The 72089-nt window shown below is 33.8% G+C and overlaps 2 protein-coding genes and 1 long non-coding RNA gene across 3 annotated transcripts in view; all 3 read right to left on the bottom strand.

The window, feature by feature from the left end:
• LOC134248442 (uncharacterized) overlaps positions 1-8086 on the bottom strand; it is a 12047-nt gene extending 3961 nt beyond the window's left edge. The window contains exons 1-2 of the long non-coding RNA XR_009988056.1: positions 7706-8086; positions 4033-4148 (exon numbers count right to left, since the gene is read on the bottom strand). This is a non-coding gene — a long non-coding RNA (uncharacterized LOC134248442). The remainder of the gene's footprint in view (positions 1-4032; positions 4149-7705) is intronic.
• A 14677-nt stretch (positions 8087-22763) lies between these two features.
• On the bottom strand, positions 22764-25279 carry LOC134248443 (uncharacterized). Its single transcript, XM_062730841.1, has 2 exons — positions 25224-25279; positions 22764-24804 (listed from the first exon to the last, which is right to left on the bottom strand). Exons 1-2 carry the CDS (start codon positions 25247-25249, stop codon positions 22764-22766), a joined length of 2067 nt encoding a protein of 688 aa, XP_062586825.1. The 5' UTR covers positions 25250-25279.
• Positions 25280-32622: 7343 nt separating this feature from the next.
• On the bottom strand, positions 32623-41342 carry LOC134248441 (uncharacterized). Its single transcript, XM_062730840.1, has 5 exons — positions 41207-41342; positions 38263-38856; positions 36411-36456; positions 33717-34415; positions 32623-33493 (listed from the first exon to the last, which is right to left on the bottom strand). Exons 2-5 carry the CDS (start codon positions 38853-38855, stop codon positions 32786-32788), a joined length of 2046 nt encoding a protein of 681 aa, XP_062586824.1. The 5' UTR covers position 38856; positions 41207-41342; the 3' UTR covers positions 32623-32785.
• Positions 41343-72089: the final 30747 nt, after the last annotated feature.

The raw sequence follows: 72089 nt of genomic DNA, 5'->3' as shown, positions 1-72089 counted from the left end.
GAGGGCGGATGACGGCACCAAGAAAAATAATAAATCCTGAAGTCTGTGATTCTATAAATAGATTCCTTACCCTCCAGAAATGAGTCAAACACCTACACGGAATGAAGCGAAACAAAAACAACGAATAACTTAGATTCCAGTTAGAAATTTTATAGAAATCCTTGAGAAAATCCCAACACTGCCTCCATTTTCAGACAAGGGTTCAGATTGATCCAAGGAACAAATTAACCATCACAATGTAGGACATATTGATCGTCATGACAACAGACACTCATTGATTTCCATGACAACAGCTGCTATACTTCTCTCACAAGATGACACCCCTGTCTTGTGTTGATTTTATAATTTGTTATTTGGTTAAATGTGCAGGGAGACAAGAAAATCAATTTTATTCTATGGAGATTTTGTTTTCAGATAATTGAAAATCATTGAACATCAAGTATTTTTCTGCATCTTTTTCCTGTAAAAAATTGAAGCCCCATTTAGGACAATTCAGTGTCATTCACTCCACAGACACAAAGGATCCTCAACATTCCTTCTCCACGACTCAAGAACTTTAATCCTGTAACCACTGCGCCATACGTGCAATCCCAAATATTGTATACAGGGTTTAAGGGTTATTATCGACCCATGTTAATTTTGCCCTTTTGCACTTGCGAACAATTTTGCCCCATTTTAAATTTGCCCAGTCATAGTTCTGTTTAAGAAATTATGAGGTGTAATTTGAATTTGCCCCATTTTAAATTCGCCCAATCAAGAAGAGTGCAAAAGGAGCCTAACCCTAAAACATGGGTGAAAATTTCCCCATGTACAGTATTCATAATTCTTAATATTCCCTCTCAACAAGAGTCAACATGCTCAAAGACCCTAAAGGTTTCAAATATTAGATATTTAAGGCAGCTCTATACACAGTGATCATGATGCACTGAAGGGTTTCAATTCCTGGCTAATTTCTAATCCATCAAAGTGATCTGCTCTGTGGTGTACTAAAATGAAAGAGATTAAAGAAAGTATACTTAGAGTGAGAGGGAGACCCGGGTTCCATACTTAGAGTGAGAGGGAGTCCCGGGTTCCATACTTAGAGTGAGAGGGAGACCCGGGTTCCATACTTAGAGTGAGAGGGAGACCCGGGTTCCATACTTAGAGTGAGAGGGAGACCCGGGTTCCATACTTAGAGTGAGAGGGAGACCCGGGTTCCATACTTAGAGTGAGAGGGAGACCCGGGTTCGATTCCTGGTCCAGTCATACAGTGTCTCATTTGCTGTTACAGATTTGATGCTGTTGACCACCCCAGGAATTGCAAGTGAAAGTCCTGCCAGGGGCAATAAGAACTTGGGTTGTGTCTTCGAGGGCAAAGACCATTTAAGGAGGGAGGAATGTAATGGTTTAGGCCGTGGATACCTGAATAGCTCAGTTGGTAGACAACCTGACTATAAAGATGCAGGGCTCCTGGGTTTGATTCACGGTCCAACCATACATTTTCTCCTTTCCTGTTTCACAAGTACATGTATTTTCTACTTTATAAGTAACCAACCATAATTTCTATTCACTGGTATTTCGTTATCTCTGAAAATTTTTCCTAGAGAAATATGGTAGCATCATTTAAGGGCTGGGTGGTATCGGGTGGAAAATCACAAAACTGTAACCAACAATGTACATAAGGATCCACCCCTTTTTCTGTGACTCTAAAATAAATCCTAGAACCACTTCATCTTGATGCACCTGGCAATGTTTCATATATGTTAAAGAATCTTGTTAGTGCAAATTTCAAACTAAACATATTGAATTTTCTAAAGAGTAGATTCAATTATTTTCTGTTTCCTCTCCCCTCTCTGCAGAATCTAAGGAACTAAATCTTGGTCATGCACCTATATATATTTCCATTTCTAATATTTTTCTCTGTGATAACTCTTTGAAAGTTAGCGGAGTTGATTTCTTGATAATTCTTCCGAAATGCAAATTAGGCAGGTCAATAAGTCAGGAGCTAATATGCATGCCCTGGCATACTATACCAACTAGACAGTGATTCCTTAAATATGTTGTTTTTTCAGCCATTATTGCAAGGATTTGTAAGACTTATCTCCCTTTTAAGAATCTTGGTTCAACCCTGATACTTACAGCTGATTACAAACGTTGCTTTTTTTTGGTCTCCTCATGGTCAAGGTCAAAGGTCAGGGGTCAGAGTGCACATGATGACCTTTGAACTGCAAACACTAGGGAGTTGCAACTCCATTGTCAGGCACATTTGAGGTTAAAGTTTAAAAGATTAAAATCCATCTTAATTCTAATGAAATCTTCAGTCTGTATAAACACTCTTCCATAAAACATTTTATCCACTACCACCAACACAATAGCTGGCTTGGCTACATGTGTTTATATTTTCAGGGAATAAAAATCTTTTCAGCATGAAAACCTGGCCTCCATTTTAATGGATTGTAATTGATTTGATACAGAGTGGTATCTTAAAACACTTAAAGTAATTCCCAGGTTCCTCTGCCCCAAACACAATACACCAGTTTCCTCTGTAGAAACACCGAGATCAGCATGTCAGCTGTATATCTTTTTTATCTCCACACATCAAAGAGTGACATCCTTAATTTATCACTTTCTACCTCATCTACAGGTCTGCTCAAAATTCGGGTCCAAAGTTTTTTTTTAATCGTCGGAGAAAAAAGTTAAACATATATATGTATAAACTATTATAATAATAGTTACGAAAATTGTGAAAATATTATTATCAATTACAAAATGTGGAGATTTTTTTTTCTCTTTTGTTAATAGAGTTTTTTAACTTCAGCTAAATCTATAAAGATATTTAACCATTATCACCTATAAAGTCATCGTTTTGAACATTTTGAAGGTCATTCATCAGAGGTTACTCAGGTGAAACCTGCTGTACAGTGTTACAATATTAAGAAAGTTCCTATTGAGAATTTTCATAAGTAGTTATAACTTTTCAAATCCAATTTCAATTGTTAAATATTATTTAGATCTCTTGATGCTCATATTCTCCATCATACACAGTAAGTTTGCCATCTCACTTGAACTTTACAATATAATTGTTCAGTGTTGTAATTAAGTGCATATTTTTATCAAATTATAATCCATGAATTCACTTATTTAGAATCCATTCAAACCACTGTAACAATAATCTTTCTGCATTTTCTTCACACATAAATTATATCCCAGCCATTCTCACAATTTCTGATTTTTTCCCAACATTATTCTTGAAGATTTCATTCTGTCCCACTATAAATATTCATCATCTCTATCAGATATAAATAAGAACAATGTCACTCAGATCTACCTGTTTTCACCTGTAATACATCAAAGCTAAAGGCCAGGGATTATACGTCACTTTATTGTCATTATCTCTCATCAATTGTTAAAAACCTTCCCTTTGAAGGAAAAGCCAGACTTTTACTTGAGAAGGTTTTAAAATTCTTCACTGATCAGATTAAAATTCAAGGACCATTTTCACTGAAAGGAAATGTTTAAGAACTAAATAGAAAATTAACACCTACCCTTTGCTTTGCTGTGTTGCTATGGATACATGTATATACAGTTACCATGGATACACGTATATACACTTCTTATCTGAGGAGATGGGAGTCCTTGTTGTATTCTCATGGATACAAGCATATTGAGTATTCTTACCTCAGGAGGTGAGAGTCCTTGCTGGATATATGTATATACAGTTACCATGGATACATGTATATACAGTTACCATGGGTACATGTATATATACAGTTACCATGAATACATATATATAGATACCATGGATACCTGTACAGTAAAACTCGTTTAGTACGAACACGGATATTGCGAATTCACGGATATAGCGCAGTCATCTTGGATCCCCACTATGTAAATTTAATGAATTTCTCATACGGTTATAATGAATTACGGATATAGTGAAGTAATTTCATAGGTCCCAGCGACTTTGTTATAACCGAGTTTTACTGTATATACAATTCAGGAGATGGGAATCTTTGCTGTGTTGCCATGGATACATGTTTATACAATTCTTACCTCAGGAGATGAGAGTCCTTGCTGTGTTGCCATGGATACTGGTCCTCTCTGTAAGGTTTCTTACTCAGTAATGGGGCACAGAGTTTATTACCCATCATGCGTCTGGCCCATGCTCACTGAAACAAAACCAAAACAGAAATAATTAAAATACTGCTCTAGACTCACCACTCCTTGTGGACCAATGGATTTCTTGGTTCACCCTCAGCAATGAATTACATCCCTATGGACAATTAATTTGTTAACATATATTACTTAATTGAACCCTAATCCCTATGGGTTATGCACAAAATAAAGCCCCCCCCCCTCTAAAACTGTGGTAACATTGTTGTTGCCCATGGAAAACTGACCCCCATGAGTTTAATTAAATGATGCCACAGTATTATACCATAAATCATGAAATAGCGCAAATTAAAAAAATTATCACAAGCATGATAAGCATATCAATCCCTTTTTATTCTTTTGATCACTTTTACACCTTATACAATATATAAGAGAAATCACCTGGGATATATTTATCAAATCAAACATTTATTAATCTTATAACCCTTAGCATTTAGCCATTATACTTACAATCATTGTATTAACTTTCATCTTATAATAAACAATGAAGTGCTGGCTAGAACTTGTATATTTACATGACTGCCTAAATATTTAGCAATGTTCCGGTGTGTGTATCGTTCCACACAATTTAAAACAAAATCAACTGACCCCAATATCCGACCACTTTTTTTTATCTTAATCACTCAAATTACCCATAATTCCTCATCAAAGAGCTCCCTTCAGGAGGAATTAATTAGATTAGTCGGCTATTTTATGTCAATCTTTGAAAAGCCACAAAACACGAGAGAAGAGAAAAATAGCTGGATTTCAATTGGAAAGGATTACAGCCTCTGTCTGTCTGGTTACAGTGGGCATCACAACAGCTGGTAAACCCCAGACCCTATCAAATATTTACTTCTTATAAAACCAGGACTCCTCCATTAGAATGTATATTGTATATATACTACCGGTTCTTTTATACATTTTTTTTCATTTTAACTATAATATATAGTCAGAGGAATATGTATTGGGGAAAATTTTTAAAAACAACAGAAAACTTATGTTTTATTAATTGGTACGGTTAGGTAAATTATCTTTATAAGCATGATAAGGGTGCGTGATAGGAGATTCAAAATCAAAAACAATCTCATCAGTCTTTTACGTTTCAACTTTTCTTTCAGCCAGGAGGCTTTTAAGTCTGATGGATAATATAATTAAATATGGTGCTAATAGACTGATTGACATGGGATTAGCTCTATAAACCTCTTTGGTACAAGAGAGAACAAGGTATGGTCAAATCAGCACAAAATTTAACAGAATGGGAGAACAACATATTGGACTGGTCAACAGGGATACTTACTTCTTGGCACTTGATCCCGGGTCTAACATCTCCAAGAATCTCCATACATGTTGTGTTTTGCCTTGTTCAGGATTTTTAATTCTTGAACGGATTAATTTTAATATACCTTGAAATCACTAATTTTCAAGGGGGTTTAATTTTTGTGGTTTTTCAAGGTATGAAGATCGAGACCCACAAATGTATGTCCACCATGAAATGCAATTTATCATATATATTACTAACTGAGCAATTCTTCAACCACAAAATCAAATCCCCATTAACCAAAATATTTTTCTCAAACCACAAAAATTTGACCCTTCAAAAATATGTGATTTTACAGTAATATCAACACTTTATCAAACAAGGACTTGAGCCTGGACCCCCTAAACAAGTGTTCTCCTACATGTGTGGATCTATTGGGGGTCAAGAAGGGGTCAAAGCCCCAACCTCAGGAATTGTAAAGTTATTATATAACATGTACACTGCAACAAATAACAAGAGGCCCACTGGCCATACATATGTAGCATTCACCTGAGCATCTGGCCCTAAAATCTATTCTTCACCAGTTTGTCCCCTTGTAATATCTATTGTTGCCCCGCCCTACTCCCACTTCTAAGGTCATGATTTGAACAATTATAAGAATCTACATGATACCAGCATGCTCCTGTAATCATAAGTTTCAGATTTTCTGGCTTGGTGGTTCTTGAGGGAAGATATTTAAAAAAAAATTTTCTGTATCATTATTTCAAAACAAAACTTGGATTTCCTTTTATGGCCCTGCCCAACCCCACCCTTTTAAAATTTGTCTTTTCTTCACTACATGATATAAATCTCCCTTGAAAGATGTCTTAAAATTGGCACTTCATTTTCACAATTTTTAAAATCACCTTTACCCAAGAATGCTTTGCACCAAATTGTCCCAGTGGTTCTTGAGAAAAAAAACTTGAAAAGTTTACAGCTTACTTGAGTTTTGATCAGCTTAGGTGAGCTAAATATGACTTTGGACCCCTTCCGTCTTAGAAAAATAGATCAACCTTAACATGGAATAAGATTTTCTCCTGTTTAGGAATGGCACTTTCCTTTAATCGTTTAGGCTAATTATTAATATATTTCTAGATTAGGATTTTTTGGATTGAGGTGGATCCCCCCCTTTGAAAACAAATCCTGAATCTACACCAGTCCAAAACAAGTGTATTACCATGAGAACTAATGACGGAAATCTTAATTACGAAAAAAAAAGTTGGAATAAAAGTAATCCTGGTTCAATCTGATACAAGGAAATAAGACAGATCTCTGGTAGCTTTGAACGGATGAACATGAATCAGCTATAGACAGTCACAAAGTACTTGAAAAAGTAAATATTATAGATTAATACAGGGAAGAAAAAGCTCGTATCATTCACTATATATAATCCATATATTCTGTTTCCTTAGAACATGAAAATATATAACCCAATAATTTTAATCCAGTAGCAACTCCGGTTATTTTTGAAAAAAGAAAAAATAAATTGACTGCAGATACATGTATTCCATTTCGGAAGGGCTAATTGAGAATACCTCCAAGTTGAAAGACAATGGTATTGGCATATACAGTGAAAACTACCTAATCTGACACCTGAATAATCTGACACACTGTGAACTCTGACATGATTTTTCCCCCCATTTTACTCTTTCCCATGTTTTTTACACTGTGCCATGCAACATTGTCTATTTGTCTCCTAGTGTAAGTTGGATTAGGCAGGTTTCTCTGTATAAATACTTATATCGCAATCTTTGTCTTAACCTCTGTATGCATAGCTCACCTTTGAATGTATTAAGGTTTTAATGAATAAAAATTAAATCACAGTACATCTGGATATATGATAAAAATACATCATCTGGAATAAAGATAATGGCTCTCCAGTTTCACAATTGTTATAGCACACATGCAGAACACACAGCATTAATAAATTCCTTAGAGAAATAAAATGAAAAGGCTGAGATTTTGGTTTCATTCACAGTCCAAAGTTTTTATGTAGCTGGAACATTAATGAATTCCTACACTTACTAAATATATTCAGTTTTAATTAATCCAGACTCCTGAACTCAACATCAGGCCTTCACAGAGCAGAAGGATAAACACACGAATTAAACACATTAGACTAAACACCATTACGTTAAATATTCCCCGTGCATTGTAATACAGCACCAGGCATTCACATTAATTTATGTTAAACAAACAATTATCTATTCCCTCTCTCCATTCTACAAATCAATATCGAGACACGTGTGTGAGAGTTTAGTTAAGGATACTTACATCTTCTACGAGGCCTGTAGCCATTCAATAAGTTCTTCTACTCCGTGGAATCAACATCCTGAATTCTCCACTCAGAGATCGATATAAATTTCCTGCAAGAGGCTGGCAGGAAAAATGTCATTGGTGTCAAACTCCCGGCTCATCCAGACATCTTCTTTTTCACTCAGGAGCTTAGATTTCTTAGAAATTTGCGCATGCCTTTTTTCCACAAATCATTTTAACGTTTGATGAACTTTATGGAGCCGTGAAAACTCCGACATGTGTGTATAGATTTTCACAGAGCTGAGCATTTGGTGAATTGAATGCCGTCGTTTGTTTTTTTTTAGTCTAGGAACAATAAAGATAAACCCAACAAATGATCAGTGAAATTCTTTCTATAGTGCAGACAATTTAACCGTTTAACTTTTTTAATTTGCTTTTTAGATTGTTAACACAATTATTTTATTAAATTCACATAATTTTCTGGCTGTCGCTAAATATTTATCTGGCGTTCGCTATATACATATATGTAATATCTGGCGGCCGCAATATATTTCTCTGACGGCTGCTAGATAGTTATCTTTCGGCCGTAATTAGCCCCTTCACGGTAACTGCGGTACTACTGCTACATACAGGGCAAATTAGTAACGTTTGGCGGATTTTTTGTTGATAGATAATTAAATGACATTTTTGAACAATTGCTTTTACGTTATATTTCACCAAAATCTATCATTTTTCCCTGCAAAAGAGCAGTACCGCAGTTATGGTGAAAGGGTCTATTTATCTGGCGTCCGACAGATAACTCTTAGCATCCTGATGCGCGCGCATGTTTTTACGTTAGATATCAGCAAGAAGTGGATACACCCAAGCACGCTGTATCCATGCATACAATGAAAGTGCAAGGATATGTCATTAAAACCCGCCAAAAATTAAAAGTTTTCATAACCTTAAAATGAAATAAGATTTTTATTTAATTTTTTACTCGTTAATTTACATATATGGTCATTGGTCATTTTGCAAAATTATTTTGTTAAAATACATTCTGATTACACACACAAGTACTTTGAAGATGACATCAAAGAGATGCAAGAGTTTCTGATTGACAATATATGGTTTTTTGAAACCAGGTATTCCAACAATCTATTGGAATCCCCATGGGTACTAATTGTGGTCCGTTATAAGCTGACCTATTTTTATATTCTTATGAAGCAGAATTTGTATAAAATCCTATGCGAATCCTCTAAGAAGAAAACACTGTGGCCTTCAACTCGACATTTAGATATATCAACGACGTATCATTATGGAAATTTCCATTCCTACGTCGATACGATATATCCTAGTGAGATTGAGATTAAAGATACCACAGAGTCTGACACAGCTGTTTAATACTTGTATATTTTACTTGAAAAAACTTTAATGGAAATCTAACAACCATGCTCAATGATAACGTGATGACTTTAACTTTTCTATCGTCAACGTCCTTAAGGCTTACCCATGTAGCAATATACCTTCCTCACCTGCATACGGAGTTTATACATGTATGTATATCTCAGTTGATTCGATACGCAAGAGCATGCTCTACGTATTCATGAACAAGTTTTAAAACGAGGTAAATTATTGACAAGCAAGGTGATGAGAAAAGAATATCAGCAGACTCGTTTAAAGTCATCATTTCGTAAGTTCTATACAATGACCTTGTCAGCAAATACAATTTATCATTGAGTCAAATGCTGACTAATATTTTTCATACCAATTTTTAGTCCATCATTAATACACTGAATTGACCACGGTTTTTTTTTCCGTTATTTCCTGATTATGACAATGAGCACACGGCGGGTGTGACCGGTCAGCAGGGGGTGCTCACTCCTCTATGGCACCTGATCCCACCTCTGATGTTTCGGAGGTCCGTGTTTGCCCTGCTCTTATTTTGTATTGTTTTATGGACTTTAAGATTGATTACTGTTCGTTATCTCCATATCCTTCTTGTATAATCTTCATTTTATCCATATATTTCAAATTGACGATATCCTAAAAATATTTCCTGTTCAGATGCAGTGTGATAAGTCTGATATATTTTTTTAAAGATACATGTCCATTTACATTTATAAATTCCAATTATGGAAAACAAAATAACGGGTCATTAAAAATTGAGAAACAAGCCTCCTCCTTGACACTGTTGGTATTTCTCTCAAAATGAAGTAAAAAAAAATCTTATGTTAGAACTGCTTTAAAATATATATGGGCATATTAAACTAGCAAATTATAAATCATAAAGAAAGAAATAATTAAATGTCATTTTAATGTCTTGGTTCTTCTTCAGGAAATAAATAAGGATAACGAACAGTACTCAAGATCAAAAGATGAAACAGTATTAAATAGGTGCAGAGGGAACACGGATCTTGAAAACATCAGAGGTGGGATCAGGAACCATGGAGAAGTGAGCATCCCCTGCCGACCGGTCACACTCGCAGTGTGTTCCCTGTCATAATAACGGAAAAATCCGTCGTCAATTTAGTGTATAAATAATGGACTAACAATTATTATGAAAAACGTCAGCATTTGACTCAAATTTTGACAAATTGTACTTGCTGACAAGTTTATTGTATCAATTTTAGAACTTACAAATTGATGGCTTTAAACGAGACTGCTGATATTCTTTTTTCGTCAACTTGTTTGTCAATAATTTACCTTTAATTTAGAAATCGTTCACATATATAGAGCATACTCTTGCGTTTGGAATCAACTGAAATATATAATCTCCCTTTGCTGGTGATGAAGTTAAAGTCATCATTAAAGTGTAGCAGGGGATGCTCACTCCTCTATGGCACCTGATCTCACCTCTGTTGTTTCGGAGGTCCGTGTTTGCCCTGCTCTTATTTTGTATTGTTTTATGGACTTTAAGATTGATTACTGTTCGTTATCTCCATATCCTTCTTGTATAATCTTCATTTTATCCATATATTTCAAATTGACGATATCCTAAAAATATTTCCTGTTCAGATGCAGTGTGATAAGTCTGATATATTTTTTTAAAGATACATGTCCATTTACATTTATAAATTCCAATTATGGAAAACAAAATAACGGGTCATTAAAAATTGAGAAACAAGCCTCCTCCTTGACACTGTTGGTATTTCTCTCAAAATGAAGTAAAAAAAAATCTTATGTTAGAACTGCTTTAAAATATATATGGGCATATTAAACTAGCAAATTATAAATCATAAAGAAAGAAATAATTAAATGTCATTTTAATGTCTTGGTTCTTCTTCAGGAAATAAATAAGGATAACGAACAGTACTCAAGATCAAAAGATGAAACAGTATTAAATAGGTGCAGAGGGAACACGGATCTTGAAAACATCAGAGGTGGGATCAGGAACCATGGAGAAGTGAGCATCCCCTGCCGACCGGTCACACTCGCAGTGTGTTCCCTGTCATAATAACGGAAAAATCCGTCGTCAATTTAGTGTATAAATAATGGACTAACAATTATTATGAAAAACGTCAGCATTTGACTCAAATTTTGACAAATTGTACTTGCTGACAAGTTTATTGTATCAATTTTAGAACTTACAAATTGATGGCTTTAAACGAGACTGCTGATATTCTTTTTTCGTCAACTTGTTTGTCAATAATTTACCTTTAATTTAGAAATCGTTCACATATATAGAGCATACTCTTGCGTTTGGAATCAACTGAAATATATAATCTCCCTTTGCTGGTGATGAAGTTAAAGTCATCATTAAAGTGTAGCAGGGGATGCTCACTCCTCTATGGCACCTGATCTCACCTCTGTTGTTTCGGGGGTCCGTGTTTGCCCTGCTCTTATTTTGTATTGTTTTATGGACTTTGAGATTGAATACTGTTCGTTATCTCCATATCCTCCTTTATCATAGAGCTTGGTTTTAAGATAATCATTAACATCTATTTCAAGAAAAATCTCCAAATATGAAGCAGATGTGTCTGACAGACGCTCAGATAAAAAAAATTTAAAAAATTCTACTGGAATCACAGAATCCCCCCCCCCCAAAAAAAATCACAAAAACTATATATTTTTGTTTAATAGACAATAAAATGACAGAAGACAACAGAAAATAAATGATAACTTCAATATTATTATGATATGTCATTAAACAATTTTAAAAGAGATTGGTATTACCATTTTTTGACAATTCTACTTTGATATTCATGGCAATATGATAACAATTACATTGTACAAATGTGATAATTATTCATGAAGGTGTTCTTTATATTTTAATGGTCAATTTATTTCAACTCTAAATGTCAAATATACATTGTATTTTCGAAAAGTTTTACAATATGTCCCAAGAGCTAATATTCCGTAACGTATTACAAAAAAAAATAGTGGAGTCTTAGTAAACTGTGCTATTTAATTATCTAGGTTTAACCAGGCCGTTATACCAGGTTGTCATCTTATCCTTGATGTTCTGGAGATCTACTCTAAAAAAAACATGATTGAAGTTATAGTAATGTTTAGCTCTCTCCTATTTCTCACTATTTTCCTGGAAATATCAGTATATATGGGAAATTCATATATATTTCAAGGGTATAAATAGTTTTTCCACTGTCTTCATTAAGTTTCCAGTCGTTTTTTAGCGTTTTTCGAATTGTTTTAAAATCAATATCTCCATTCGTTTTTTTCTGTATTCTAAAACTCCATCATGGTTTTAACAAGCGAACATAAAGACACGTATACTATAACCAAAAAGTTCCCTCCTTTCCAAGGTGAACAATTAGTTTCATCAGTTGCTTCTACGAACACACCTGTGGGTGAATTAGTTTCATCAGTTGCTTCTACGGACACACCTGTGGGTGAATTAGTTTCATCAGTTGCTTCTACGGACACACCTGTGGATGTCGTGGTCGTGTTCGGACAGGTAACGGTCAAGTTTGCAGCAGATAGACTGACCAATGAAGTTCCATTCAAAATTTCAGGAGTAAAGCAGCGTGGTGGGTTTCCAATTAAGGTGATATTTCCAGATTTAAGGAAATCTACGAAGCCTATCAAATCACAATCGCAGTGAAAAGGATTATCATCTATTCTCCTGGATAAAATAAAAGAAAGCATGCATTAGAACTAATAAATACTATTCAATCTTTAAAAAAATGGTGAACAATACTTTATATATGTATTCAACAAATAAAGAAACGCATAATTTTAACTCATCAAAGAAAGTTTGAAAAAATTTATATATGGAAGAATTATCTTTTTTTATCATTAAACACCTATTATTATTTAAAGTACACCATAAGCTTTTAAAACCCAAATATTGAATTATTTCTCTAATTCAATAAAGTTAATGTAAATAGTTCTTTGCAAGATTTCTTGTAAATCGTGGGTCTATTTTCAGGGAAATTTGTGATTTAAAGAAACAATAAACACTACTATTAAACCCATGGTTTGATTGCAATGTTGATGCTGCAATGCCACGTCTAACCAAGATGAATGCTCTAACAAGGATTCTAACCGAGACTACGCAAAAGATACTTGTACATGTATATACATAGTGTTATTTGATGTTTGCTTTAAATAGTTAAAATGTAATAATTTAATTTAACTTGTTACACGAAGTTTGATTGGATAAAAGATTTTATCCATTTTGTAAAACATAACTTCCCTACGTCACAACGAGATACGTCAAAAATGTATTACTCCGCTTGACATTATTTTTTAAATTTAATCAATGTGACACCTTGTTCTGGGATGAAAATTATCTCATTGTCTGCACTGAAATTAAATTATAAGAAATGAAGCTTATTTCAACTTAAATTGTATTATAACAAAACTTGGGACAGTCATGATCAACGCTTTTTTATAAACCGCTTCGAGGTGTATAAAGCGTAAACTGCCCCTAGTCATGTTATATTGTATAATTTAAGTTGAAATAAGCTTCATTCTTTAAATATATACGAGAATCTTGCCGAGCAAATCCACACTATTTCAACACATTTGACAAATCAAATATTAAATGACACAATTAATCACACAATTTTTACCACTTGTGGTTTCATGGTGAGTTTAAATGTATTCAGTTTAACGTAAGAAAGCATTGTTGAAAGAAGGATATGCAAATAACGAACAGTATTCCATATTTAAGTCCACAAAACAATACAAAATAGGAGCAGAGAAAACACCGAAAAATCAGAAGTGGGATCAAGTGCCATGGAGGAGTGAGCATCCCCTTCTGACCAATCACACCCGCCGTGTGCTCATTGTCATGATCAGGTGATAACGGAAAAATCCTTTGTCAATTCGGTGTTGAAATAATGGACTAACAATAAGTATGAAAAACGTCAGTCAGCATTTGACTCAATGCTAAATTCTATATGCTGACAAGGTCATTGTATAGACAATAGAACTTACGAAATGATGACTTAAAGCTGTTATTGTTGTTTCATCAACTTGCTTGACAATAATTTACCTCGTATTAGAAATTGTTCATACATATATTATCCTCTTGCGTATAGAATCAGCTGAGATATATATACTCCGTATTCAGGTGATGAAGGTATATAGCTGCATACGTAGGGTAAGTTGATAGAATAGTAAAAGTCATCCAAGTTTATCATATAGTTTGCTTGTTAAATTACCATTAATGTCTTTTTCAAGTAAAATAGCCGAGTATGAAACAGATGCATCAGGCTCTGTGGCTTTAAGACTTCTCTGCGTGCCACAAAAACTGTAAAAACTTTCTTATAAAACGATTTACAGGGGAAGGTGGAGGTGGGTTCAGTCTCCGCACTTCATTGACGTTAACAATTTTGTTTTCTTGTTTATATTATATTTGTTAATTTTAATATTTTTTGTTTATCATAAGTTTTTTTAGATAAGAAATTTCACAAATGATATTGGTAATAAATTAAAATCTTGAAGCGAAGGATTTGTGTGAAAACCGAGAGTGCTTTTGATTAACCACCTTCCGTGGATATACTATAGGTTTTTCTCATTATCATTATCTCATTATCACGTGATGATAAATTGACATACTGGATGCATCATAGTGTTCTGCTACAAGGCAGTGATTGCGTTCCATTAGATTGAATTAAGGGGATATTGAAATTTAAAATGTCAAAAATATTTAAAGTAAGGAACAAACAGTATCTATTATTTTGTCAATCAAATTGAATGAATCAATACTAGTACTCGGGATTTTATAATTTGGAACATTGATATCTGTTTCATACTCAGTTATTTTACTTGAAAAAAGACGTAAATGGTAATCGAACAAGCTATATGATGAATATCAGCAGAATCGTTTAAAGTCATCATTTCGTAAGTTCTGTGGTTAATACAATGACCTTGTCAGCAAATACAGATTACAATACGTTCTATTTCCACTATTGAAGAGTTATAGTTCTTTGTGCGCTCTTTTGTAAAAAAAGTCGGAGAATGTACAAATCTCGTGGGATTTCTGGGACAAATGTAACATAAACATGTAAACAGCACGTTGAATGTCGATGAACAAATCCTAACAAAATGCATATGAAAGTTTTTATTGTTGTGGACTTTATTCAAATCACGAGTGATACTATTGGTGATCGTGTGTATCTATTTATCGTAATCATGGTAATGGTATACATTTAAAGTCAATACACATACATCGGAAATATCGTATTTTTATTAATGGATGATAAAGTTAGGGGTTCTCTCTTTTAATATGTCTTTTAGTTCTTCTATTCTTTAGTTAGAATGACAAATGCATATATAACATCTAAAATAGGATTGATACTGGCATTATTATCGGCAATGCCATGCTGTCCCAATCAGACGACCAGACGCGCCTCTAATTCTGAAGAGTTCACTAATGGGAATATAAAGTATTGAGTAAAATGCTGACTGTCGTTTTTCATACACATTGTTAGTCCATTATTCATACATCGAATTGACGACGGCTTTCGGGATGCTCACTCCTCCAAGGCACTTGATCCCACCTCTGATGTTTCAGAGGTCCGTTATTACCCGGCTCCTATTTTGTATTGTATTACGGATATTAATATACAAAAATACTGTTCGTTATCTCTATATCCTTCATTCTAAAAAAATATATTTAAGGAACAAACTTACAGTTCTACCTTTGGCAAATCTCTGAATGCGTTGTCCTCTATTGTAGTTATACTATTGCCGTATAAAAACCTGAAAGATACTGTGTAGAGTGAATGTTCTGTGATGAATTTGGCATCCTAAGAATTCATGAGAATTTTCCTTCGTTTTTTCTAATAATGAAAACTATAATCAAAACTTGTTCTTGAACAGAGATTTTTAAAAACAAATGAGATGAATAAATGTCAAGAGCAATTTTCTGCAACGCAGTACTGTTAAGGCTTACTATGAGAAATCAACGGAAAATAGAAGTGCAAAAACGGGAATTGTTTTAAAATTGAATTTATTTTTATTCAGCCGTATTATTATCAAAAAATTTAAATACTTGTGGAAAAAGCAAAGTATAACCTACTCTGTACTGTATTGAGTTGGTCCCATCGATTGACAGTCACGTGATGAATACATAGTAGGTACACGGAATGTAGGTCAATAATAAATTTCAATATTGCAAGGGCATACTCTAATTGAAATTAAAAATTCAAGCTATCAATTGTTTCTGTATACTTTGTAGTTTCTGAAAGGTGTTGTTGCTTTGAATAGAATTCGCGTTTTAATAGTTAAAATTTTAAGTAAATAGGCCAATGTCGAAATATAATTGACTTTTACCAAATATTTTGTGTACTTATAAAATCATGGCCTCGATTTAAAGAAAGCAGCAGTACTTTTAAAGTAAAGGAAAACATCTTTTATTTATATTTAAAAAAATGGTTCAGATCTATACAGTGTATGCCCTTGCGAATCGAAACTACGATTTTATGAGGCATTTCGAAGTAAAATACTCGTAACTTGTACATAAAAACACGAAATAATCAATAAAATACATTCTTCTGGTAGTTAATTAATAATCACACTTAAAAAAGGCTATACATTGGTATTAAGCGAGTATTTAAAACCTGTAAATAATATTCCATTTAATAATAGAATGCATTTTTCATTGTTGAAAAATTCCTCAATTTGCCCCTAACAGCACATGAAGTACATCATTTTTACCAATATGACGTCATGTTTACAAGTTTATCGTGATGAGTGCTTTGTTTTTAACCAGCTACATGGGATTTAACTAGCAACTTTTTTAAATGCATTGATAAGTTATACTGTTATTTATTATGCTAATACAGTTAAGGACATACGCAACATACCTTACCTATTGATAATTTTCTAAATTTTAATTTATAACATCATTACATGTTCTTAGACAAAAAATTAGCATGTGTTACCAAGGATTCGAAAAGATATCGAATTTCGAAAATTTTTGCATTATTCAAATAAAAATGTACAAAAATTATAGAACATAAATTCCAGATTTTTTTTTCATCAAAAAATGTTTAAGATGTTTTCAAATCCATATACAGAGATTAAAAATATTGCACACAGGTCCTTCATTTAGTAGAACTATTCAACTCCAGGGAAGAATCCAAAAACGTTCAAACTACGTTACCTACGACCTTAAAACCCCAGTCACATTTCCAAAAACGACCAACGGACGACGGGTTTTCAAGCAAAAATGGGATTCTTCGGGTGACAGTCGTCAGATCATCGGTCGTTGTCTTGGTCGATTTTGACCAATTTTTTTGTCGGCCGACCAATTTTGTGTCCATCGGTCCAAGTTATAATTTTTCATGCGTCGGTGGCCGATTTCTTCAACTGCAGTTATCCGTCGACTAACCTTCGATCATCTTCCGACCATCGGCGGTCAGTTTGTTAACTCGGTCGTCCGTCGTTGGACAAAAAGGGTGTTGAAAATTTCGGCCGACGGTTAAAATCAAACTGTAGCTCAGAGCTCGATGATCGGGCGACGATTGGCCGACTTGTGAATATTTAACCTATTAAGGATACATAACACAAACAAAATTTTGATGCATGGATTGATATAATTCTTTTGAACGGAAATAACATGAATATTTAATACGTAAGATATAAAGAAATCTTAAGTATTCTTTGCTGCTTAGATATGCACCTTTTGTCATTTTTATGCATTTCCGTACAAATTTTGCACACATTTTAAACATTGAGTCACAATTTCATAAGATTCTGCCACTTTGCCTTGCAAACATTACTCACGTCACCTATCTGAATATAGATCTATGAAAAAATATTGCTGATTTCTAAAGAAAAAAGATTTTTGTGTTATTTATCCAAGTCATCGGTGTCCCTAGGAAATAATGTGACTGCTCCGTGTCGCCCGATACTGTGTCGGCCGATCCTGTTCTTTCAGTCGACAAGACCAGAAAAATTTAGTCGCCCGGCCATCGGCTTAAATGTGACCTAGGCATTAGAGTAGCAAATTATTACATTTTCATGTATTGTGAGAAAAACATAAAAGTCATAATTTTGTGTGACGTCACAGTAAACCTTTCCTTTATAAATTAGGCCCGTCGCTTATATAAGCCTTAACAATGCTGCGAAAATAAACATTCCCACATTCTTCAAACAAGAGGCCAGGGGCCACAGCGCTCATCTGAGGACATCGGCTAGGAAAAAGCACATATCATATCAGAACTGAAAGTTTACTGAGGTGGGCTCAGGCTTGGATTTTAACCCACCCCTTCCCAGGAGCTCACAATTTGAACAAACTAGAAACTACACTACCTGAGGATGATTCCATGTGAGTTTCATCTTTCCTGGGTCCAATGGTTCTTGTGAAGACGATTTTTTAAAATGATTTTTCCTATATATATTCTTATGTACAACTTGGGTGGGCCATTTTGGCCCCACCCTATTCCCGGTGGTCATGATTTGAACAAATTTGAATCTGCACTACCTGAGGATACTTTCACATGATTTTCATCTATCCTGATCCAGTGGTTCTTGAGAAGATATTCAAAGATTATTCCTTTGTAAAATTTGTTCGGCCATTTTGGCCCCATCCAACAGCGAGGGGTCATGATTTGGACAAATTTGAATCTACACTTCCTGAAGATGATTCCACATGAGTTTCATCTTTCTTGGCCTAGTGGGTCTTGAGAAGAAATTTTTTAAAAAATACCATTAATTTTTCTCCAATTCAAAATTATCCCCCTTAGGAAAAGGACACAATTTAGAATCTACACTACCCCAGTATGCTTCCACATAAGTTTCAGCTTTTCTGGCCCAGTGGTTCTTGAGAGGAAGATTTTCAAAGATTTTTTTCTTTATATTTCTATGTTAAACTTTGATTCCCCATTGTGGCCCTGCCCAACCCCCGGGGGTCAGGATTTGAACAATTTAGAATCTACACTTCACCAGTATGCCCCCACATAAGTTTCAGCTTTTCAGGCCCAATGGTTCTTGAGAAGAAGATTTTCAAAGATTTCTCCTTTATATTTTTATGTAAAACTTTGATTTCCCATTGCGGCCCCGCCTTACCCCCGGGGGGTCATGATTTGAACAATTTAGAATCTACACTAACCCAGAATGCTTCCACATAAGTTTCAGTTTTTCTGGCCCAGTGATTCTTGAGAAAAAGATTTTTTAGTGACCCACCCTATTTTTGTCTTTTCTTGATTATCTCCCCTTTTGAGGGGACATGGCCCTTCATTTTTACAATTTAAATTTCCCTTTACCCAAGGATGCTTTGTACCAAGTTTGGTCAAAGTGGTTCTTGAGAAGAAGTCGAAAATGTGAAAGTTTACAGACGGACGGACAGACAGACAGACAGACAGAGGGACGGACGGACGACGGACAAAATGTGATCAGAAAAGCTCACTTGAGCCTTCGGCTCAGGTGAGCTAAAAAGTGTATTCGTTTCATTGAATTAAAATACACACAAATAACATTTCAAAATTATGGAGAGAAGACCGAGAGATAGAAAAATTTTAGATAAAAGAGTTTTAAATTGTACCATTTTTTTTTACCAAATGTCTGATCTGGCTAATTTTCAAGTTATTTTTCAGCAAATCAAAGCTCAATATCAGGAACATATTTTCCTTTCCTGTTACACAGGAACCTGATGAATAAAAAAAAATGCTAAAATTTCACATGACATGTCGATAAATTTTTCACTTAATTTTCAATTACACCCAGATTCCTGCCGAATGCCTATCAAAAGCGCCCTCGTTCTTTTGGAAATAAATAATCTCGACTGGACATGAAATAAATAATTTGTCCCTGGTAAGTGCTACCCCCCATCCATCCACCCCGAATTAAAGTTTTAGACTTTTTAGACTTAGGCTTTTTTTTCATCTGTCCTTGATCTTATTGAAAATAAAAAAAATCTGTCCTTCATCGACAGGAAAAAAAAAATAAACTGACGTGAAAAAACAAGAGGCCCATGGGCCACATCGCTTACCTGAGCACTAAGGGTAGGAAAAAGTAGAAAATGGCTTTTTATTGTAAAGTATAAATCCAAAAGTAGTCCCATGACTAATCATGGATTTGTTATTTTTTAGAAAATGATTTCTAAAGAATTTTCCTATATATATATCTATAAAAACTTTGGTCAGCCATTTTGGCCCCGCCCTACCCAAAATTTGAATCTACACTACTTGAGCATGCTTCCACATAAATATGATGAATTATGGCTTTGTCATTCTTGAGAAGAAGATGTTTAAAGAATTTTCCTATGTATTTCTATGTAAAACTTTGGTCGGCCATTTTGGCCCCGCCCTACCCCCGGGGGTCATGATTTGAACAAACTTGAATCTACACTACCTGAGCAGGCTTCCATATAAATATGATGAATTATGACTTTGTCAATCTTGAGAAGAAGATTTTTAAAGAATTTTCCTATATATTTCTATGTAAAACTTCGGCCAATTTGGCCCCGCCTTACCCCCGGGGGTCATGATTTGAACAAACTTGAATCTACACTACCTGAAGAAGGATATGGAAATAACGAACAGTATTCAATCTCAACGTCCATTAAACAAATATACAAAATAAGAGTAGAGCAAACACGGACCTCGGAAACATCGAAGGTGGGATCAGGTTTCATGGAGGAGTGAGCATCCCCTGCCGACCGGTCACACCCGCCGTTTGCTCGTTGTCATAATCAGGAAATAACGGAAAAAATCCGTGGTCAATTCAGTGTATAAATAATGGACTAACAATTGGTATGAAAAACGTCAGTCAGCATTTTATTCAATGATAAATTGTATTTGCTGACAAGGTCATTGTATCGACCATAGAATTTACGAAATGATGACTTTAAACGAGACTGTTGATATTCTTGTTTCATCAACTTGCTTGTCAATAATTTACCTCGTTGAAGAAATTGTTCATACGTAGAGCATGCTCTTGCGTATCGAATCAACTGAGATATAAATACTCCGTATGCAGGTGATGAAGGTATATTGCTGCATAAGTAAGGGAAGTTGACGATAGAAAAGTTAAAGTCATCACGTTTATCATATAGCTTGGTTGTTAGATTACCATTAGTGTCTTTTTCAAGTAAAACATCCAAGTATGAAGCAGAAGTGTCGGACTCTGTGGTATCTTTTATCTCAAGCTCACCAGGATAAATCGTGTCGACGTAGGAATGGAAATTATCATTATTAATTGACAATACGTCGTCGATATATCAAAATGTCGAGTTGAAGGCCACAGCAAGTGTTTTCTTCTTTTCACGCAAAAGATTTTGCATAAATTCTGCTTCATATGAATATAAAAATAAGTCTGCTAATAACGGAGCGCAACTTGTACGCATGGGAATTCCAATAGATTGTTGGAATACCTCGTCTCCAAAAAACCACATAGATGTTGTCAATCAGAAACTCAAGCATCTTCTTGATGTCAACTTCAGAGTACTTATGTGTGCAATCAGAATCTGTTTTAACAAAATAATTCTTCAAATGACCAATGACGAGGTAAGTAAACTTACGATTTCCATTTTTGTTGAAGAAGCAGCTGTCAATGATATCAAAAAGCCTGGATTTTAATTTGTCGTGGGGAATTGTTGTGTATAAAGTTGAAAAGTCGTAAGTTTTTATGCTGTTGATTTTTGTAAAGTCTTGTGATTTCAAATTGTCCAAAAGTGAACATGCTTCCATATAAATATGATGAATTATGGCTTTGTCATTCTTGAGTAGAAATTTTTTAAAGAATTTACCTATATATTTCTATGTAAAACTTTGGTTGGCCATTGTGGCCCCGCCCTACCCCCGGAGGACATGATTTGAACAAATTTGAATCTACACTACCTGAGGATGTTTCCCCATAAGTTTCATCTTTCCTGCCACAGTGGTTCTTGAGAAGAAGATTTTTAAAACATACCACCAAATTTTCACTAATTCTCAATTGTCTCCCCTTGAATGAGGGCGTGGCCCTTCATTTGAACAAACTTGAATCCCCTTCACTCAAGGATGCTCTGTGGCAAGTTTGGTTGAAATTGGGTCAGCGGTTCTTGAGAAGAAGTCGAAAATGTGAAAAGTTTACAGACAGACAGACGGACAGACAGACAGACAGACGGACGCCGGACAAAATGTGATCAGAAAAGCTCACTTGAGCCTTCAGCTCAGGTGAGCTAAAAACTTATGATGAGCAGATGTCAGTCATTCTACGAAAAATGGGCCAATTCAAGATATAATTAAAATATCCCTCTGTTTATATCCAACAGTTTAATCATTTCTCATACAATAAATATCCATTGTCCATGAAATAAAGTCTTTCAATATTGAAATATATAAATAAAATATTTTGTACATCAATTTAATTCATTCTCAGAAAATAAAAGCAATACTTTTTGTACATCAATAAAGCCAGTCAAAGTGCAATATATAATGTCCATCGATTCATATTGATTTCATTCATGTTAAAATAACATATACTTTTTTTTTAATAAAGAAACATTGTTATTGTTTATATAATTGTTTTAAAATGTACATATTATTATTTAATATGTAATTGATTTGCTGAATCAATTATTTTACCCCACCCCTCCCACCCCATAAAAAGGAATTCTGTAAAATCTTACTTCACATACGATTCATTGAATTTCATGGAAAATTGTCCTCAGAAAGTTATCTCTCTTATCAGAAGGATATTACAACTTAATTACGGGAATCCATTGGCGAACTCTCTGTATTCTCATTTCTGTAGCTGTGCGTATTTTGTTGGTCGGTTCTTGTCTGAGAGATTGTAGGTATGAGTACAGAGCAGCCTGGTAGTTCCCTGTCAGCTGTTGACAGATTCCCAGAATCTGCCACGATATGTCTCTGTCTTTTAAATTTGTAAGTATTCCCTGATCATAGTGAACTAAGGTCTGTAGACATTTTAGAGCTCTTTGTGCTCGCGTTGTGTCTACATGTGTGTAGCACAAGATCTGTAGCATGAATAACAGTATAAAGGCTGGGACTTTTAAATAAGACCTGTCATTCTGTAGAGCAGACTGTTGTTCTGGTATCAGTTCACCGATGTAATGGATTTTATTTTCAAGTTCGATATCCCCTAATAAAGCCTGTCTCATCTTTGTAGACCAGGACTGTCCCCTTAGAGCCTCAGTGTACATTTCTGTATTTACATTTGACCCTAACACAGATGGGTGTAAAGACTTGAAAATGATCATCTCTGTTATAGATAAAACTTCCATGTAACTAAATGTCTTGTAATAATACATGGCTAGGTACAGCATGTGTGTGAAACAACCAAACCTGGCTGCTAATTTCAGCATGTGACAGGAGATTTTGTCAGCTCTATACCTCAGTTTGTTTTCAGGTATGTAAGTTTGCATGTGTAATATAAAAGCAGTACTCTGAAGGACGAAAGCAGTAATGGTCTGTAGCTTGAGGACTTGATACTTTGTCAGGAGGGGTGAACCTATCATCTGTTCTATTGTATGTAGATATCTAATGCAGATTTTTTTGTCCAATTCGGCTACTGAACTTAGACGATTATTTAGTACTTCATTAAATAGATATCTATCAAACTCAACTTCAGAAAACAGAGTATGATCATCTGTACAGATGGAGTTTCTGGGGTTATAGAGGACATCTATAATATAAGATCTAATGGAGGGACTATGTAGCAGGAATGCTAAACCCTTCCCATACAACTCTGACAGTCTTATAAATAATTGATGTTGTTTGACGCCGTGAATTTTACTTCGAAATATGTTGTTGCCTGGAATGAAAAAGTTAGGACAGACCCCCTCATACACCCATTTGAGGATGAGTTTAAAACAGACCCAGAAACACTCCAGAAGATTTTGTGGACACCATTGAGGTATTGTATTTTTTTGAATCACCCAGAAAACTGTCGTTTTCATGTGATAGGAACACAGTAATTTATCAGCATCACCTACTCCATTGTTAATAATTTCTGTTAAGAACAATTTAAGTAAGCCGTAAGTTAAGAATTGACAGTGATTCATTGCATAAACAAGTTTATGTTCTGCCTTTGAGAAAGAAATTCTCCATTCATGATCTTCATGATTTCCTGGCTTGTGTCCAATTGCTACAAAGTGACATCCATTTTTCACTATATCATCAACAACATGAGGCTGGGGCCATGAGTGACATCTGTCTATCCATGAGGAGGCAGATGGAGGCCAAAAGTCACAAACAAAACAGTAGGCATTATCAATTTCCAGTACTCCTGTTGTTAGAGTGGCACAGGGTCCATGTGGAATGAATAAAGGTGATAATGCAGATAAATGGATCTGTCTGTATTTAGAACTAGATACATAATATCTGTTATTCATTCTAACACATGCTCCCTGGATTTCTATATACACGCTAGGTGACAGTAAATATAACAAAGTGAATCCTGGTGGACTATCATAACAGTCACAGAGGATCAGTGATTGTCTGTTCGTGTTGTAATACTGAGACTGTGATAATTCCCAAATGACACGCTGATCATTTGTCCAGAGCATAAAGTCCATATCTGATCCTTGCAGTCGGAAGCCTTCTCTGTAACTTCCACTTGTCATGGTCACTCTTTGGTATTTACATGTTTTCTCTTGATTCATCACCATATCCCTGATGTCCACCACATCTCTCCTCATGGCCACCAGTTGTGAGGTCCCCACTTTATGACACAGTCCCACAAACACCGACTCTGATATGCGTTGTATGGCTTTAGTACTGAGAATGATTAAAGTGGAATTTATATTCGCGTAAAAATGTAATTAATTTTTCACTTTTTAAAATCTATAATATAATTACATATATCATAATTGATAAGCTTATTAAATTATTATGTTTTATTTATAAATAAAAAATGTTGACAGTGTATATTTTCTCTTAATTAAAAAAAAATTCTCATACTAGTACATAAATCATAACATTAAAATAAACTTCCTAATCGGAATCAGTTATTTTTCAACTCAATTTTTCTAAAAAGTGAAATTTTTAACTGCACGTGTCATTTTTGTATAGGATATATTTTTAATTCAGTGTGTGGTGTAAAAAGTTAAAACCAATTTTACTGTCAACATATTACACTGATTCAGATGATTCAGAAATTGTTTTTAGAATTATAAATTCTTGTCATTAAAACTTACGTTTGTGAGCTTCTAATGGAGTCCATTTTCAGTGGCGTTTATTCCTTTCTGCTAATGTTTACTAGTGTGAAGTCACAGATTTAACCTGAGGTGCAAAGTGGGAATAGACAAAGAGCTTTCTCTCGATGGGTATTGGGGGGTCAAGCTCAGACATCTACAATTTTAATTTGATAAGTGAAAATAATATCTCACTTATATATGATGATGGGTAACTCTGCTTGGAAAATATGGAAATTTTCTTACTGAATCAAATTCAATTAAAATGTTGAATTTCCTACTCACCCAATATAACTCAAGTTATCAATTTCGTTTCCTGCATGTATTATGGACTCCCGTTGCTTTCGATGAAATTTTCTGATATAGACTTAATATTGATAACACTTGAACTTTGACTTAAAATATTTCCAGCTATGGAATTAGTTTTGTCCTTAAATATAAAGCAAAGCTGTAAACATATTAATTGGATAGGTATATAATTGCAGATTGCTATATAAGAATGCTTTTTATGCCCCGCCATGAATATGGCCAGAGCATACAGTGTTTGTCATGTCCGTCTTCCCTCCTTCTGTCCTTTTTCTGTGGCTTTTGTCACACTGCGTTTAGATCAGTTCAAAGCTCAGTTTCAAAGAAACTTAAGATATTTTCATTAAAATTCATATGCTGTTATATATTGATGAGAGCTATGCAACTGCATCAACATTTTTGTTTACCTTTCCTTTGACCTTGAACTCATTTTTCTTATTATAAATTTGTGTTTAGCTCAGTTTTAAAGATACCATTCAAGATAGTGTTATCAAACTTCAAATGTTGATACGTACTGAAGAGAGCTACAGTCCCTGAAACTTTCCACATTCCCACCTGAACAGTGAACGAACGGTGAACAAACGCTGAACGAACGCAGAGCGAACGGTGAGCAAACGCAGAACGTAATTGAAGCGCAAACACGAGCGCAAAGTGAACGGTGATAGAACGGTGAACGCCAGATAAACTATTCATTCGGAATCCATCTGGTCTTTTCCTTGCATTGAAACTATTCTATTGTATTTTAATGTCAGCTGCTAAAATATAAATAAACAATTAATAGATATAAATTAATAAATAATCAATTACATAAAACAGATTTTAAAAAAATTCCACAGAAAGACGATACTTGTATTTGAAATAAAATTATCAATGTAAGATTTTTCGATATTTTCTGCACATACGTATGATGTTTTAAATTAACTTTTTGATAACAAGATTTTTATACGCCCATTTTTAGACTGGAAGTATTATATTATAGGCTTCATGTCCGTTTGTCTGTCTGTTTGTTTTAATGTAAAAGACGACAAATCGTTAACGGATGGATAATAATCCAATTTTTTTTACAAGACAAGAATACACAAAATAAAATATTTTTAACAAGTATATAAAAAAAATGCACGAAAACATGATAGAACTACATGTAGGTCTGAGAATTATGAACAGTACTGCAGATATTTAGTTAATTGAATATCTTTAGAGCGAATTAAATTGATAGTGTGATTTTAAATAAAAAAAAAAAAAACCAAACTGTTTAAAATGTAATACATTAGAATTTTTTTCTACTATACTTATAAAAGTCTATTATTAGAGAGGAAAATCAATTCCTTCCTTTACCGAAACTAAATATATATATATAGTAGCATATATATTTGCCATTCAGTATAATTTAATAAGAAGCCCCCCCCCCCCCCCCCGCCAGCGCCTTTTCTCCCGAAATCAAATTCTTGGTTAGTACGAGTATTTTCAATTTATTTTAATTAATATTCAATATGTATTGCACGTGACACAGAAAATTAGTCTTAAAATGAACATCAAAACGTACAGTCATTAATTAACAATAGTGTTATCACCGGTAGAAATTCACAAGTCGGTACTTCGTTTGATAATTTATTAACGGTCCAAAACTTGGTGTTTCTACTCGATCTGTGTGTCGGCGTGGACAATGCAAGGTCCAGTTTCCAACTGAAGATCACGTATGAAACAACCAATTTATAACAATGATGAAGTAAACAATTACAATGGAGAGTTACTCAAAGCAGAAGGACATAATTGACACAATTAGTATAATTGAATAATAATTAGCACTTTCACTCAGGTACAGGTGACATCAAATGTCTTGCGGTCAATGTCTAATTATGTGATATTAAGCACTATCAAAGGAAATTATTGTTACTCAAAAATATGTTCATTTTACACGGTCACAGTGTTTCAAAATATACATGTGCCGACAGTAGTATTTTAAATTGGCAGGGGTTATTTTTCAAATTCAATTTCAAACTTTTTCCTTCCAGGATTAAATTCCCATTATTTTTTTTTCTGCAGATATGCGAAAATCAGATGTAGAAATTATGTAAAAACTTGGAAATACTAAGTGACTCCTTGACTTCCGCTTGTTCGGTGAAACGAGATTTTCACACCTCCACCCCTGAGTCGAATGATTTTGATTGACAGGACAAGCACATGGACTTCGAGTGAACCGTGTGAACTTGATGAAGGAAAATAAAAGCCGATGCCTACTGTCAAATGGATTTGTTAATCTTCCAAAAATGATTACTTTTACTGTCTGGAATATTTAGAAAAAAAAAACAAGATGATTTTTTATTCGATACAGCAGATATCTGAGAATAGAGGTGGCTTAAATCTCTCTCTATCTCTCTCTCTCTCTCTCGCTCTTACATTTGCCCTGTTAAATATGATTATGACAGCATGTCTTCCGTCTTCAGCGGAAGACCTTCTTGTTATTCTTAGGTTTCTTTTCCACTATTTTTATTAGGGTCTTCCGCTTCCTTCGGAAGACCCTACTTTTATTCTATTGTTTCTTATTATTCTGTTTTTTTCCGCTCGATTTTTGACAGGCGATTTCTCAAAGACCTTTGGTCTGATCGTTATGAAACTTTCAGGATAGATAGCTTGTAGTTAAACCTATTTAAACCTGTTTTCAATTTTTTGATGCATGCCTTTATTTGTGAGTTATTGCCCTTTAATTGAAAATTTTTGATGCTCGTTTCCACTAAAAATCTCAAAAACGACATGAGATATTTACACGAAAGTTGGAGAACTTGTAGCCAATACATTGTAGATGTGCACAATGATAAAATTATATAGCTGATTTCTTAAAGTTTGGAAGCTATAAAACGGCAAATTTTAGTAATTTTTTTTCTTTGAATTTTTGCTACTTTTTGTGAAATAACTTCTAAACCGAAAATAATTTGGTAAGAAATATATAACAAAAGTTGTGTGTTATTACGAGAGCTTTCATATTAGATTAACGAAAAGGGGCTGGTCCCTATAATTGGGGGTTAATAGCTCATACACGCTTTTTTCTGATAGCTAAAAATATTGGTATATTATGAAAAAGTTTGACTGAAATAATTTCGAACTTATAAAATCTTCTCATTTGATATAAAAAGAAATAAACTTCCAGCTATATTTATTTTTTTTTATATAAAACAAGTATGTGAGAAACCTTTCAGGAACAAGTTGTCTACTATAGCCAGCCAAGCCTTTACCATGTGCACATTTTTAGTTGATGCATCTAAAAGATATAGTTTTGATTCAGTGTTTCTTTGTTTTCTTTTTATTCAAATAATTTTAAAATGTGATGATGTACACAACAATAATTAGGCCCTAGTTTAGAGGATTTTTTCGGGATCTCTTGTTTGTAAACAACGCGCGGCATTGTGGGAAATAGGAAGGTACTAAAGACGCGATGTACTAAACACTGATTTGACCTGATTCAAATTTGTCTGTAAATGTTCCAAACAATTGAATTTTTGTATAGCATATGCCTCAAAGTCATAAAGTCTTTACATAAGTAATTTGATATACTCAATATTACCATTTAAATAAAAATTAAAACGTCAGGTAAATATCAGGTCTCTAGTATATCCCGTTTTTAGTGTGCCCCTTCGAGTCGACGTCGGACACATGTTTACAAACTGAAAATAGAATGATTTGTGAAGTTGAACATTTTCTCACCAAAGAATCCGTATGTAGACATGCACACACATTTAATCTGTAGCTACGAAGTACTTTGTCACTCCTCTGGAACATTATTCTAAGCAGAATTATCCCGATTCATATATTCTAAGAATCTTGTGTGAATTGTTTACGAGGAAATTCTGACTGTCACATTAACAAGGATGAACACTCTTGACTCTGCTTCGGATTCCCCAGTGATAATTGTATCGAGTGATGAAAGAGCTGACGGCGACATTTTAATGTATGATTGGCTTGGACCATTGGAATGAAGGTTAGAATATTTTTATTATTTAAAATTTACACTACTGATTACATGACAGTGACATACATTGATATTATAAGAAATACACAGACACACCGATATATTATCTGTTTTACAGTTCAGACGCTCTCTGTTTGCCTTGTAAATCCCCACAGCTTTATATTTTATTTTATTTTTTTTATTTGAGGATGTAATTTCAACAAGTCTTACTTTTAAAACCAAAAATGCAAAAATTCCAACACAACAGTCCTACTATCTATCGTAGTGATCATACCCTATAATTCAAACTGCACTTAATGTTACAGAATATATTCAACTAATTATATATTGACAGTGTGACTGTTAGGGTGAGGGCAGATACTTATTTAGTTTTAATTTAGTTTTGCTTGTCAAGCCATGTTTGACATTTGGTGCATCCATGCTCTGTTCACACTGAGAGTTTATTCAAATGTTTAATTCAAATGAATTCACTGCTCGTTAAATTACTTTGTATTAGCTCCATGTGAACACTAAGGGTAGCTAATTCAAATTAAATAGGCTAATGGTACTTTGCGGAACGAAACGGAACGGAACGGAACCAGTTGTGGGGCACCCTACGGGGGGATAAATATGAATATATTATATATAACAAAAATGAATATTATAAGTAAGGTCTTGATGTTGATAGAAAAACGTAAATACCATCTATCTTCAACTAAATTGATATGCAAAATAAGATTAACATTATTATGTAAAGGTAGATCTTAAAACGTGTGATATGCAATTTGCTGTATGCTAACAAATATATTTACTACCTGAACCTTGATCGATATCTTAAATATTCAGTTCTGCGCTGATAAGAAAAGAAACACACACAACAGGTTCCGTTCCGTTTCGCAAAATACCATTATCCACTACAATATTAGTACTTTGCGAAACGGAACGGAACTATTATATCAAAGGTTTTGTGACGGGGTTCCTCCCTGGCACTGGTTAATAATGATGATTGTTTCATTCTTTTCATAATAATCTATTGACAGTAAACTTTGAAGGAAAAGCATTAATAAATTTTTACATCAATGATAGGTGTACGTCTCTCATTCAAAACAGTTCACATAGTTACTAACCGTTACACATGACACAGCAGATCAAAAACTTAACGGCAGAATAATTCATAACTTATAGACATTTTATTTTATGGTTATTTACTTCAGACACTTGCCACTTTCTTTGGTTGGTATCCTAAGATATAAAATGGCAGAATAATTTGTAATAAATTAACTTATTATATTCATTTTTATTATATATAATATATTCATATTTATTCCCCCCCTAGGGTGCCCCACAACTGGTTCCGTTCCGTTCCGTTTCGTTCCGCAAAGTACCATTAGCCATTAAATAGAAATGAATTTTGAGGCATGCGTAATGGCAAAATTAAATCAAAATGCTTTATATTGGTGGTCATCTTAAAGTTCTTGTGCTATTTTTGATTGAAAAATTAAAGTAAATAGCATTAATCAATAGAATGGAGGTTCAGACACTGTGACATTATGTCAAATACATCTGCTTCTGCTTTTGGTGACATGATTTGTAAAAGATGTCATAATAGCCTTAATCACTGACGCCTGATTGTATAAGGGAAATTTTAATTCTCATTTGTTTTCTTCGCATTAGCTGTCATGTGAACACAGTTTGATTTGCATTAGTTTGATTGGCATTAGTTTACTTCATGATAATTTACTGAAGTCACATGACATCATAGTGTAAGTGACTAAGTAAGGCCGACATAACCAGTCTAAAGCTTAAATACTGCTGAATTTAATGTCAGAGGAATGTTTTTATTCACTATTTATCTCAATTTATCCATTAAATTAAGGTGCGTTTATTTTCTGGAATATTTTGGAAATTATTTTAATTCTTACAAGAACGTAGCTTGCCCGTACGAAATTTAAATCACATATTTTCAAAAAAATCCAGGTGTATTTTAATCTAAAAATCCTTGTGGAAATCTCTATTGAAATGAATATATAAAACCAGGCGTATAATGTAAAATACGGGCGTACACGAGGCGTAATCCTCCCGTATTTTTGGCCGAAATATGCAAATGAGTACGCCTGGAAATTTAAAATACGTCTGGAAATTTTAATAATAGAATTACGCCTGGATTTCAAGCATACCCTTCAAAATACGCCTGCAAAATAAATACGCCCGTACAAAAAAATACGCCTGTACAAAAAATACGCCTGCTTTAAATAGATTTGAATTAAATATTAATTATATTACTGCAATGGGAGCTACAACTATAGCATGAGTATAAAGAGCAAAAGCCACGAAGTGCAAAAATCCGCCCTGTGCCCAAAATAAGTGAAACTAACATAAGTAATACTTTAAGACTTAAAGGTTATAAAACATTTTATTTTTTTGAAATATCTTTTTTAGTTTTCTTTTTACAGCCACGTAAAATTGCTATTGTTTTCTACATAATTATTTACCATGACGTCATGACGTTGACATTATATATTATAACGTTATTAGGGAAATAAGAAGAGATATGCACGTATACATGTTCATCCTCCGTTTACTGAAAAAAAATCTTTATTTTCAGAAAAATGTACTTAATAATTAACATAGGATGCGCACTTTCTTTTTACCTAGAAAAAAAATCAATATGATTACAATATAATAAAAGAAATAATTGTGTTTACATGTTTAATTTTACTAGCTAGATTAACATGGATTTTATTACTATTTCACCCAACTTTCATTTTCATAGTGAATCTGCCTATATGTATTAGGAAAACCTTACGAATAAAATTATTAAACCTATAAATCCCTTTAGAGATACATGTAATATTTATTCCATTATTGGAAATAGGTGATTTCCAGATACAGTGTTGAATTTTTGTATCACATTTATGTAGCTGTAAAAATAATTTATCAAGAATGCATTTTATTTTACAATTTATAGTGACAATGTTATCCAATCATAACCAAACTTTAAATTCATTTTAATACATGTTCATTTTCTGGTTTGCCTTCCTATGGCATAACAATCATAACCACAGATTTTAGATATAAATGTACACTACACATTACATGTATGTTCAGTCTCATGTAACATAAAGATAACAATTATTGCAAGATGAATTACAATATTTCACTTCATGCGCATAAACCTATCCAATTAAAGGGATATTTTTTGATACTTTAAAATGTACATGTATAAAGGACTTCACATATTAAATGAAAATAAACAGTGAGTAAAGATTAAAAAATGTTGGTATTTCATATTCGCTTTATATGATATCCCTAGCTTTCACTCTTCAATGTCACTGTCATCAGTGTCAGAAGCATCAATAACTGCAGCGTCTTTGACATATTCACCCCAGTTCTGAATACCTGTAGCTGAAACATCCCCAACGTTGTGCCTCGCAAATCCTAAATACCAGACAACAGATGCGATGTGCGAGCAGACACCTACCACACGTGCACCCCCACGGCATTTGCAATACCAAGCAGTGACTGCTGATTCCGTATATTGAATCCAGAGCATATACTTCTTAGATGATATGTGCCTACTCTGCAACTTAACTCGAATTAAGCCAGGATGTTCTTTATGGACCAAGATATCTGCATCACCTTCAATGTATTCTTGAATATAACTTGGACAAAGCCTTAGTTGGTATACACCACAAGTTAAATTTCTAAGTTCTTCTTCATCCAGCTTGGGGAAATTCAAAGAATCAGAAGAAACTTCCCAGCTGGATGACCTCTTGTCAAGGGCATTTTCTTCCACAAAGATCTTTAGGCTATTTACCCTCTTTGATAGGTACTGCATCTTGTTTGCGAGAGCTTCATCATCATCTGCATTTCCTGTAGAAAGGGGAGGTAAATACTTATTGGAAATAGCACACACAATTCGCACATAGTCCCCTATGAAGGGAACCTGGTTTGTTGGGAGGGTATGTGCAAGATATTTCCAGCGCTTAATCCTGGAATTGGCCGCCTCAACAACCCAACGAATCTGTCAATAAATGTTGAAATGAAAAAACATTAAGTAATAATGTAAATAAAAATCTTAAATGGGTATCAAGACAAAGCCTATATGTCAATAAGCCAATAAATCCCTATGCTCAGTAATTGAACATCAGATTAAAAAGCAACAAAATTAGGATTTTTTTTAAATCAAATTTTCTGCTGCACTGCATATTTTAAAGTTGGTAACTCATATCAATGTATGTATTTACCTTTGTAACCAACCGACTGGCATTTGCATCAGGTGTCGGCATTTGTTTTTCCCCTTTAGCAAGAAGATGAGGCATGTAGGCTTTAATCCCAAACTCCTCCAAAACTCCAAGAGCATCACGGAATCCCCTGTCAACTATGAATATATCTTCATCCTGAAACCAGTTCTTGATGTCTTCAATATTAGATTTCAACATATGATTCAGGATGGCTGCATCGTTGTTTCGACTGTCAGCAAGATAGGGACCCACTACTGTCAGGAAATATCCATCCGTTGAGACAACAACCATAGGCTTCACCAAGGGTCGACCTTTATGCATATTGTATGTCCTTCTTTGGAATTGGAAATTGTTGCTTTTTTGGATGAATATATAAGTACCATCCAGGACTGCGATGGCTTGACTTTGTGTCACATTTCCAAAGAGAGATTGGGCCAGTGGTCTGGTGTGGTTTGCTGTCACATCTTGGCGAGATATATGTTGTAATACCACGTTTTGTGGAACAAACTTTTTCATCAGTGCAGTCCTGACAGTTGAAATTGCTCTTCGTATGGATGACTTTGAAATGCCAAATATGGTTGACATCAACTGGTTTGACATTCCAGATCGCATTTTCAGTAGAAAAATTCCTAGAGACATTGTTGATGTTCTACTGGGTGTATATCTAATTTCTGATTTTATCTCCTGATGCAGATCTGCAAACTGGATCCGGTTGTATCAACAATTAATGAATGATTAAAGCTTCATTAAACTGATTATTTTTAATGTGTCATTAAATTCTGTTGTATCAATGTTTTAATGAACGAATCGGTGCATTAAACCTTCATTAAATTCCTCAATTTTAATGAAGGTAAGGGGGCTTCATTAAGTGGTCATTAAGTTAGGCGGCCTACTTTATGTTTTGCCCGCTTGGCAGAAGGAAAAGAATCAGTGCTTATTGTGAGCCTTTTTCACTGCACATTATGGACGAGGAAATTCGGAAATGATAACGTTTAAAAAAAGAAGATAATGGACAGTCTGTCGAATCTTCAATATAGACAATAAGACATTCGGAATCACATATACATCACCTACCTTGTCAACAAAATTATAGGTATAAAGATGCTTCTTTAAATCAAATTACAATAGAAATCCCAACTGTAATCCCAGTGAATCCAAAATACCCTCGTGTATATTTGTAAACTAAGTGACGTCATTTCTTTCGTCATCATCTATGAGGTGGTTGGGTCTTTGCAACAAAGGTAAACAGTAAAAAAAATAGATACAGCTCCTATTTTAATGTCTACGGGTATCAATAAAATCATGCTTATTCAATATACTGTAATAGCAAGCCCCCCCTCCTTTCCCACACACACACACACACCTTTCAGCCTACCATCACGTAATATTTGCACGGATTGTCATCTTTTGCGTGTAAACATTTTCTTACATGTAATTAATTTTAAAAAAAAGTTTATTCTCTTTTGTAAAATACTGCCAAAAGCCTGAGACTTCTATCACAAATACACGTAACAACGAATAAAAGAAATCGTTTCGGAGATATTTTAACGGTTTATTATCTTTTTTATTCATTGCTAAAGTCAAAATGTTATAAATAATTCATTGCATTGAGAAAGGTATATTTTGAAAAGAATAAAAGAACCTGTAACCTTCTTTAATTATGATATCTTTAAAAACCTATTTTAAGTTGTCTAAAAATTTACCTGTGTCTGTATCTAGAAAATTGTCGGAAAGACACTAATAAATTAATGCAAAAAAAAAAATGCAAAACATAACTACATGTACAATACATATATGGAATCTTTTTCGCAAAAAGGTAAACATGATTCCATTTTGCGCCGTGATACTCTCCCATATTTTATCCTTTTCTTAATTGTTTGTAATGAACATTCTTCGTGACTTCGCTATCAATGACATTAATATTTTCTTCTATTCATATTGTTAGAAATAATTTGAATTTTGCTAGAACCCCCTTCCATTATTATGACTATATCTATCTCAATCAGGAAGAGTGCATATAAGAATACATAAATAGAAAAAAGAGGTGTCGATCCCAGACTTTAAAGAGAAAAGAAAGGAAGGAGCGGGAGCCCCCCCCCCCCCTTCCCACCCCAGTGTCTGTAATATCAAATAATAGAAAAGTAGACAGAATAAGAATGAAAGCGAAATACAAACACACAGACTTTTGGCTGTATTTCCCATCCATACCCCCCCCACCCACCCCCACTCCCACGCTACATGTATTTATGTTATCAATTTTTCACTATATAAGTTCAGTTAAAAGTTGAATTTCGCTAGAATTATTTTTTCTTTCCCTGATTTCTATTACATTTGAATTGAATTCCGTCAGTAAATAAAAAGTTAGGCCTATATCCTTCAGGCCACTCACAGACTTCCTTAAATGACGTAATTTTTTTTTTTAAATTAGAGCTTATTTATTATAGGTATTTTGTAAACAAAGGAAACGCCCACGGAAACGCCCCCGGAAGTATTAATGCATTGCATTGTGGGATATTCCCTTAATGTTAATAAATCTTTAATGAATTCTTAAATATTTAATGATTCATTAAGTAATAACACTCTAATGAAGGTTTTGTACAACACATTTTAATGCCTTCATTAACTAATGCATCATTAAGAATTTAACTATTCATTAGGCTTAATGATTCATTAAATTTAATGAACCGTTGATACAACCGGGTCCTGGTCTTTAGATATTCCAGTAAGAGTGATGTAATCCAGGATCCGGTTGTATCAACATTTAATGAATGATTAAAGCTTCATTAAACTGATTATTTTTAATGTGTCATTAAATCCTGTTGTATCAATGTTTTAATGAACGGATCGGTGCATTAAACCTTCATTAATTTCCTCAATTTTAATGAAGGTAAGGGGGCTTCATTAAGTGGTTATTAAGTATGGCAGCCTACTTTATGTTTTCCCCGCTTGGCAGAAGGGGAAGAATCAGTGCCTTTTGTGAGCCTTTTTCACTGCACATTATGGACGAGGAAATTCGGAAATAATATCGTTTTAAAAAGAAAATAATGGACGGTCTGTCGAACCTTCAATATAGACAATAAGACATTCGGAATCACATTATCTACCTTTTCAACAAAATTATAGGTATAAAGATGCTTCTTTAAATAAAATCACAATAGAAATCCCAACTGTAATCCCAGTGAATCCAAAATACCCTCGTGTATATTTGTAAACTAAGTGACGTCATTTCTTTCGTCATCATCTATGAGGTGGTTAGGTCTTTGTAACAAAGGTAAACAGTAAAAAAAAATAGATACAGCTCCTATTTTCAGGTTTTTGGGTATCAATAAAATCATGCGTATGAATAATATATATCAGAGATTTTAATCTACATACTGTATTAGAACCCTCCCCCCCCCCTCCTCCTCCTTTCACATACACACACACACTTTTTTCAGCCTGCCATCACGAAATATTTGCACAGATTTTCAATTTTTGCGTGTTAACATTTTCCTGCATGTAAATTAATTTTTTTAACAACTTTTACTCATTTTTGAAGAATACTGCCACAAGCCTGATACAAATCACAAGTACATGACAACATGTAGGACAACGAATAAAAAATTTGCTTCAGAGATATTTTAACGGTTTATTATTTATTTTATTCATTGTTATTATATCTACATGTACATTCGTTGAATGAGTTTCATTGTTTGTGTGACTGAATTTGAGAATGAATTTATAAGAATAGAACAACATAGGAGTTTTATAAATGAAGAGAAAAAATTAAATTGAAATGTAATAAGCAATGTAATAATATGAACAGCCTATTGAGACAAAAGAGTTACATTATCAATCCAGGAAGAGTGCATTTAAGAATAAATAAACAGGAAAAAGATGTGTCGACCCCTGATTTTAAAGAGAAAAAAATGGAAGGAGCGGGAGCCCCCCCCCCCCCCTCCCAGGTGCATGCCTGTTATACCAAATAATAGACAAAAGACAGAATAAGAATGAAAGCGAAATACACAGACTTTTGGTTGTATTTCACTTCCATACTCCCCCCCCCCCCCTACATGTATTTATGATATCGATATTTCTCTACATAAGTTCGGTTAAAAGTTGAATTTCGCTAGAATTAATTTTCTTTCCCTGATTTCTTTTACATTTAAATTGAATTTCGTCAGTAAATAAAACGTTAGGCCTCTATCCTTCAAGACTTTCACAGACTTCGTTAAATGACATAATGTTTTATTTTCGCGTCATAATTAAAACGACTTCTATTCGGTTGATTTATTTATTATAGGTATTTTGTATTAAAAAAAAGGAAACGCCCACGGATACGCCCCCGGAAGTATTAATGCATTGCATTGTGGGATATTTCCCTAATGTTAATAGATCTTTAATGAATTCTTAAATATTTAATGATTCATTAAGTAATAACACTCTAATGAAGGTTTTGTACAACACACTTTAATGCCTTCATTAACTAATGCATCATTAAGAATTTAACTATTCATTAGGCTTAATGATTCATTAAATTTAATGAACCGTTGATACAACCGGGTCCAGGTTGTTAAGGTATGAAGGATCAAACGTGAATTTGGATGTACAATTCTGAATTGCATAATTCCTTATCCTGGTGATGAGGTCTACGATGGTACTTCTGTTCAAAAATGATGTTTCTATTGTCTGTAAGTTATCCAGTGCTCCTGCGATGAAATCATCATTTGCAATGTGTGAGGGACAACACCTGCTACCCGAAGGAATAATCACTTCTTTGTGAATGAATGCAGAGGGTCTTGCTGATACTGGCACAACGATGAGCTTCGGTCCTGGTCGCTTGCATATAAAGCAGTAGGCATGGGAAGAAACAGTCCTTTGAAGAGGCAGGGTAACAGATGGTGGACTAAGACATGATGAGTTTCCTTGAGGTTCAGTATAAGTTTTTGCATGAATAGGAGGTTTTTGTTTTACTTGTTTGTTTTTGTAGTAGTAGTGTCTGCATTTATTACATAACACATCCACTGGTCTAGCATCCACCATAAAAGTTTTCCTCAGAAATTTTCTTATTTCAATGCTTTCACATTTCCTCCTGTCATTTGGCTTAGTTCTTTTCTTACATAAAACACATTGGAATCTCTTTCTGTCGTCAACTAGCTCCATTCTGTAAAAAAAAGCATGTAAGTAACAATGAAATGCTCACTTTTTCAATTATTCAAAAATTCATTTTAATTTTTTAAGACTTCATTTCTTTTCAATTTCATTTGACTTGAACATTTTACAAGAAATCAGACCAGAAAACTTAGAATAAAAAGATTTTATATAAATATACACTTCTTTTATTTATGAATATTGATTGATATTGTTTATTAATTCAAGCTATTTATGTTTTTTTAATTAGTAATTTATATCTCTTACAACTTATTTTTGTATAGTTTAGTTTATTTTTGTCAATGATCGAAAGAACATTAATAAATATATCTTGACAAAAATATTTTTTATTACATGTATAACGATGACAAAGGTGAAATTATATATATTGGTTTTTTTTTAAAAAGATTGTTTTAAATACGTATTTTAAGGGCGTACATGTAATGTTCTTTCATTTATTTATCTTCAAGTTCCCTATTGATCTTTTTATTCCTGCATTTATTTCCCCATTTAAGATACAATTGTGTGGCAAAAGTGCATGAAGATAATATTTTTTTTTTCTCTCTTTATATTTCATTCAAAATAACATTTCGTAAAATCACAGGCAAATGGTCAATTTTTGTCTAATTTAATTATTTATTTCAATACTTAAAACTGCAAATTTGCCGTTATCTTTCTTTAAGAATTATTATACATGTATATATACTTAATTTGCTGTAAAAATAAATAGGTCATCACTTAAAATCAGTTCAAGAATTCAAGATCAATGTTGACTATAAAATTCATTGTTAGAATGTGACTTAAAAATTCATGTCAGGCTCAAAATACAAAAAAATTAATTATCAATGCTGATCAGACAAAAACTATTGCTTTCATCAACTTCAACAATTTCATGGATTATCATGAGATTTGGGATAAAATAATTTACAATTCAGTTTACAAACTGGTTTTCAGTGAAATATATAAAAGTGTATAGAGAAAAAATAAAATTTATCTTCACGTTTGGAACACATCTGTACAGCGATTTATTTAACATTTTTCTATTTAAGAAATAAAGTCCGCGTTTTCGTGAATGTTGCAGAATAACCTCCGAGGTCGAGAAATGTTGTTTAAAAGATAAAAGCCGAGGCGAGACATTTCTTTCTCGACCTCGGAGGTTATTCTGCAACATTCACGAAAACGCGGACTTTATTTCTATTCTACAAAGGGCGATAAATACGGCCGATTGTTTCCTCTATAGAGAAACGAATTAGGTCACCATGTCTCGATTACGCTGTTCTATTTAACACCAGAGAGAAATTTTGCTGACTTACCTACATATGGAATGCATACGATTTGAGCTTTCGTTGCATTAAAAAAAGTCTTTTTAATTAAATTACAAATTTGTTCGTAATATGTATTGATCAGTTAAAATGAATATACAAAAACAAAATCATGTTCTTGTTTTACCGCTAAAATCACGTTGTTTAATGTGTAGGGAGGTCCGTGGAATAGCCCCGCTTAGCTATAAAAACCGACATTCATCAGCAACTTGATGCAATTTACAGTGTTTATACTGCAAAAGACGACACATCGATGCGGTCTAAACAAGTATTTCATTCTACAGCCAAACATGCATTTGAATTGTTCAGATTTGATACGTGTTTCTGATCTGATAATTTTTTGATGACGTTCGTGATTTATTGGAGAATAATGTCCGGCGGCTTCCTTTGAAGTTTTCAATAACCGTGGTAGAATTACAAATATTATCGATTTATTTAGAAATTATAAATTCTTTATTCACATCCATCCTTTGATTGTATTCCGCTAGGGTTTAAATTGGATGATAAAATTTGATGAACCGGAATATCCATGGATCGAAATCTCTAGTCACCGGTTGAACAAGTTTCCGTTGACAAGGAAACGTAAACAATCTTGATTCTGCCATAAACGATGTCGGCTATGTACAGTCCAACTGATCAAAAATAAGAGGCTCAGATTCAATAAATGTATAAAATTAAATTAAGCGAAGGTCAAGATATATTTTATTTACTCCTCTGTATTTACATCTTGTCCGAGTTTTTCCCCCATTGGAGGTGCCCCTTACCCCAACAGACGGTTCGTGTGTATCGAGATAAAAACAAACTAAAGCAGGAAAGTATTGGTGCTAGATATTCACTCAAGATGCTTTTTAAATTATTAGATGTGTACAGTATATTTGGATCAATCAAAGAAATTGTTGTTTAGACTACATGTTTGAAACGAAGGAAAGTCACACCGGTGTCGTGCTAGTATAAAAACAGACTATAGGTGGATCCAGTAACTTCAGTGGAGTATTTGTTTACGTTTTTATGTTTTTTCAATCGATGAAGAAAACTACTTACCTTGTATGTATTTATACCTCTTCAGTCTGCCTTGGTTTGTAAAGATGAATAATCTTCATCTTCATTTTTCAAGACTACGAGCAGCTGACGAGTACGTATTGAATTTTTAACATTTGGAATCATGTTCAGCATACGATATGTGTGATAAATACGGATCTTCTTTTATTTTTTTTTTATTTTTTTTAAAATTATAACTAATTTCAAACAAACAGGACTTATGAATAGGGTAATTATACCCTGTGGTCGTTTTTAATTTTTTTTTATTTATTTAATTCGGCATTTCGATGACACATACCAAAAAAGCAATGCATGGAATGAAAAATTCCGGGTTTTTGCAGAAGAAGTAAGTTAACGATGCACATAACCCCCAGGCCTCGATCCAAAAAATATTTTTGTCTTTTTGTCCTCATTTTATTATTTATTTTTTTTCTTTCAATTGTTTTTAGATCGAGGCTTGGGGGGATAGTGAATTTTGTGATTAAATTGATGACATGTTGCTGAATTTGCTAAAAAATGGTGACCGATACTGGTTTAGCTTGTTATAGTATCTACCTGCATGAGTTTTCGCGGAAAAATTACAATGTTTTTTAAAGAAATAAGGTCTTAGCTTTTTCATGCTATGATAAATTTTCCAATTAGGGAAACTTTATTTTACCCATAATCACAGGGCCGATTTCGGCACTTCGTGGCTTTAACTCTTTACAATCAACTTTAGTACAAAGATTTTTGACTACATATACTAAAAAAGATTAGACAAATTAAGCTTAGCATACATTACTTTTATTTTCTGAATATTTTTCAGTGTGATAAAATGTGAATGAGATTCAAATAAAGGATTGTCATTAAAATTTAACAAAATCATAATCTTATATAATTTGCTATTTCAAAGCACAGTTACATGTTAGAGAATAATATTAACCATTTCACAGTATTTTAACATCCAAGGCTGAGTTTTATAGTAAAACAGTTGAAACATTCCAGTAATCACAGTGAATCACAGTTTTGAGAATCATACCGAGTACTCCTGTCATTCTTTTTACTCCTACATTGGCATAAAAAGATGCAAATCACAAGCGATTCTGTCATTCACATTTCACATCACATTCCCCAATCACATTTTCATAGATTGAAATATTCACAAGAAGAAGTTTGAATGTTTTATAACTGGCATTGCAAACAGTCATCTTCTTCCTGATGCAATCTTCCAATGGCTGCAGTTCACTGGCAATTGCAATTATGGAAAGCTTAATGCTGCTGGTCAACTCTTAATATTGCAATATCTTTTCTCCTCCTCTTATGACCATTTCATCATTCCATCAATTTTCCAACTGTGATAAGGATTAAGATGTAAATCATTTTCTGGAAAAAGAAAAACACTAGAAAATAATTTATGTAATTCAAAATACTACTGCACTGACCCAATTTTCAATCATTAACATCTGGCTCTGCAAATCAAAAGCTAATTTAGCTGTCTTTTATTTTCATAGATAAAAAGTTTCAATGTTAAGCTATGTTTTCAAATAATTACCTCTTCTATACCATCTGTGCTTTGTTGTGGCTTTCTCTAATCTCATTGTTCTTGGCATGACCTGCCTGGTGGTTTAAAATTGGCGCAAATACTTGGATGCAGATGCTGTTGTTTACAACCCCCTAGTTAGCTAAACAGTTTTATGATTTCTGGAAGTTCTACTCAGTACAATTTGTAAATTGAAGAAAAAATGCTGTTTTGTTTACACAACATAAAAATAAAATTCCATCAATGTATAAACAAGGTGTATTCACTATATGAATTCACTTATTTTAAAGATAATTAGGGTGGGAAATAGAACTGCTGTACACAAACCGGATGTAAATTGATAAGCCGTTCTTAGAAAGGTTTACAACATCACAGATAAGTCGTTCCTAAACATGCTCAACACATCTGTAAGTAATTAGCACAATCCCAGCAGGTTAGGCTAGGGAAGTGAAAGTTGATGGTAATGTAATTATCTGAATATACCAAATATAAAGCATTTTATAAGAAAAACATTTAAATGATGTAATAACATGTGTGTTTATAGCCTGACTAAACAAATCATGAAGTTCAAACATCAAAGAATATATTCTACATGTATTTACTTTACAGTTATAGAAATCATTTGTGTTAAGAAAAATAATATCACTTTTAAAAAAAAAAATGGGAATGACAAATTTTCAGGTCCATGGGACAAAGTTCTAAAAAAAATTAGTTTAATTTATGAAAAATAATTGCTTTGAATAATATTTATATAATTACATTTACTAAATGCAATATTGTAATGTATATAATCATGCAATATTTTGTTTTTTGTTTCAGTTATATGATATCATAAAAATGTTTCTTATGTAACTCAATACTTTTTAAATAAGAGAATTAGAATTAGAATAAGTTTTTTTGGCTAAGTTGAAAAATCCACCAGAATTTTCAAAAATACGCCTTTTGAAATTTTCTAAGTTTTAAATTCCTTGTGCCAAAGAGACTAAGTAGAAAATACGCCCGGGTTTAGAAATTACGCCTGGAAAAATGAGACGTATTTCTGGCAAAAATACGTATACGCCTGAAAATGAACCGTATTTTTAAGAATACGTCTCTTGTACGCCAGGATTTGCAAAAAATCCAGGCGTAATACGTCTCTGAATTTCGTACGGGTAAACATGTTAAAGAAGCTAAGCACTGTGGGTCCAAAGTATACTGCGAAAAAATTGTGTGGAGCAATGTGCAAGTCACAATCTTCTATTGCCAAGGAGTACCCCGAATTACCGAAATGCCCCCGATTTACCGAAATGCCCTTGTAAATTATCGAAATGCCCCCTAAAACTACCGAAATGCCCCTTGAATTATATTCTAATAGTCATTTTATGTTAATTTATGATAAATTTTATTTAAGTAGACCCAAGTCAAAGTGAACTGCTTTTTTTAGCAGTTTATAAACAGTTATTAGGCAGTCTGGCAATTTTTTGGCAGTTTTTAGGCAGTTCTTAACAGTCTTAGTCTTAGCATTCCTTAAAACTGCTTACAGACTGGTTAAAAAACTGCTAAGAATTTGTGTAAGCAGTTCAGTATTGAACAAACTTAAGCAGTCAAACAAGCAGTTTCTCAAAACTGCTAAAAGTGCAACTAATTCGTTTGACTTCTTACAAGAAGTAATACAACACTTTTTCACTCTTGGTGGTCCTAACTTTCACTAGCCTTCATCACTGCCCATGTGTTACTGTTAATGCTTCCTGATTATAACGTCACAAATAATTGGGGGCCAGGCAGGAGTTTCTTATACAGAAAATAAAATTAGAAAGAAAAAAAATATACTAAAAATCTTACTAGAAATGATACAATAGTTTATAATAAATTGAGGCTTCATATTATAAAAAGCATGAGCATATGAGCTTCTAATCATTATCCCATCAACTTGCAAATCCAGTCCTCTAGTTACATTAACAACCTGCTGTGCCCCCCTTGGTTGCTTAAAACTAAGGGTTGTATCCAATGAGGAAAGCCAGTCAAGATTTGTGCGCCTTTTCCACATCAGTTCAAAATTACAAATTGTGAAGATGTTTATGTGATGGTCTGGAATATTATATATATTTATACCCATAAAGTGAAGAGGTAAAATATGTTTTGGAAAATACAATTATCTGTGATCACCACATTGGATTGGATGTGAACATAATATTTAGTGATAAGTGTATCTGAATTAATTTCCATGAGATGGGAGATCATAATTATAAAAGTCTGATCATACATGCATGCAGCAACAATGGAATTGGGTGATATAGGAAAATTTTTTAAAGATTTGTTGGCAGTAAAGTATGCTTCAGAAAATATGGTAAGTGTGTGGGCTTGTGATATAATAGTCATCCCTTCTCATTTGGCAATGTTTGGATAACTATTAAATTATAAAACGTATAATCTAGTTTGTATTTTAATTATTAGTACTTAATATAAATTCAAAATATTTGTAGATAAATTTAAGCTACTGATAGAGGGATCCGTAGATTAGTCCACTGTATTAACCAAGCTCTAAAGTTGCCACTCGTTTATGCAAGAAAATGGACTTAATGAAAGGACTTATTTACAATTCATACCTGATCTAAATCTCAATACTAAGTTAAATTCCCATATGTGATGTTATTTTTTCAATAAATTACCCTGGAAGCGTAAATTATATGCATTTTTGTATATGACATATCATGTATATGGGTGGTGTTATCTTCTTATAAGTGGCAAGAATAGTGCTTATAGCATTCTTTTTACCGGTTTTTAAGCAGTTAATAAATTTTCAAATCTATATGTAGGTCACTCAGAGTCATTTCCATATAAGTAGAGCAAACAAAAGAAAACACCTTTAGCAGTTATTAAGCAGTTTTTAAGCAGTTCTCCTTAACCTTCCTATTGACTGCTAAGATACTGCTAAGGAAACTGCTAAGCAACTGCTAAGTTACTGCTAATGAACTGGCTAAGTACTGCTTAAATTGTGGACTGCTAAGAAAACTGCCTAATGATCAGTATGACAAAAACCTTCTGCCAGCAACAGAGGAGAAGGCTAGTAAACTGTCTAAGAACTGCTAAAGCACTGAACTGTTAAGGTTAAAAAACTGCTAAAGAACTGCCTTCCACTTTGACTTGGGAGACCTTTACTTTAAACTCAGCAATGTGAGTGTGTTGTGTGAACTTGTGTTAGCTAGACAGTGTGTTGTATGAATTTGTCTTAGCAAGGCAGTGTGTTGTGTGAACTAAATTGTGTTAGCCTGAAAGTGGGTTGTGTGAATTCTTGTTAGCTTGACGGTGTGTTGCCTAAACTCGTGTTAGCGAGACAGCGTGTTGTGTGAAATCGTGTATAAAGTGTAAGTGTGACAGTGTGTTGTGTAAACTCGTGTTAGCTAGACAGAGTTTTGATTGAACTCGTATTAGCGAGACTTCATGTTGTGTAAACTCGTGTTAGTGAGACTGCGTGTTGTGTAAACTCGTGTTAGCGAGACTACATGTTGTGTAACTCATGTTAGCGATCAGACAGCGTGTTGTGTGAACTCTTATTAGCGAGACAGCATGTTGTGTGAATTCATGTTAGGGTGACAGTGTGTTGTGTGAACTTGTGTTGTCCTGAAAATTTGTCGTGTGAACTGGTGTTAGAGAGACATCGTGTTGTGTGAACTTGTGTTAGCTAGACTGCATATTGTGTGAACTCGTGTTAGCGAGACTGCGTGTTATGTAAACTCGTGTTAGCGAGACAGTGTGTTGTGTGAACACGTGTTAGCGATATAGCATGTTTTTAGCTCTACTGGTCAGAGACCAGAAGAGCTTATGCGATAGTAAGGTGTCCGTCGTCGGTCCGTCTGTCTGTCTAGCTGTCCGTCTGTCTGTAAACAATTTTTCAAAACGCTACACCTCCTACATTTTTGCTCTGATTTCAATTTCACTTGGCACACAAGTAGACTACACTAAGATACATAAAATAGTGCATCGGTTTTTGATTTCGATGAACGGTGTTGCCATGGTTACTAAAAATAGAATTTTCTTTGAAATTTCTTTAAAAACGCTACTCCTCCTACAGTTTTGATCTGATTTCAATATTACTTTGCACACAAGTAGACTGCACTAAGATACATAAAATAGTGCATCTGTTTTTGATTTCGATGAATGGTGTTGCCATGGTTACTAAAAATAGAATTTTCTTTGAAATTTTTTCAAAACGCTACTCCTCCTACAGTTTTGATTTGATTTCAATATTACTTGGCATACAAGTAGACTACACTAAGATATATAAAATAGTGCATTGGATTTTAATTTAGATGAACGATGTTGCCATGGTTACTCAAAAATATAATTTTCTTTGAAATTCCTTTAAAAGGCTAGTCATCCTATAGTTTTGGTCTGATGGCAATGGTTTCTTTTCTCATCCTTTGTTATAAGTACAAACTAGTAGAGCTACAGTCTCGACAGAGACTTCTGGTTTGAATTCGTGTTAGTGTGACAGTGTGTTGTGTGAACTCGTGTTAGCCTGACAGTGTGTTGTGTGAAATGGTATTAGGATGACAGTGTGTTGTGTGAAATGGTATTAGGATGACAGTGTGTTGTGTGAAATGGTTTTAGGATGACAGTGTGTTATCGCAACAGCGTTTGGTGCGAACTTGTGTGAGTGAATAGCGAGACAGCCTTTTATTTTTTTCATATCGGTTGAAAATCAGAATGGATTAATCGGTAGCATCGGTTAGCCCTAACCAACTGATCATCGGCCAATAATCGAATCAGTAACCCTTTGCTTAAAATAAGCATTATATTACATATAAAATTTAGAATTTTATTTTTAAATATTGTAAGTAAAGGTGCATTGTACAGATCTACTAAAAAGAGTATATAAGCACTTGATTAACAATTTCAGTTATACAGATTTTTGAATGATTAGTAATTACTTGGCCCGGGAAACATAAGCATCGACAGATAAGGTTTTAATTTACATGATCATCTAAAATATATAAGGAATTAATTTTTTTAATTGTTATAAGACATTTAATATTGCAAATCCTTGTGATTATGCATGAAATGAAAATTGAATTCCCCCGAACACAGAAAACTAAAAATTTCATTCATACAAGTAGTTTAGTTTCTTTAGTTTAGAAATACAATTAATCATTATCTTATGATTTATTTTAAACAGATTTTAGGTACATCACGGTATTTTAAAATAGGTAGTAAATGACAACGCTTATATTTTGATAACAAGAGCCTGTTCTTGAAATAAAAGTGAGAAAACTATAGAAAAAAATATGTGTTGAAATATACCGATTAATCGATTGTTAAAATATCCAATCGATTGTCTAAAATCGACAGCTTTTCTGACCGATCATCGATTATTAATCGATCATCGTGACAACACTACAGCCTGTTTTGTGAATTTGTGTTAGCGTGACAGTGTGTTGTGTGAACTCGTGTTAGCCTGACAGTGTGTTGTGTGAAATGGTATTAGGATGACAGTGTGTTGTGTGAAATGGTAAATTAGGATGACGGTGTGTTATCGCAACAGCGTTTGGTGCGAACTTGTGTCAGTGAATAGTGAGACAGCCTGTTTTGTGAATTCGTGTTAGCGTGACAGTGTATTGTGTAAACTCGTGTTAGCGTGACAGTGTATTGTGTAAACTCGTGTTAGCGTGACAGTGTATTGTGTAAACTCGTGTTAGTGAGACTGCGTGTTGTGTAAACTTGTGTTAGCATGACAGTGTGTTGTGTGCACTCATGTTAGCGTGGCAGTGTGTTGTATGAATTCATCTAAGCGTGACAGTGTGTTGCGTGAACTTGTGTTAGCTAGACAGTGTGTTGTGTGAACTTGTATTTGCAAGACTGTGTGTTGTGTAAACTTGTGTTAGCAAGACAGCGTGTTGTGTGAACTTGTGTTAGCGAGACAGCGTGTTTGTGAATTCGTGTTAGCATGATAGTGTGTTATGTGAACTCGTGTTAGCCTGATATTTTGTTGTGTGAAATTGTATTAGCGAGACAGTGTGTTGTGTGTTAGTGTGACAGCATGTGGTACGAACTTGTGTTAGTGCGAAAGTGTTTTTCAGTGTTGTGATGGCGAGCTGTGTGATAGCCTAATGGCGTCTTTTGTGTCGGTAAGATGGCACGTTTTTATGAAAGTGCTATTGAGCTTTAGCAAGTGGTCCTATCTGGACACGCCTTATTATAATTGATCAGTTCTCAGATATACAGTTAATTACTGGTATTATTGTCACCATGAAATCAGCATTTACAGTTGCAATTACCTAGTTAGTAATTATAAGATATTGGTTTGCCAGTTATTACAATTATGGTGTTCCAATGATGTGAAGTTGCAGTGTGCTAGCATGTTAATTTCAACAGACTGCCACTCCAATGCAGCTTTAAACAACACGCTGCTGTGTTAACACAAAACAAAATATCATGCAAACACAACTCTAAACAATCTGTTGAGTGTTAGCTTCACTGCATGTTGGATTCAGTGTGCTGGCATATTATTACTGACGTACATGCTAGCACATTGTCACCTTGTGCAAGTATGTTGTCATAAATACTCTAGCACATTATCCTAAACCCGCTAGTGCATTATTACTTTGCACTTGTATGTTGTCTTATAAGGGGATAGCATAAATGACTGCCTTAATTGGTGTAAACTTCTTTTAGTTGATGAAAGAGTACATTAAAATTTACAAATTATACACAGAAAATGTGACAATATCTTAGAACTCAATTTTATAATCTAATTGATAATTTCATGAATTGCACGTTTTATTGGTAAAAGAATTATAAATTAAAAAATTTCAATTTCTTTTGGATAGGTGTGACTCATCTGAATACTGAATTATGATACTAAGCATGTCCATGATTTGCCAGAAGATCATCTGTTTGGATGTGACATGGAATAAACAGCATAGTGAAAATAAGTCAAGTTTTGTTTTGTGAAGACAACTTTTAAACACACTGTGTATCATTTTTAAATTTTGATTTGACAACATAATACCACAAATATGAACATATCAATTACTCTCAGTTTTTCAAGTGAAATAGTTTTTGTAACAGAAATACATGTACCAGTAATTACAATGGAGGAAATGTTATTTTTAAATATAATAATATTTTGTTTGTGTTGCATGTTGACCTCTTTATTAAGGTCTTCCCTTTCAAAGTTTAGACTTACTTATTCTAATGATTAAGATAGATCCTCTGTCTTCAGCAGGAATATAAGATCTTGTAAAACATATATGTGTATTTTTACAGTATAATGTAAAAAAAAATTGTTATTTTGGCACATACAACTAAATAAAGGCATAAACATGTGTGTGATTCCAAGGAATTCAGTACATAGGGCATGTACATGTAGTTTTCTAAAACAAGATTGAAGAGATGTCCAGTCACATTTCAATGTCAACTGCAAAACTGTGCCTGTTGCATACTTATTTGCCCATCTGAGCTAAAGGAACCAGTAAATTTTTTAAAAACATAATTTTATCCATTATCATCATTGTCTAAAATTTCACAATATCATTTTCCAGAACCAAAGTGAAACTTGGCACAGAGCATCCTTAGTGTAGGGGATTCAAATTGTTCTCATGCAGGGCAATACCTTCAAAGAGATTTGTTTCTTTAATACTGTAAATGTATTATATTTAGTTTGTACAATATTTGGTGGAAATTGACTTTTGAATAAGTTAGCGTAGATATTCTTATTTATGTTTATGTACAAGACTTTTAGATTTGTACTTGATTTAGTGGTTGCTGCATTCCGCCAAAGCCGCTAAAAAAATATACACAGCCATATGTAATATGTTTACAATATACCTTTCAGAGAATTTTACACTCCTATTGAGGTACCACCAGTTGCTAGTGGATTGATTGATTGATTGTATATTGTTTAACGTCCCTCTTGAGAATTTTTCACTCATATGGAGACGTCACCGTATGCCGGTGAAGGGCTTCAAATTTAGACCTATACTCGGCACTCAGGGCCATTGAGCAGTGAGGGTTCTTTATCGTGCCAGCGCCTACCGTGACACGGGACCTACGTTTTTAAGGTCATATCCGAAAGACCCGTGACTTTCACTTCTGATGCCGAGCGCTTGGCGAAGGAACAGTCGCTACTTATTTTTACGTCTTAGGTTTGACGCGGCGCCGGGAACGAGAATCGAACCCGGGCCTCCCGATCAGTTGCTAGTGGAAAGCTGCAAATTCGAAACATACACAACACATTTCTGTGTATATATTATAAAAGTATTGTTCTACATACTGATTGCAACAAATGGAGATTGCTCATCATTATTATAAATACATTTGGATTTTTTGATTTATTATATAATTTGTTTATTTTATTTACCTAGTTATATTGTATATTAAATGATTTTAAAGCCATTTTTAAGATGGTAATGTAGCAAAACACCAATGTTTCTGTAGTATGACACGTTTACAAATATAATTACAACAAAGATGATATATCCTATATCAAAAGTCATAATATTGTAAGTTTAACTGTTGTGGATACGATTTCAAGAATGCTGTTAGAGAGAGTACCCTTTAGACATCATGCTCACACCAAATTAAAGAATTCAAGTAAGGGTTTTTGAGACAAATCGAAAAAGAGAATGTTAGCAAAGTTGAAAATCTAGACAGAAACATTTAATCTTTTGCTTATCGCTAGGAAGGAAGACCCACTCGTTGCTTTGCAACGAGCTTTGCTCTAGTTCCCTATTATTATTAAGGTCTTCAGTTTCCAACGGAAGACCTTATTGTTTTCGTTCGGTTTCTTTTTCCCTATTATTTTTTTTTTCTTACCGATTTTTGTGCAAGCGAGTTCTCGGAAACGGCTTGGTCGATTTTCACGAAACTTTCAGATCTGATAGATATTGGTCTGAACCTTATTGGAAATTTTTCATAAGTACGTCGTCACTTCCGGTCGTGAATGGATGATTAAAATTACTCCATGGGACCTGATCGCAACTCAAATCTAGAGGTACATATTTGCTCTGTCCCTGATTTTTATTGTTTCAACGGACCTTTAATTTTTGTTTGATTATTGTTAATTATCTCCATATTGTATACATTGTAAATATAAAAATATGACAATAAGCATGTCTTATCATTTACAATGTATCAATAGTGTCAAAATTTACGATTTCAAAATTCTTGTCCATTCATATTTTATATTTTTCTTTAATGCTTAACAAAAATACTAATAGTAAACGATTACTTACGAAATGACCTTAATTAAAGACCAAATTATCGAGTATAATCTGGTTTCGGTCTGTTTACGCTTTATAATCCGCGAAGCTGATTTTAAAAAGTAGTAAATTTACCCAAACCAGCTTATTCCCAAATGAATTGTCAAAGAATTAGAGTCATTCTTTATAATTTGATTTAATAATAATTAAACAACAATGGATGAAAATTTGTGTTGCTTTTTACATGTTTTATGAGCTTTAATTTTCCGCTCAATAATACAAGCGATTGGAAGCAAGGAGGGGTAATATCTAATACACGGATCTAACAGTCATGATGTTTGTTTACAGAAGGAAAGATCGAGCTTCTGTGTGGAAGGGTGTGTTCCTGTTTTGCACACATTTGATATTTAAGAAAGAACAATAGGTGTGAAGTGTGTTTTGATAGCAATTATAGAATACTTTTCAATCGTGATAAAATTCTAAATGAATAAAAGATATAGCAAATAATAAAGAAAATAGAGAATAGAAAACTAAAATATAACCCACGCCGAGAAGATACATAAACTTTGTATTTATTCTCTTATTTTTTCACTATAAGTTCACCTTTCACAAACTAACTATATGGTATAGACTAGAGCAATTAGTAATTATCTCACCTGGTCAAATTTCCGTTTTTCACACATTTTTTAATTACCTTTAATTCAAATGTGTGCAAAACGGGAACAAACCGTTTGAAAGATACATTTATAGAATCTGGAATTTTCCATGAATCATGAGGACTGAAAATAGAGGGATTGCATGGATACATATAGCTGCAGAACTGTAGCTCTCTGCTAGAGAATGAACTAAATGTTATTGAACCTACAGTACCTGACATTTTTTAGTTTCTCTGTATAGGCACAGTTACTTGTCATCACAAGGATCAGATTTCAAGTACCAGAGTAGTCCTAACTCCTAAATTTTCCCAATTTGTCAAAAGTACATGTAAGTATTTTATAATATTTTTTGTTAGCTCACCTGAGCCGAAGGCTCAAGTAAGCTTTTCTGATCAAAGTTTGTCCATTGTCTGTCTGTCGTCGTTGTTGTTGTCATTAACTTTTCACATTTTCGCCTTCTTCTCAAGAACCACTGGGCCAAATTCAACCACACTTGGCACAAAGTATCTTTAGGTGAAGGGGATTCAAGTTAGTTCAAATGAAGGCCATGCCATATCAAAGGGGAGATAATTCAGAAATAATGAAAATTTGATGGTATGATTTAAAAATCTTCTTCTCAAGAACCACTGTGCCAGGAAAGATGAATCTTACAGAGAAGCATCCTCAGGTAGTGTAAATTCAAGTTGGTTCAAATCAGGATCCTCTGGGGTAGGGTGTGGCCACAATGGCCAATCAAAGTTTTACATAGAAACCCTTTGGGCTTTATGGAATTTAATCTCGTGAGCAATTTTGACTAAGCTGGGAATATTTCATTGAATTTTTCTCACCTAAGCCAGAAGCTTAAGTTAGCCCTTTTTATGCCCCCGTAAACAAAGTGTTGGTGTACAGTTTATAGTTTTTGTCGTTTCCGTCTGTCTGTCTATCTCTCTGTCTGTCTGTTTGTCCTCAAAAACTTTAACCTTGCCCATAACTTTTGATTTATTGGAGCCATGACTTTCATATTTCACATGTGTATTCCTTGTGACAAGACCTTTCTTTGGGTACTACCAAATTTGACCTCTTGACCTTGGAGTTTGACTCACTTTTACATGATAATTTTACACTTTTACTTTGGCCATATCTTTTGAACAGTAGACACCAGGACATTTATACTTCACATGTGTATTTTTTATTGAAAGACCTTTCACTGGATACCAACAACCTTGACCCTTTGACCTTGACCTTGTAGATTTCTGTTCTTGTGCAAAACTTGAACCTTGGCCATAACTTTTGAACGGTAAGGGATACGGTTTTCATACTTCACATATGTAATCCTTGTGAGAAGACCCTTCATTGGATACCAAGCACTTTCACCCTTTTACCTTGACCTTTGAGTTTGATCTACTTTAAAAAACAAGCCTTGACCATAACTTTCAAAGGGTTAGGGCTAGTGCTTTCATATTTTACATATTTAATTCTTGTGACAAGACCTTTTATTTGATAACAAGAACTTTGACCCTTTGACCTTGACCATGGAGTTTGACCTACTTTTAAAAGAAAATTAACCTTGGCCATAACTTCTGAAAGGTTAGGGCAAGGGCTTCCATACTCTACATAAGTAATTCTATGTGGCAAGACCTTTCATTGGATACCAATTAGTAACTTAGCCTTAGGACTTGACCTTGAAGATTTTTGTACTTATTGAAAAAAAACTTTAATAATGGCCTGTTTTCAAATTTCACAATTGCTTTCCAGTGAGAATATCCTACTTTTGGTACCTATTAATTAAATTTGCATTTAATAAAAGTTTAATCCTTGCTATGTTGTCATACGGGGGCATCAGTGTTTCACAAACATATCCTGTTTTTGGTCAAAATTTGTCGTAAAATTTTTCATTTTGATTTCATGCATTGTTGATCGAAACTTTAAATGCATTTTATAAAAAAAAGTACAATTGTAAAAATACCAGCTTATAAAAAATTCTTAAATTTGTGAGATTCTCAATAATATGATACATTTCAGCTAGTGACACAAGAGAAGAATGTGGAGGAAATGCCAATAAAGGCTCGACTGCAGGGGTATACCTGACTTCTCGGCAATTTCTGGTTATCACCATCCGAATGACCGATTCAGAGGAGAAGACCAACTTCAATGTGACTCTTATGCATTGGTAAGGATTGAAATTTAATTTCATTAATATTGACACTTGAGGGATGCAAGTGTCAATTTATTGTTATTTGTTTTTAGACCTATTGCTTCTCTTTTCATCAGTTGTTGTGTGTCCCATCAGTAACAAATTATCCATTACTGACTGAACCATTAAATATCAACCAAATTTTGCATGGTAAAAGTGCTTCTTGACAGAATGCAAACAAACTAAGTACATTTAAAGTATATACTTATAATGAGTATTAAAGAGTTCCATTTCCAAAATTGTACATTACTTTGCCCCTGGGTACCCAGTAATAGGTTCTGATGTTATAGAAGACATATAAAAAATGCAGTAATTTATTGACAGTCATCTTTTTCTGCTCCTAGGTACTCAGCAAATAAACGTATGCATACATATATTATTTTATCGTATGTTTACACCTTTATATATGCCTATATGACATCTTAAAGCGAGGACTGAAATGCAAGGCAAACTTAAAGGTCAAGGTCAAAAGGTCAAATTGTTAGCATCTGAAGGAAGGTTTTGTCATAAGGAATAATTTAACCTGTGAAATATGAGAATTTTAGTATTAACTGTTAAAAAGTTATGGCCTAGATTATATTTTTTAAAAGTGGGTCAAACTCTTAGGTTAAGACCAATTTTAAGGTGAACAAGATGTGTTTGTAAAACACTGATGCCCCCGTATGGCAACATAGCAAAGATTAAGCTTTTCTTGAATGCAAATTTAATTAATTGGTACCAAAAGTAGGGTATTCTCACTGGAAAACAATTGTGAAATTTGTAAGTAAGCTAATGTTAAAGTTTTTTTAAATACAAAAATCTCCAAGGTCAAAAGGTCAATGTAATTAGTATCAAATGATAGGTCTTGCCACATAAAATACTTTTGTAGAGCATGACAGCCCTAGCCTTAACCGTTCAGAAGGTATGGTCAACGTTCAATTTCTTAAAAAAGTAGGTCAAACTCCAAGGTCAAGGTCAAAGGGTCAAAGTTATTGTTATTAAATGAAAGGTCTTGTCATAATGATCAAATATGTAAGTATGAAAGCACTAGCCCTTACTCTTTAAAAGTTATGGTCAAGGTTTGCTTTTCTAAAGTAGTTCAATCTCAAAGGTCAAGGTCAAAGGGTCAAAGTTCTTGGTATCCAATGAAAGGTCTTCTCACAAGAAGTACATGTATGAAGTATGAAAGCCCCATCCTTTACCTTTCAAAAGTTATGGCCAAGGTTAAAGTTTTTTCACAAGTACGGAAATCTACAAGGTCAAGGTCAAAGGATCAAGGTAGTTGTTATCCAGTGAAAGGTCTTTTAACAAAAATTAAATATGTGAAGTATAAATGTCCTGGTGTCTACTGTTTAAAAGATATGGCCAAAGTAAAATTTTAAAATTTTTATGTAAAAGTGGGTCAAACTCCAAGGTCAAGGTCAAAAGGTCAAAGTTGGTGGTACCCAAAGACAGGTCTTGTCATAAGGATCAAATATGTAAAGTATGAAAGCACCGGCCCTAACTCTTTTAAAGTTATGGTCAAGGTTTGCTTTTTTAAAGTAGGTCAATCTCAAAGGTCAAGGTCAAAGGGTCAAAGTTTTTGGTATTAAATAAAAGGTCTTCTCACAAGAAGTACATGTATGAATTATGAAAGCCCCATCCTTTACCGTTCAAAAGTTATGGCCAAGGTTAAAGTTTTTTCACAAGTACGGAAATCTACAAGGTCAAGGTCATAGGATCAAGGTTGTTGTTATTCAGTGAAAGGTCTTTTAACAAACATTAAATACCTGATGTATAAATGTCCTGGTGTCTACTATTCAAAAGATATGGCCAAAGTAAAATTTTAAAGTTTTTATGTAAAAGTGGGTCAAACTCCAAGGTCAAGGTCAAAAGGTCAAAGTTGGTGGTACCCAAAGACAGGTCTTGTCATAAATATCAAATATGTAAAGTATGAAAGCACTGGCCCTAACTCTTTAAAAGTTATGGTCAAGGTTTGCTTTTTTAAAGTAGGTCAATCTCAAAGGTCAAGGTCAAAGGGTCAAGGTTGTTGGTATCCAATGAAAGGTCTTTTCACAAGAATTACATGTGTGAAGTATGAAAGCCCTAATCCTTACCGTTCAAAAGTTACGGCCAAGGTTAAAGTTTTTTCACAAGTAAGGAAATCTACAAGGTCAAGGTCAAAGGATCAAGGTTGTTGTTATCCAGTGAAAGGTCTTTTAACAAACATTAAATACCTGAAGTATAAATGTCCTGGTGTCTACTGTTCAAAAGATATGGCCAAAGTAAAATTTTAAAATTTTCATGTAAAAGTAGGTCAAACGCCAAGGTCAAGGTCAAAAGGTCAAAGTTGGTGGTACACAAAGACAGGTCTTGTCATAAATATCAAATATGTAAAGTATGAAAGCACTGGCCTTAACTCTTTCAAAGCTATGGTCAAGGTTTGCTTTTTTAAAGTAGGTCAAGGTCAAAGGGTAAAAATTCTTGGTATCCAATGAAAGGTCTTCTCACAAGAAGTACATGTATGAATTATGAAAGCCCCATCCTTTACCGTTCAAAAGTTATGGCCAAGGTTAAAGTTTTTTCACAAGTAAGGAAATCTACAAGGTCAAGGTCAAAGGATCAAGGTTGTTGTTATCCAGTGAAAGGTCTTTTAACAAACATTAAATACCTGAAGTATAAATGTCCTGGTGTCTACTGTTCAAAAGATATGGCCAAAGTAAAATTTTAAAATTTTCATGTAAAAGTGGGTCAAACGCCAAGGTCAAGGTCAAAAGGTCAAATTTGGTGGTACCCAAAGAAAGGTCTTGTCACAAGGAATACACATATGAAATATGAAAGTCATAGCTCCACTAAATCAAAAGTTATGGGCAAGGTTAAAGTTTTTGCGGACAAACAGACAAACAGAGAGACAGACAGACAGACAGACAGACGGACACGACAAAAACTATATGCCCCCGAAACTTCATTTACGGGGGCATAAAAATCAAGCTACCACAGCCACAGATTTCTGGCGTGTGTTCAGAAGGAACATAGATGCAATGGTAGGTAAATTTTGCTTTTAAATTCCCTTGCAACAGATACATATTGCATCATCAGATATAGGTCAATGAAACAGAGACAATTATCTCAAGGTTTAATTGATACCTGACACAAGATTGTTTTTAAGTTTAAAGTCATTTGCAGAAAAATTGTTTTCATTTTTTGTCAATAATTTTATACTTAAGAAACATTATAATTATACTTTTAATTATGATTTATGATGTATGATTTTGAAATCATTATAATTTATGATGTATGTTTTTTATTTTTTTAAAGATCATTTACAATGTAGGCAATATAAATTCAACCTTTTACCAAATTGAACTTAGGGGTGATATGAGATTGCTACATCTACTTTTGTTCATATTTTATGTTATCTTGATAAGTAGGGAAATATTGACTTTGGAAATGCAGTTGTAAAATTCATGACTGTATTTCATTTACCGGTACCCAGTATTCATTACAATTATTTTCTCTTGCAGATGAAACAATCTCCAGACAGATGGGTGGCCCTTGAGCAGAGAATGTTAAAAAGAATTGAAGCATTCAATAAAGAAGATTAAGAAACAGAATGTGTCCAGTTGTTTGTTCATCAATAGAATAACTTGGATAATCATAGTGGTGCTTCCTCAAAATCTGCATGTGTTAAAATCAAGCAGTTTCAAATTAAGATTTAGATAAAGCTCATTAAGTCATTTGCTGGATCAGATTTTGAGATTGTACTTATTGCATTTTTTTGAATACAGTAACAGTGAAACGTTGATGATTAGTTGTACAAATTCATATACAGATCTAAGTATTAGAATTTCCTAATACTTTTCATCAAATGGATTAAAAGAATTGAAAGTCCAGTATACTAGGAAAAATATATAAATTACATCACATGGATTTGATATGAATATATCATGATATTTACATGAAATTCGCATGAAATTCATATGAAAATCTGTAAAGAAAGCAGCAACAATATTCATATGAATTTCGTGCGCATTTTTATTCGCATGATATTCGTGGGAATTTCATGTCAAAATCGCATGATATTTTCATGCGAATATAATGTGTGGTCCTTTTCGTCTCGTTTTCATGCGAAGAATTCGCACGATATTCATGCGAATTTCATATGAAGTTCATGCGAGCCACTTTTGCCTGTGTAAAGCAGAGAGCTACAGATCCAAGCGTTATAAAAACTTTCGATTTACATCGACGATTTTTCGTCGCTCACTATGGGTATTTTTTTGTGTATTTTATACTTTCCCAAGCTTTGGAAATAACTTTAAATGGTACTTAATAATTAATCATACATTCAACTTCTAATTCCTGATCATTTACTTACCTCTCGACGCTAACAAATGGCTGTTTGTGGTTACGGTCTTACGGACGTCAAAATGGAACTCTTTTAAACCGACATTACAAAGCTATATACAGGACTGTTTCGGACCGTTAAAAGGTAAACAAAGTTCATATATAAGAGTTTAAATACATGAACTATTATAGGATACCATTCTAAAAGCATGAGAAAGATTAAACTACATTAAATAAATAGAAATAAATATCTAAAGTAGCGAAAAAAAATCGTCGGCGTAAATCGAAGGTTTTTACAACGCTTGGATCTGTAGCTCTCTATTTTATCTATCCAATTTTTTTCAAGCAGAGAGCTACAGTTCTGCAGCTAGGATACAGATGATTCAGCTGGTCGTCAAGGGAGTGTCTCCCCATACCAAAACAGATTATACAGAATACATGTAGTTTGCATTCTTTTTTGGAAATCAACCAATGAGAGACTATAGAATACAAACAAAATCAACTTATATAATTATTGATTTTTTACGTGCAGTTGAAGAACCTATATCTTTCAACGGCATTAAAGATCATTTAGCAATAAGAGATCGTTTTGGTGACAACGTGTGATGTGACATGGGAACCCAGATTAGATTTTTCTGAAAGACCAGCAACTCTCATTCCAAAGGGTCAAGCACTGAACGAAGAAAAAGTTGCTATCTAACCTGTTATTAATCATGGAGCGAGTGTTCTTACGCCACAACTGTTTTTTCCCTATAAAAAGTGGATTTTAGACAATTAGAATAAGGGACAAGGTATGATAACGGCCGTCTCTGGTCCCTTATTTGATGTAAATATCAGAACACAGCTAAAATTGTGATAGTTTGTAGTTAAGAACTTAAAATGATACTTGTATTAAAAATAGCATTAATTGCATTCAAAGTATACATGGATGTCACAATGGATCCAGAAGTAGGACATTTTCTAGAATGTCCTCAATTCTTGTGAAATTTTAACATATCTGAGATGCACTTTCGTTAAAGCACAAAGCACATTTGATATTTCTATATAAAATATATAAATATGATAAATAGTCGAGCTTGTGCTCTATTTTTTCTGAAACAAAAAGTGCTGTAAAATCGATTGAACTTACACATCGAAATGCCAAATTTCGTTAATTGACATTTTCCAACTTGTCTGTGATTTCTGTGTTTTCCATAACCTTCAACAAATACTCAATTTGTGGCAGAGGGGACAGTATGTTTTATAGTATAAGACCTATGAAAGGACCTAACTGTCTAACCTTGATTCATTACGTCGCCGGTTCGATTTCCACTTTGGACGTGGAAACCGTCCTTCGGATGAGACCGTATAAATCGACGTCCCGTGCCACAGTTGGTGTAAGCACGAATTGTACCATAGTTAGGTGTGATTTCTATTGTTAAAAGTGTGGGTTTTCTGTACTCACACTTTTCTTTAACTCCGCCCATCGAGTTGGGACAAAAGAACTATTTATAAAACTATCATGCACGGTTTTTAAATGAAACAATCATACGGGATTGTTATACCAAATTCAGGAGAGTAAAAAGGAGTAAAAATTTTCAATTATTCAATTTTAAAAAGTTCTGTAAATGAAATATGTTTCAGTAGTTAATTTGAAATGAAGTATATAGACAGTTTTTGAGAGATATAAATTCAATTTTGTGGATAAGAATAATACAGTATGGTTTACTAGCTACTGCATTGTTTACGCTAGTAAACCATACTTGACTATAGTACCGTGACACTTTGATTTTCTTCAGAACTTTCATCGAAAATTTATTTCCTTTTTACAAGAACATTTCTAAACTACTGAAATTCCATTGAATGATGTTAATTTTGGAAGTCAAGTATTTAATTCAAAAAAATCAGCTCGGGTCCTGTCACAATAGCCTAGTGGTAGAGCGTTGGCCTCGTGGTTGGGAGGCGCGGGTTCGATTCTCTTTCGCGGCGCCTTGTCATACATTAGTAACATAATTAAACCAGCAGGCTAAAATAGATTTTTAAAATAGATAAAAAGTTATACTACCACAGATGGTTCTTAATTCTTGCAATGTTCATCTACTTTTTAATGGGGAGCATTCTGTTAAATAAATCAGTATTCATGTACTAAATTATCAATGCTTTTTTAAGTTCTTACCTTCTTTGGAATAGGAACCGGGATCTGCATTTAGGACAACCATCTTTCCGAATGTTCGTTCTAATAATGGTTTATGTTGATCTTCTGTGTCTTCCTCATTATCTGTGTGTGTGTGTGTATAAACAAATATTTTTTTTTTTCGAATTTATGTCACATAGGTATACTAGTATGTAATTAAAGACAGAATGTCAAATTGAGAAACTCTTAAGAGGCCTCGTATACATGTATTACCTCAAATTAGCTCTTTTACAATAACTGCGGTACGACTGTTTTACAAGAAAAGTTGTTTTGTCTTCATGACAGACAATTGCCATTGATTGCATCAAATTTTATAAAAATATATTAACTTCCATGATATGACATATGATCTGTTCAGTGCATATATGTAAATATATGTTATGCAGGTGTTTACAGTAACCTTTTGTGGAATTCGTTTAATGAGGCCAACTGGGTTTTCTATTGCAAAATACTCCGCGAATCATAATAAATCAAAACCTGTTTACTGTTCTAAGCAGCGTTCTTCACCTGATTAAAATAGTTTAACAGAATTTAAAAAGTTGCGGGTTGAAATATTTAATTGCATTTTGATATAAATGATCTTTGAAAGTTTCCATCTGATAGGTACATCGAAGTCAAAGTGTGTCTTCTGACATTATGATAAAGAAAATAATAAAGATGGGTAATTCGATGTTAAACTTGGATTCCCTTATTATGGGCCATCCTACCCCTGCCCGGTCATGATGTTATTAATTAAGAATGTACTCTAACCAAGAATGCTTCCAAATAAGCTTTTCTGGCCCAATATTTATTTAAAATATTTTAAAAGATTTTTTCTTTATATTTAATTATTTTAAAATTGGATTCCTTATTGCCCCCCCCCCCCCCCCAAGGGGTTCATGATTTGATCAATTTACAATCTTCAGTATACCCAAGGATGCTTCCACGTAAATTCAGCAATTCATGTTTTAATAACCCCATGCTATTTACATCTTTTCTTGATTATATCCCCTTGAAAAGGGACTTGGTTCTTTATTTTTAGGATACAAACTTCCTATTGCCCAAAGATGCTTTGTACCATGTTTGGTTAAAATTATCTCAGAGGTTCGTGAAAATGTATAATTGGAAAAGTGGACGGACAGACGGACAATGGTCAAAGGATGGTCAGAATAGCTCTTCTGAGTTTCCAGCTCATATGATATAAAAGTATTGAATTAATGCTCTGAAAATCTAAAATATAGAAACGGACTCTGAAGTCATTGTTTTTATTTCTTATGTATAAATCCTTTGGATCTGTCATATTTTGTAGTTCTCCATTGATTGAGATTTTAATGACATTTTGAGATGCCCATGACAGAAACACGACCACAGTAAAATTTTGTATTAGTCATCATATATTATAATTTGAGCAAAATGTCTTTAGTAGTACACTGTATTTGTGTAATTTGCTTGAGTTTTTATACAATAAAACCCTAGTGGGCTCCATTAAATTGTGCGAAAATATAGAATTGATGTGAATAGAAATAAAACAAAATCATATTCTTTTGACATAAATTTTTCATATTAAAATATGAAAATAGACCCTTTTTGAAAACTTCACGAATTCATATGAACTCTCAATTGTTTTATACAGCATTACAACTCCTACCTCCAATTTCATGAAACATTCCTTTTTTCGCTTTTTTTCTCAACCTCCACAAGATGACTCGTACTATAATAGCAGTCAGGATGAGGAAACAAATAATTCCTATAGTGATGCCTGCTATAACCCCTTTGGATAATGTTCCATTATCCAAACTTCTATCTCTCTAAGAGCTAAAGAGCTCTCTAAAAACATTTAAGAAAATTCTTGTTTACAATTAAAATTCAATGATAACAAATGTTAAATGTAGTAGACAAATTTTAAGTTATATTTTTATTCATTCACCAGTTAAACCGAACATAAATTATTTATTTGAAATCTTATCTCAACACTCTAAAAAAATCATAATTTTAAAGGATAAGTTCTCTCTCTCTCTCTCTCTCTCTCTCTCTCTCTCTCTCTTTTGTATATTACGTGGTGTTTGGACATGCAGGATCTGCATAAAAACATCTTTCATGGGAATTTATTTCTCCACAAGCAGGAACTGTGATAAAACAATGAATTATTGATAAACACATTCCTTTATTAGTGATTCTTCTCATATTTATTGTATCTTTTAAGTAAAGATATATTATATAAATATTGCATGTATTTTTGTGTAACATTGAAAATTTTCCATGGTTTTCTTGGGGTGAAAAATTTCAATGTTACACAAAAATACATGCAATATTTATTATATTATACTGAATGTTTTATGCAAATACATATTTCAGTGAATCGTGCGCGCATAAAATTCGGCACAGTCGCTATTTTTTGGAATACCATCCGTCGTCAAGCAATGTTGACTGTTGCTACGCAGGAGGGCGTGGCTTCATTATTCAGCGGGTAGTAGTGTTTTTTATCAAATGTTTCTCGACGAATAAAATTCAATTAATATACATGAAAGTATAATATTTAAAGATAATGACTGTATATTAAGTGATGGTGCCAATTTGATTTAAACTGAGATTTTTTGGAGCAAAGTCAGACCCAGTTCCTTATTTTTTTCCTTCAAGTTGATATTAAGAAAAAAATACTGTTGCCAATAATATGATTACCACAATATTTCAGCGTTAAATTATTCTCTTTTTGTGTAAAAATATTATTTTCAGTAAAGCACAAGGTATGGTATATATTCAAATTCTACATATTTTTTAAAAATATTATTACTTTTATAAATGCTAATTTTGACACCATAAGCCTGTGCATTTTCCCGTTTTTTTCTTACAAAGTAGCAGAACACACCAATTTTCAATGGAATTTTCTTTCAAATAATATTTTTCACAATCATCATTCATAAAAAAATTTAAGATATATAATTTTTTTATTGAAATGCACACAACATATCCATTAATAATTAAAGTGGGCGACTATGGACACTATTTTCTGAAGGAAAATTACCCTTGAAATGGGTCATTTTGAGGCTTTTTCTGTTTGAAATAGAGAAATGCATCAAATTAATGACGTCATATTTCCAGAATGGCACTCTTTTATGTCATATTTTTTCTGATCTATCACAGTCATGAACTCGACTATTATTTCAGCAAGTTTCAAAGCTATATGATAAACGTGATGACTTTAACTTTTCTATCGTCAACTTCCCTTACTTATGCAGCAATATACCTTCATCACCTGCATACGGAGTATTTATATCTCAGTTGATTCGATACGCAAGAGCATGCTCTACGTATGAACAATTTCTTAAACGAGGTAAATTATTGACAAGCAAGTTGATGAAACAAGAATATCAATAGTCTCGTTTAAAGTCATCATTTCGTAAATTCTATGGTCGATACAATGACCTTGTCAGCAAATACAATTTATCATTGAATAAAATGCTGACTGACGTTTTTCATACCAATTGTTAGTCCATTATTTATACACTGAATAGACCACGGATTTTTTTCCGTTATTTCCTGATTATGACAACGAGCACACGGCGGGTGTGACTGGTCGGCAGGGGATGCTCACTCCTCCATGGCACCTGATCCCACCTCTGATGTTTCGGAGGTCCGTGTTTGCTCTGCTCTTATTTTGTATATTTGTTTAATGGACGTTGAGATTGAATACTGTTCGTTATTTCCATATCCTTCTTTGAAAACATTCAATTTTTAGCATTGATTAAGCTAAAACCATTTCTTCTTCTTATGCATTTTTACAAACTGAGAAAAAATCCCGGAACTATTAATTGTAACCGATTTTTGGGTCATGAATTTCACAAGTTTGATAGAAAGGTCAATGCCTAAGGCCAAAATGAGGACAGCGACCACAAACTTCTCAATTTCGATTCCTTATTAAACGCCTTATGTCGATATACAATCTTCGTTATTGCAATGAAAGGGGCAGCCAAAAAAAACTTTTGTACGCAGCACAGTTAAGGTTTTATATGGAAATATCAGCGATATTTTAAGATAAAAAATACATACTTTATTAGGATGTGCGATTCTTTTAGGGACTTCACTGATATAAAAAAAATATAATGTGGTTTAAATCTACATGTTGGGGACATGTATATTTATTTTTTTCAGACTTGTCACGTGATGTCGACGTCACATGATTTTATTATATACTTGCAGTTTAGAGGTCATCTATAAATTCCAATATTGCAAGGGCATAACCAAGTAAAAAATCTTAGTTTAATTCATAATCCTTTTCAACAGTATATGTAGTTTGTGAAAAGTGCTGCGATCCTATATAAATTCCTTTTTTAATTGTTTATTTTCATTTATTGGAGGCAGGTTAAATATTTTGCTTGTCAACTACAATAAATTTAGCTAAAATAAATTTATTTTCAAAATTTCATGAGGTTCGCAGCACTTTTCAAATAGCTTAATGCCTCTAGAGTTTATGTGTAAAACTTGTCAAGATACATTGAGGGTTCTCTTGCAATAAATCGATTTATTAGGGCCCTTCCATTTCTTTTTCAAAGAAACTGCGTACAAACACACGACAGTATCACTTATTATTACGACATTATTACACATTTATATCCACCAGACAAATGAAAAATTTAAGTTTACTTTCGGTGAATGTAAGGTCTTAATTCGCCGGAAAAAAGAGCAAAAATTTTTACATGGTTAGAAGAGTGTAAAATAGATATAATACTTTATCAAGAAACTTTTGTTGAAAAACATGTAGAAAACTTTAATAGAAAATGGAATGGGAAAATACTTCATGCTTTTTCAGACTCTCCCTATAGTAGAGGTGTTTCTATTCTTTTTAGACGAGAATGTAATGTAGATATTTTAAATGTTCATAAGTCTAAAGATGGCAGGAAAATACTTGTTAAAGCTGACATGAACTCTTAAAAAGCCATCATTTTTCATCTGTGTACGACTTACTACATTCCTGTACCCCTTTGTCCGCTATATTTCTTCGATTCCGCCATATATTTAATCGAAGATTTTTGGCCACCTGTACCTGCTATATACATGTATAGCCTTGTAGAATTGTTTTACTTGAGTGATTTTCTATCCTGGCTGTCGACATGTGCACACCTCCGATAGCATAGTTTTTTAGAAGTCCATAAACTGACCAATACATGTTTGAAAAGTAAAAGTTCAACAAAAACTAGAACTATACCGAGAATAAATTATTTTTGAATGCATTTGTCGCAATAAAGAAAATACACTTACACGGAATACATTCAAGTACATCAAAAATTCCATGCAGGTCAGTCGAGAAAACGCGTCAAACGCAGTGATAAAAATATTTACCTGAATACTGCTATCGTTACAGGGATGTGCACATGTCGAAAGAATTATCCTATTTTACTTTTATTGAAAAATGCATCTCAGAAATCATGTAATCCATTGCTAACTCTACAGTAAAAACTGCTTGGACACACGTGGCCCATGCCGATCATTTTATTTGGTCAGGGAAAATATCAAAGGTTGAAAGTGCCGTGGGGTTGACTGAAGAAAATGCAAATAATTTTTTTGACAAGAATAAACATTACTCTTGTCTGTAAATGGTGTAAATAAAATTTTTGAAAACATGGTTTAACTTCATCATATTTATAATAAAGCATGCATTACTACGAATCATTCACCTTTTGAAGATATGAAGATATTTTCCTGTGAAAGGGGGGGGGGGGTGTAATAAAACATGCATAACACTCATAAAAATAATTCAAGAAAAACGTCTGAATCAGATCGGATTTCTTTATGATCAAATATTATCAAATAAATACTGTGTATTGGCTTTATTAGACCTAATATAATTTGATTTAAAGTTATTTTAATATGATTTAAAGTTATTTATAATTTTATACACAAAGAAAGAAAAAGTGAGCAAATTCACATACCCCACGCTCCCGCAAAATTCGAAGTGCTGAAATTCCCAGAAAAAATAAAGGAATCGTAATTTCCTTGTAATATGCACATCTATACACATTGTGTTCTAAATATCTGCAAAGTTTTTACGAAATTGTTTGCAGCGGTTTATGAGGAGTTGCGCTGACAAAATGCTCATCTCTATATTCAAGATATCGACAAAATCTAAATGCAAAAGTGCGGAAATTCCCGAAAAAATAAAGGATTCGGAATTTCCTGGTGATGTGCAAATCTAGACACACATTGACTCTTATAAATATCTCGAAAGTTCGACAAAACTCTGTTCAGTGGTTTATAAGAAGTTGCGCTAACCAAAAAAAAAGGACTGCCTGAGTGGTCCAAAACATTATACCTCACGCAAATATATACTTGGAATAGACATTGAACATTGCTGCGTAGGTTTAGCCTCCCCCCCCACCCCCCACCCCCACTTTTCACAGACAAGTCGCAGTATAGGTTAAAAAAGAGGAAAGTGTTGATGTTTGGAGAAAAATTTTGTTACTGAAGTTCGAACCTACCTTCCCCTCCCCCTTTCTCCCACACTAAATATGATATTCCTGTTTTAAAAAAGGACATTTTCACTTTTTTTTTAAGCTGGTCAGATTTTTTGAATGTATAAAAAAATTCTTTGCACTTAGCCTCCCCCCTACTTTCAATTTGCTTCCGACACCAATGCGTTTGAGAAGGTATTTGAGAAAGTTCCCAATGTACCTATTCCTGTGATGTATATTTCACGTTTATTATATCCCCCGCTTGAAAAGTGGGAGGGTATATAGTAATAGTTATGTCCGTCCGTCGGTCTGTTACGCTTTGGGGTACCCATCTCTTATCCGCAAATCCTCTTATACCACTTCGTGAAATTTACTAAAACTTTCACAGAATGTTAGGTTTATTACATATTACCATTGTGCACCTCCTATTTTACTTTTTGATCCGACACGTATTTTGGGTTTAGCGACAACAGCAAAATATGGACTTTGCCATTATAACCATATGGGAGACGGGGTATCATTTAGTGAGCTCATTGCTCACAATACATCTAGTTTCTCTTTCAATTTGGCCGTTTGGGTTAACTTCTTGTCCATATTAAAATTATTATTCAATTTATGAAGTTTCCACATCCCGCCTGAAAAAAATTCTTGATCTGTCCTAAGGCTTAATAAATGGTACAGCACACAAAGTGCGTAGGACCTTATACCTATTATTGCCCTGATGGTTACAGAGTGAGAGAGAGAGGGAGAGAGAGGGGGGGGGGTAGTTCAATATACAAAAGAGTAAATAAAAATTTTCCGTTTTCAACCAGTGTCAAGAATCCCTACCCTAGCTTTTAAAATTATCTCCCAAATACTCCTACAGAAATTGTTATATTTTTTATATTTAAAAAAAAAAAAAATTTAAAAACAGCTAGACTATCAGGCAGGGATACTGAAATCTTACGGAAGCCCGTTGGTGCCACGTACAAAAAATATTTTGTCTGGCGGCTGCCACTTATTATTTGGCGGCCGCCACTTATATATCTGGCGGCCGCCAAATAATTATGTGGCGGCCGCCACTTATTATTTGGCGGCCGCCAATTATATATCTGGCGGCCGCCACTTAATATATGGCGGCCGCCACAAAATTTATATGGCGGCCGCCAAATATTTTTCTGGCGGCCGCTACATAATATCTGGCGGCCGCCATATATTTATCTGGCGGCCGCTACATAATAACTGGCGGCCGCCAAATATTTATCTGGCGGCCGCTATATAACTTCTGGCGGCCGCCACATATTTATCTGGCGGTCGCTATATAATATCTGGCGGCCGCCAGATAACACCTGACTTCCTGTTGCGCGCGCATGTTTCAACGTGAGATTTCACGAAGTGGTTGCACCCAAGCACGCTTGGAGAACATAGTTTACAAAACCAACCAAATACAAAAAAGTAAGTAATTTCATTGTAGTGTGATGACTTCCTTTCTCCTTTATTAGTTATATAATAATTTTTGAAAGTATGATACCAAATATCAATAACGGAGCTAAAGTTTTGAAATACTGTTTGCGTGGAATGTAGATTAGACTTTTTAGAAAAAATTTGGAATGAAATAGATGTTCCTTTCTGCATTGTTTTTAAATTGTAAAACATTGTACTTCAGAGTTGTTTCTAAAGTTCTGAGAAAATGAAATAATCACGCGTTCAGGATATCTTAACAATATAAAACATTAACTTAAGAGGACTGTTATGTAAACATATCGGTAAATACGTACTGTATACGCATCATGTTATCTTCTATATGTTTTAGTTTTGGTCACATATTACAGTCAAGCCTGCTATTACAGTAAATGATTACATAGACAAACTTTAGTTATGACCTATGTAGATTTGTGCAAAGTTGGTAATGTACATTTTCGACCAATGCAACGTTTAGATTCGGAATACTTTTTCGAGGTGAAAGATCTATAGTACAACGTCAAAGGAATCGTGCTATATTGACACAAATTAGAACTTCAGCTCTGCTATTGAAAGCAATAGCTTATGTCGCCCCGATTTGGACAAGATATTCTTTTTTTTCATCACTAAAACTATAGCTAAGTTTGGATAACCATCAATTCGTATTAGTCCTTTCAGTACTTTGATTAAAAAATCAAAGTTAAAGAATTTTCATTTTCCCCTGTTTCCATGGCAACTATTGACAATTTGCAATATTTAAGCACAATTACAGATACTTATCATTACATCAATAAAATTCCATGACGAATGTCCAAGGGACCAGAGAGAACACTCGCGGACAAAATTCGTCGCTTTTTACAGGTTTCCATAGCAATGGTATAGCCATTTTGAAGCTGATTGACCACACAACACAACTACAACCAGTGATCGTCTTTTGAGGAAAGTTTCAGGTTATATTGTCCCAGCCATCTCCGAGAAACAGCCTGGAAAATAAAAACATGCATACAATCGCAATATGTCGCCCGACTTCGTTCACAACATATTGCTTGCAATGGCAGACTTTCTAGTTCTTTTTGTCCCCCGCTTGAAAAGTGGGGGATATAAATTTGGGTCTGTCCGTCCGTCCTTCTGTCTGTCTGTCATTCTGTCTGTCTGTCTGTAACGCTTTCGTTTCTACACGAAATTTCGAGAACCCTTTGAGCTTTCGCGTTGAAATTAAGCTTAGCAACTCCCTATGGACTAAAGAAAATCCCTATTGATTTTGGAGTCAAAGGAGTCAAAAGGTTAAAGGTCAATGTCGTAAATTCGATCTGTTATGACACTTTCGTTTTCGAGAAACCTTTGAGCTTTTGCAATGAAATTTAGCTTAGCAACTCCCTGTGGCCCATGGAAGACCCTTATTTATTTTGAGGTCAAAAGATCAAATTTTAAATTTCAAGGTCGTAAATTTATACATTCTGTCTGTGTATAACACTTACCTTTCCAGACGTTATTTCAAGAAGATTTTGAGCTTTTGCAACGTAATTCTATACCAAAACTTCCTGGAACCTCTCTCACCCCTCTCAAAGTGTCCCGACCCGTTTGTTTTATCATTATATATTGTATAACATGTTGCTATTTTTTGCACAGGGGTATGTTGAGAGTTACTACGTATAAAACGGGTTCTCGGCGGACTTTATATTCTTATTACATCTATTAGAACTGTTTAATAAAAGTTAACACGTTTCACACGTGAGAGATGCCGAGTTCGCATCCCAAACGATCCGATTCCTTTTTTTTTTTTGGAAATACATTTTTTTTTACTAAATGATAGTATTCAGCATGTGAGATGAAAAAAAAACTAGTGCTAATTGTAACGGGGACCGTTACAGATGTTCCCCAAACGCTCCCCAACTTCCTTTTGGTGCCACATTCCCTGCACGCTTCATTAAAGAAGACAAACTCTATTCATTTGAGGCTTTAACAACATTTACCCAGGAGAAAGTACCAAGTTCATTCAAATTTTAGAATTCCACGCGTGCGCATGTGAATGCATGTGCGTAATGACCATATCATCTTGTCTATACAATCTATATATATTTTAATATACTAAATATTAAAGTAATTAATCTAAAAGTATTGAAAAAAATACGGTCATTAAACTGTATTTTTGATTTTACTTATTTCACGTGGAAGCACATATACATGGGCATGATGACCATACCTTCTTATAGAAGTCCATTACATCTATTTATGTTCTAAATCCCACCCCGTTTCGTTGAAAACCAAGGGAGTTATAGCTGTTTAAAGTTTCAGCCAATCAGATTGCAGTGCACGTACACGCACGTGTATGCATGTGCATGATGACCATACCATCTTGTAGAAGTCCATTATATCTATCTATGTTCCAAATCCCATCCTGTTTGGTTGAAAACCAAGGGAGTTATAGCTATTTAAAGCATAAGCCAATCAGATTGCAGCGCATGTGCATCCACGCATTTTCATGATAATTGCTATATATTTTATTGTAGGATATCCTAATACATGCCTATGTTTAAAATTTCAAAGGATTTCGTCAAAAAACAAGAAAGATATTGAGACTTTAGTTTCAGCCTATTAGAGCAAAGCGCACGTGCATGCGCGTGAGATCTTGCTTTTTTGACCATGTCATCTTGTCTATGCTTCTAATATATACTTATAATATGAGTTTCAAAGCATTTCATCAATAATTTAAATAGTTACGTCTGTATCAATTATGTTGGACATTTCTCATGTTGCACATGCGAACTCATGCAAGCACACGTGCATGCACATGCTTTCATGGTAATTCTTATATTACAGGCTGTAGATCTCCCTAATGTATGACTATGTTCAAAATTTCAAATGATTTTATCTAAAAACAAGAAAGATATAGAGACTTTAGTTTCAGCCAATCAGAGCATAGCGCACGTGCATGCGCGTGCGATCTTGCTATTTTGACCATGTCATCTTGTGCATACTACTAATATATCCTTACATTATGAGTTTCAAATCATTTTGT

This window comes from Saccostrea cucullata, unplaced genomic scaffold (genome assembly GCF_032062105.1).
Source record: "Saccostrea cucullata isolate Sc308-1 unplaced genomic scaffold, CSIRO_AGI_Scuc_v1 ctg2286, whole genome shotgun sequence".
NCBI classification, from domain to species: domain Eukaryota; kingdom Metazoa; phylum Mollusca; class Bivalvia; order Ostreida; family Ostreidae; genus Saccostrea; species Saccostrea cuccullata.
This window is presented reverse-complemented; position numbering and strand designations above follow the sequence as displayed.

Excerpts from the sequence above, each read along its gene's own strand:
- LOC134248443 (XM_062730841.1), bottom strand. The coding sequence starts at position 25,249 with ATGGACTCCATTAGAAGCTCACAAAC. Across the intron at positions 24,805-25,223 it reads TCCATTAGAAGCTCACAAAC|TACTAAAGCCATACAACGCA; the intron begins GTAAGTTTTAAT and ends AATCATTCTCAG.
- LOC134248441 (XM_062730840.1), bottom strand. The coding sequence starts at position 38,855 with ATGGAGCTAGTTGACGACAGAAAGAGATTCCAATGTGTTTTATGTAAG. Across the intron at positions 36,457-38,262 it reads GATCCTTCATACCTTAACAA|CCTGGATTACATCACTCTTA; the intron begins CCTGGACCCGGT and ends ATACAACCGGAT. Across the intron at positions 33,494-33,716 it reads CCAGTCGGTTGGTTACAAAG|ATTCGTTGGGTTGTTGAGGC; the intron begins GTAAATACATAC and ends ATTTATTGACAG.